Source organism: Gymnodraco acuticeps, unplaced genomic scaffold (genome assembly GCF_902827175.1).
Source record: "Gymnodraco acuticeps unplaced genomic scaffold, fGymAcu1.1, whole genome shotgun sequence".
Lineage (NCBI taxonomy): Eukaryota > Metazoa > Chordata > Actinopteri > Perciformes > Bathydraconidae > Gymnodraco > Gymnodraco acuticeps.
This window is the reverse complement of record NW_022990565.1, coordinates 336,198-408,286: the sequence shown is the minus strand read 5'-3', so window position 1 is coordinate 408,286 and position 72,089 is coordinate 336,198. Positions and strand designations below refer to the sequence as shown.

General features: G+C 40.1%; 2 protein-coding genes across 4 annotated transcripts; both read left to right on the top strand.

Annotated features, from left to right (window-relative positions):
• Positions 1 to 2,184: 2,184 nt before the first annotated feature.
• On the top strand, positions 2,185 to 7,077 carry LOC117553694 (terminal nucleotidyltransferase 5A-like). The gene is made up of 2 exons (XM_034227738.1): positions 2,185 to 2,546; positions 5,504 to 7,077. Exons 1-2 carry the CDS (start codon positions 2,391 to 2,393, stop codon positions 6,530 to 6,532), a joined length of 1,185 nt encoding a protein of 394 aa, XP_034083629.1. The 5' UTR covers positions 2,185 to 2,390; the 3' UTR covers positions 6,533 to 7,077.
• A 25,757-nt stretch (positions 7,078 to 32,834) lies between these two features.
• tcea3 (transcription elongation factor A (SII), 3) lies at positions 32,835 to 41,010 on the top strand. 3 transcript variants are annotated; one of them, XM_034227735.1, is made up of 21 exons: positions 32,835 to 33,100; positions 33,893 to 33,955; positions 34,131 to 34,236; positions 34,337 to 34,427; positions 35,291 to 35,656; positions 35,737 to 35,868; positions 36,140 to 36,241; positions 36,330 to 36,398; positions 36,508 to 36,612; positions 36,726 to 36,791; positions 37,090 to 37,149; positions 37,256 to 37,327; positions 38,075 to 38,143; positions 38,215 to 38,277; positions 38,358 to 38,432; positions 38,757 to 38,917; positions 39,107 to 39,163; positions 39,275 to 39,429; positions 39,553 to 39,699; positions 40,485 to 40,556; positions 40,642 to 41,010. In XM_034227735.1, exons 1-21 carry the CDS (start codon positions 33,032 to 33,034, stop codon positions 40,648 to 40,650), a joined length of 2,109 nt encoding a protein of 702 aa, XP_034083626.1. In that variant the 5' UTR covers positions 32,835 to 33,031; the 3' UTR covers positions 40,651 to 41,010. The 3 variants fall into 3 exon arrangements, with proteins under 3 accessions (XP_034083626.1, XP_034083625.1, XP_034083627.1); XM_034227734.1 differs by having other exon boundaries at positions 36,723 to 36,791; XM_034227736.1 differs by lacking the exons at positions 35,291 to 35,656; positions 35,737 to 35,868 and having other exon boundaries at positions 32,851 to 33,100; positions 36,723 to 36,791.
• The last annotated feature ends 31,079 nt before the right edge of the window (positions 41,011 to 72,089 follow it).

Below are 72,089 nucleotides of genomic sequence, written 5' to 3'. Positions count from 1 at the left end.
GGCTCTTGAGTCTATTCTACCATATATACAATGATTTTTAAAAGTTTAAAAAATAATTGTATTAAAGTTTTGTTTTTTCATGTGATATGTTCAGCACTGTCATTAAGGACAGGGATATTTTGCATTATAAAACTACCATACAGGTCATTTTGATAGTTTTAAGAGATGTCATGTAAAACTCCAACCTGTGTAGATGTACATTATACTATAAAGGATATCAGAAGCACTATTTTAGATATTTTAAATTCGAAAAAATAAGGTACAACATAGTCAAACATTTGACGCAAATAACATAGTTGACTGGACACTGTAGTGCCGTGAAAAGAGAGTCGGAGGCGGTGTATTAAGAATGGAGTTCCAATCTTTATTATCCATTAATATCAGAGAGGTTAACACATGCACTGCTCTGCCTGATGAGCTAGCAGGAATGGCAGCTAAAGCTACAGGTGTTCCCCACTAAAGGGTCCGTGTGGCAACACAATAAGCAAGGTGAATTATGTCCAATAACGTGTCACCACAACACATTATTAACCATCAGCACTATGTTTATTTCAAGGCAGAAGTGCAAAATTCAATTGATAATGATGTGTAATGACGTCTACATGTCATACAAATGGTCAACTAGGTTACCTGTCAACTAAGTTACCCAATGAGTAACTTAGTTGACAATTTCCCTATTTTGACCCATCATTTCAATGGGCTTGCCTGGATGACCACGCCATTTTCTTGAACAGGTTAACATCACATTTGAACATATAATTGAATTAAAATCATTGAACAATTGTAAACCATAACAATGTACGTAACATTGTTGATGGTCAATTAATATACTCATTGGGGCGGTTTTGGCGCAGTGGTTAGAGCGTTGGTCATCAGATCAAGGGGTAAACTCCAGTTCGAATCCCGCCACTGCAAGACACTTTACCCGCATTTGCTCCTGTGGGTAATGTCCGCAGTAATGACTCTTACATGTCTAATATGTGTAATGTGTACTTGTAAAGCGATTTGAGCACCTGTAAAAGCGCTCTAATAAAAAAATGTAAAGCATTATTATTATTATTATTATTGACAATGTGCATAACATATTGTACAAAATTAGAGGACAATCACCACAGTGTGTTCAAAATGTCTGCCAAAGAAGAACATGGCATCATGTGATGCTGGTGACCTGGTATTGGGACAAACCATTTTTGAGTTAAATGGGGGAGTTCTGTTAGTAACATAGTTGACAGAACGTTTGCGAACATTCATACACTGTAGCCTATATTAAGATATTTAAATCAATTTAAAAAATAATATTTTTCTTTAGTATTTAGACTTATGAAATAAATGAATAATAGTTGTTATTTACTTTAATGGTTTTTATTCATTATTTTGAAACCAAGACACCCTCAACTGAAAAACGGACATAGCGAAAACTGTCAATTTAAGAACATCATGACACATTTCAAGCTAAATTAAGCATAGGATGCACATAGTGTTTGTGTGATATTATAACATGCTTTCCAATAATAGACAAAATAGGATATTTTTGAAGAAAATAGTTAGAATAAATATAATTATCATCAATGAACATCAATGTACCCCAAATTGTAGAATGAGTCAGCTGCTGTTGAAGTGCCTTCCAGAAGGGCCTTTAACTTTTCTTTCTTGTGAATATGTTTAGAGATCTTTATTTAAAAAACTAAAACTAAAAAACACTGGGGGGCAATTTTTAGAAGCAATAACCTATATTCAAAGTAAACACAATATACATGTAGTGTCTTATGGTGTGTGAACGTGAGGCAGGGCGTTACATCCTGCATGCTTTGCAAACATTCCCTGGATAAACAAGGAAACATGTAATTAAATGGAAAGTAAAGGTTGTGTTTGCACAGCTGTAAACTGATCTGTCATTGTTTTTACTAATCTGACAAATGATCAAATCATAGATTAATAAATGCACTGCAGCTTCAGATCAAACGAATATTATAACAAGGCTTGTTTGAGGGAAAACCCTGTCAGCATGCAGCGTGCACCATGAGCAGAGCAGAGGGAGGGGGCAGTGAAATGCGTCAGCAGGGTGTTCTGTGCAGACAGGGCGTCCATAATCAATGACCAAACACAGCAGCCAATCACAGGCCGCATGCTAATGAGGAGCCTTTTAAACCCTCTGATGAATCGCCTTTTTGCAGAACTGACCGGATTGTAGTGGCACACACCAGAGAAAGATCTCATTCTCATCTCCAGCACCTCTGAGTCAAGCAACTTTTTACACTCTTCAGCTCAACACCGCAAACCGGACCTCCTCACCGCAGGAATATCTCCCTTGTGTTGCAGAGAGAAGAACTCAGCAGAGAAAAGAAGCACACATTTCAGTTTGTTTTTTTGTTGCAAAAGTTAACATCGCCATGTCTTGCGGTGATGCGTCGGATCAGAGTCGGCGGTTCTGTGTGTTGTCTTGGGATCAGGTGCAGCGTTTGGACTCGATCCTCGGGGAGGCTGTCCCCATCCACGGCCGGGGAAACTTCCCCACTCTGTCCGTGCAGCCACGACAGATCGTCCAGGTAATATTAACCACACATCCTTAACATGCTCACTTGTCTATTCTGGCATGTCTACTTTACTTTGAAGTGTCGGCATGTAGAAACTTTACTTTATAGACTTGGTTAGAATCACATTACTAGCCTAGTTAATATCATTCAGGTGGGTAAGTAGTGAAAGCTGTTAATCATGTTGTCTTACATGCAGTATTATCTTTCCGCACTCACACCAGGGTAATTAGAAATAAAAATGTTTACATTATTTGTCTTGAACTACGTTGGAAACCTAGAAGACCCCTGGTGGTCTTTTAACCTACATTTGAGAGCCACTTAAACCCAGGTTTTAACATATGGAGGTTCTTTGGATCCTTACTAAGTTATATTTCCATGGCCATTACATTACTCAGAGGACTGCTATGTATTCTTTCAATGCTTGCGTTCAAATATCTGCAGACAAACTTAAATCCTTCTCTGTATCTTAATGAGATTACATTATAGTATTTGATGATTAAAACAAATATTAAAGTTATTTTCTCTTCGGATTTGTCAAAAATACAACAGTGAGGAATACATGGCAACTCCCCTGGTTTGACTTACATGTATGAAACAGACACGTGCAAAGGTTCTTCCACATTTCCATCTCTTGTACATTGTGGCTGGATCACATTTCACTTCTCCCGTGAAGTCTGTAGATAGTTGGCTGTGTGTTAGAATGCAAGTTAAATGATAGAATTTCAGAATGAACAAAAAGTAAAGTCAAATAATGTGTTGCAGAATCTTAAATTTGTTCCCCATTGCTTTTACACTTGGACCTATTCAAGATGAAGCTCTGTGAATCCCAGAGCTTCATGCTTGTGGTTTCGGAGAGATGAATAATCCATTGAGTGTGCAGGAGGCTTAAATGCAGGTTTGAGCCCCAAATGTGGGGACTGAGTTTCCCCTGGATTTGTGGAAACCCTATATATATTGTATTTAGCTCAAATCTAACATCTGCAACATGAGTGGTTTTCTGAACACCAAACGACAGTGAATCTTGTGTCATGACAACCTAGAAAAAAATCTATTTAACTTAAATGTGTAATCTATTTTGATGTAATTGTCACTTCTGTTAGGCATCCCAGAAGGCGGGACTGATAGTGGGGACCTTTGTCATGCTGCAGGTTTAGAGGGATAAACATTATGAAGCTCTAGAGTCCAAGGAGTTAGAGGGCTGTAATTGTAAATCTAAGATAACAACACCCTCAAACACTAAAGATGTACTGCTTTGCTCTCGTTCACATGATACTGAGTATCTTTGGGTTTTGTGATGACAATAATACATTTACCTTGGACTTTGAGACACTGGGATGGACATTTTTCACTATTTTCTGATATTTCATAGACCAAATATTAAGTGATTAATCTAGAAAGATTCGGCTAATGCAATCATCAATAACTTACTCTTACCTTTTTATTAATTTATTTTATTTCAAGAAGTGGAACTGTCTTGCCAAGTTAGTGTGTTTATAATTCTGTCTGTGGTTATAGGGCAGAGGGAGGAAATGGGTCAAGTGTAAACCTGACCCTGGATTTGGCTCCGACTGTTTTGCCATATCAGGCTGACCACAGAAGCAAACAAACGGCAAACTATTATTGCTTCTGATTGGAATTTGAACCCAATTGGCACCACTTTATGGCTGAAGGATTACCACACTATTACTGCAAAGATATGCAATTATGATTTAGTACTTTAACACAGTCCTGTGCGGAAGGTTGACTTGCCTTCAAATGTTTGTTTGGAGCCTGACCCAGTATGTATAAATAGAGCCGTCTTGTTATCTGATCACCATGGGAGAGAGAGTTAACGGACACTAATCTGACAGGTCAGTGCCAGTGGGGAGATTTAGAATTGTGTGTGCGAGAGTGAAACAAGTCATGTTAGCCTTACTGTTCAAATTGTATGCAATAATTATTTGCACAGAGGAAATGCTTGTGTAGTAAAGTGTAGCTTAAATGTATAGTCTGCGTGAAATGTATTAGTTTTTGTTAAATATGTATCAGCTGTGCTTACACTGAATAGGTTTGACAAACTGTTCAAATAGCGCGCCAGATTTGACACAAAGGTACAAAGGCCGAATCCATGTTTGAAGTCTTATTTCTGACATGTTTCCCTTTGTGCCTGCTAGCATTGATGTTGGCTGACCCTGTCCAGCTGTAGACCATCCTCTTCCAATGTGGCCGAGACAGTTCAAACATCTCACAGGTCACTGGGAAAGAGGAATGGGAAAGCTGCTGACCCTTAATGACTGCAGGTCGTGTCATTTAGCCCCAAGCGCCACAGGACACCGGTGGTCATGCACTCTGGTGTTCCCACTCTCTTGGCTGCAGTTCAGGATTATAATCTAATTGTGAATTTGATAGAAGATAAGACAGTCTGACCCAGAGGGAGATGGACCTGTAGCACGCACTCACCAGCGCTGCTGCTCTTTGTTTGGGCTCTTCAGGTTTTATTCAACCTGAGGCTGATGTTGATGAAATTGACTTTTGCCTTCACAAGCTATTGATTTCTACTCCGCTCTTGTGGAGCTTATTTGGACAGATTTCAAGAGTCTTTTTAGTTGTGTGTCTTCTGCAAATATAGGAGCATTTTTCTATTTTATTTTTTAAAACTAAACCTCCTTAATAAGAAATGTTAATGCCAATTTTCAGCATTATACTTATATTTTGGAATTTTTACATGTGTGCTCTGATTGGTCAGTGTTTCTGTGTCTTGCGTATCTACCTTTTTTAGAGTCATTATACATGGGTAATGACTGTGGCGTCAATGTAACATTTTCTAAGCACGAGCTGTGTGCATTTGATCATGGATTGAGGGTTTTGATACTTTACTATTAGAGAAAAAAATAAAAAGGAAATCTCACTTTTTACATTAAGGGACCTTTTTATAAGAGAATCTGTTTGTCATTTATAACATGTTGTGTCTCTGTCTCGTCCCTGTCCAGGTGGTGCGGGCTCGGCTGGAGGAGAGGGGTGTGTGCGTTAAGGATGTACGGCTGAACGGCTCGGCTGCCAGCTATGTGCTCCATCAGGACACCGGACTGGGATACAAGGACCTCGACCTTATCTTTGGCGTGTCGCTGAAAGACGATCAGGCCTTCCGACTGGTGAAGGATGTCGTTCTAGAATGCCTGTTTGACTTCCTGCCGGCTGGCGTCTCTAAGGAGCGCATCTCGCCACTCACGCTAAAAGAGGCCTATGTACAGAAACTGGTAAAGGTCTGCAATGACACAGACCGCTGGAGCCTCATCTCGCTGTCCAACAACACAGGCAAGAATGTGGAGCTAAAATTTGTAGACTCTTTACGGCGGCAGTTTGAATTCAGCGTGGACTCCTTCCAGATTTGCCTCGACTCTCTGCTCTTATTTGACCGCTGCTCAGAGACGCCCATGTCTGAGAGCTTTCACCCCACTGTGATCGGGGAGAGTGTGTATGGGGACTTCAAGGAGGCCATGGAGCACCTGTGTCAGAGGACGATAGCGACACGCAGCCCTGAAGAAATCAGAGGGGGCGGCTTATTGAAGTATTGCCACCTGCTGGTGCGGGGCTTCACCGCCTCTTCAGTGCCTGAAATGAAGAACCTGCAGCGCTACATGTGCTCACGGTTCTTCATTGACTTCTCTGACATTGGTGAACAGCAGAGGAAGCTGGAGGCCTACCTGCAGAACCACTTTGCAGGGATGGAGCACAAACGGTATGAGTGCCTGATGACACTGCACCATGTAGTGAACGAGAGCACCGTGTGTCTGATGGGCCACGAGCGGCGCCAGACACTCAGCCTCATCTCCATGCTGGCACTGAGGGTGCTGGCTGAGCAGAACGCCATCCCCACTGTAACGAACGTCACGTGTTACTACCAGCCAGCTCCATACGTGCAGGACATCAACTTCAGTAACTACTATATTGCACACGTGCAGCCGCCGCAGGTCTCCCCGTGCAATAATGCATATCAGACATGGCTGCCCTGTAGCTGAACCAGCTATTAGAGGAGCAAGGGTGGACATCTCCATCGCTCTTTATGTTTCAAAGGAAATGGACTGAAAAAAAACAAAAAAAACGAAACCCATATTTGCCAAATGTGACTTGACTAAACAATCCTTTACTGCTGTACATCTGATTGAGCCAACACATACATGTTCTCCCTTGTATTCTCTTGCAAAAACATCTGTAAGATTGCTGTTCATTTCTGAGATGTAGCTATGATATCTTGTTAAGTATTAAAGTCTTTATGAAGCTTTATATATGTCAAATACATTTTTGAGGAAACAACTGAACTGGTGTTATTTTCATACTCTGGCATTATCTTTTTTTAAATGACATACTGGACCAAAGATGTATTTGTTCAGAAAGGGAATGTTGTTATGATTCCAAGTGCCTAAAAATGAACCATGAATTGTTCTAAAAAAAATGAAGAAAGATACACATCTGCAAATTGAAAACTGTGTTTTCTAGATTTCTCTGTCTCTCTTTTCAGGAACATGAGCATTCATTTTTGTGAAATAAAAAAGGAAAAACTACAGTTTTTGGTATCGTGATTATTTTAACCTTTAAAGTTTAGACATGTTAATCTGTGGTCGTCAGCGATACAGTTAAATCAGACTGGTCATAATCTGAACTGCTTTACCATTAACACATTCAACTTATTTTACTTCTTTCCTCACAATGACACAACACATTTTCATTGAAATTGGGAGTAACTTTGACTCACACTTTTGTTGATCTTGGTCTGGAATCATGGGATGCATATCCTGATAAACTGATGACAACAAGGCCCTCATTTCCAGTAAGCAGGCCCATTGAAATGCATATACTGTCTGCTGGAGTGAGTTGCATTTGTTAAAATGGGGCTGAGGATCCATTACATTCTGAGGACATGAACCATAAGGAGGCTTTTCTAAAGCACAATGACTTCTCTCTCCTCTGTGATACTAAAGCTTTTTAACAAAGGCCGTCCTGTTCTCCCACGAATGTTACCACTGGAAACCCAGCCCTGCTTGACCGATTCCATGTCCAAATCTTTAGCTAGAATGGTAAAGTTTGTAAAAAGACAAATGGTGGAAACGCCACAGCTCATAAATTATTAGCAGACCGACGACCTTTGCAATCCTTGCTAAAGACGTTTGGGCCAATATTTACATCCGCTGTGCAAAGTGAGAATAAAAAGATTATTTTGCCAAATGTGAGTCACCCCCCAGTTCATTAATTGAACTGAGATTTTTAAGTCTGGTGTTGAAAGAAAGCATTAGAAATGTGGTGTTATTGAAGCCTATATATACACGCTGCTTTATCTTTTGTATCAATCTGTGAAATACAGGGTTACTGCGAGCAGTCAGTACTGGAGCCAATATAAAGTAATGGAGGACTCGTGGCATTCTTTCATTGTGTTAATTTATCTTGCACTCATGGCCAGATTAAGCTGACTTCCCATCTACTGTCCTCCATGTATTCAAAGAGTAGCCTCCAAGTAGCCTAAATATCTGGTGCAATAATTAAAAAACTCCTACATTTTGGCCTTGGCATATTTTCACAACACTATAGTTAATAACACGGGACCCTCCTTAGTTGATGCTTTGATGCACTGGTGCAAATGTATCAATTTTGCAATTAAATGAGCACTCCACAAACTGTACATACTGATATTGGTTTGTTTCCCATGGTGGGTGCTACTCAGGGGCTCTGAAGGGGCTTTGTAATGTCTGAGAGATTGTATTATTTTTTATCTTGGCTTGGCCTCGGGACAACACAGTCTTAACAAAAAGCCTGTGTTGCAAACTGAGGGCTGGAGTTTGATTCATCCTTATTTCTCAGTAAGACTCTTGTTAGTTCCAACTTCATGAAAGTACAATAGGCTATTAAATCAGTGGAGCACCCCTTTAATGAAATGACCGAAACCACCTGACATTCAGTGAACCTGAGACTCTTGGAACGTCTTGGCGATGCTTGTTTGCCATTAAAAGTTTGAGAAAACATTTAAAATTCATAATAAAAATGAACAATGATTGACGATTTTGATTTATACAAAATACATAAAGTGCTCTTACGGCTCAGGACAGTCTTTCACCAGAGCAACTGCAGTCTACTTCTATATTTAGTATATTTGTCAGTGTCATTGGTGAGTCATGAACTCAATATGCTGCTCCATTTTTTTAAACATACTTAATTAAGCGACACTATGCTTCTGCTGATATAACTGCTTTCACAAAGACGTGTAGTTATGAAACCTTACAGCGATAATTAAGTTGAAAAGATCATCCTTTCTATCACCTAACAGATCAGCTTAAAGCATATACAGTATGAGCTGAAGGGTAGCAATACAGCAGTACATTTACTGTAAATTATTTGGTGTTACACTACATGCCTAGGGACACAACGACATGCTGACTGGGACTTGAATTGGCTCTCCCCTGATCCGAAGACCAGCGCACTACTCCACTGAGCCGCAGCCTCAATCAATGTTTGAGGCTTGATGATCCCTGATCTACTTATATAAGATTATAAATAGACCAGTATGATTGATGAAATGTTGCACTTGCTGAGGGATTTAACTGCAAAAATCTGGCAGTCAAACTAATGTAGATGATTCAAACAATTGTTATCTACTGCTGTCTAGAACACAGGTTTTTTTCATCCCAGGGATGATAGTTTAAGACTTCTCAGACATTTAATGTGGGCTTTAATTTAGGGAGTAGGCCTATGTGTGTGGGCTGAGGTTCTGTGCACATGTCTGCGTGAAAGCAGTGTGATGATAGGACAGAGACTCAGTAATGACAGAGATTTTGCCATTTCTTGCCACAACACAAATCAAACTCACCCTAGCCCAGTATCTGTGCTATTACCTCTCCTGAAAAAAAGGGTTTATTCACCCAAGATTACAATGTTTCACTTGCCCATTATCCGCAGGGAGCTTCTCACTTTGTGCCTCTGTTGTCTTTCATGATGTAGGACAAACTCTTTTAAGACTAAATTCCAATCACACTGACTTGAGTCAGGAAATGCGGATGTTTTAAATTAGGCTGCACTTGGGGAGCACATGTCTCTGTTGATGTGACATCATCCTGAGGGTGCAAAAGAGAAACACATGTTTTAGCTGAACTAAATGATTGGAGAAAGCGTACATTGCAGCTTCATCTAGAATCATGAGACGTGTGTGTGTGTGTGTGTGTCTGTGTGTGTGTGTGTGTGTGTGTGTGTGTGTGTGTTTGCGCGCTGCTAACACTTAACCATAAACGTTATTGTTTACTTTCTCCGTCTTTATATATTACTTTTCTCCGTTAATCTCCGTCATTTTGTTTCCATAGCAACAACAACTTCCTGTCAACAGCACTACGTCTCCTTCAAAATAAAAGCATGTCCATAAATAGGAAGCCAAGCCAAATTACAATTAAGACATATACAACTGCAACGAAAGTAACAAACACAATGCGATATCCTTTTCAATTTCAAATAACACAAATTGGGTTACATCAGTGGTTCTCAAACTTTTTCTGTCAGGCCCCCCCTTTGGAGAAAAAAAAAAGTCGGGCCCCCCCAACACAAATAGTCAGGCTCAGTGGCGGCGCCAGAGATTTTTTTTGGGGGTGCTGTGGGGTAGCTTGACGTTTCATAGAGGGTGCTCAAACATTTAGGGTTTCCCATTAATGTACCGGTCGCTACAGTGGAATGTTCTACTGCAACACTCCCCACGCAAATACACAGTGTGACTGTTACAATGAAGGCTCGATAATCAGCTCACGGTATATAGGTGTAAGCAGGGGTCAAGTGCTATTTTATAGGTGGTGTGTGGACCTCACATAGGGCGGTCCGGGGGCAAGCTCGTCCGGGAAGATTTATTTTTAAATATTGAAGTTAAATGCATCAATCTGGTGCACTTTGAGAGCAAAATGAAGAGATCTATGGATACCTCTTTCAACACCCATTTGAAACAGAACTGTAAACAGATTTACTTTTTCTTTATGGATATTTTACAAATCACCCTTTTAAACTTTATTCTTGTTTTACTGTTATATAGTATTTCATACCTGTTTTTCATTTATTCTCTTATTTTTTTATAACTATAATGATCATATAAACGTGTGCCTTGGAAATAATTGTTTACATTAATGGTGACCAACATATTTGAGACCCACTGAGATAACACTGAGAGAGTCCTTTAGTTCACTGAGTCTCTCAGTCTGACAGGAGAGGGCTCTCCTCCACTTTGTTGTTGAAAAAACTCCTTATATCCGTTAGCGTAGCTCGCTAGCACCAGAAGCTAACAACAACGATCTCCGGTACCGATGCGCTCTCTCTCTCTTGCTCGCGCACACATAATGGCTCGTTCCACACACACACACACACACACACACACACACACACACACACACACACACACACACACACACACACACACACACACACACACACACACACACACACACACACACAGAGCCGAGCTTTAATGAAACACAGAGACCCAGACGTAATAGTACTGCATCATATTATTTTCGAATCAATAATATTTTCAATTTATAAAAAAAAATCTTTATCTTTTTTTTTTTTTTTTTATAACCATTTTTCCTCCTGGTCTCTCGCGCCCCCCCTGGCATGCCTCTGGGCCCCCCAAGGGGGGCGCACCCCCCACTTTGAGAACCACTGGGTTACATTAACAAATAACTATAAAACAACAATACTGTAGAATAACAAAATGAATGCCGTGAATACACCGAAATACACATGTTGAAGCGGTTCGCTGCTGATAACTACGCCGCCCCCCGCCCCCCCTGTCCTGCGTTTGGGTTTATTTAGCTACACTACAAGACATTTATCATTGCTATTGATTAAAGGGGACCTATCATGCAAAATGCACTTTAAACTATGAAACAGTGAACTAGAGCCAGAATTGTCTCTCCCACAAACTACAACATTTAAATTCTGCTTATATTTTTATAAATCAGAAGTAACACGTAATATAAGAATATATTACAGTGACTCAGTCTCAGCGGCGCCGGATTCATTTCAGAAGTGGGGGGGCCAAAAAGTGCGTGTGTATGTGATGGTCAAAGAAATGCTAAATCTACAGGCACTAGCGGAGTGTTAATCACTCTGCCTCGCTAAAGGCATGGCCGTATCCACCATTGAGGTCACCGGGTTGAAGGGCCAGGCTCCGGAGTTGTGGATGTCAGGGATGTGACATTGAAGTTGTTGAAGTTCAGTTTTGTTTGACCAGTGGCGAGCCATGACTTTTGTACCTAGGCCCTCTGACCCCCACCCCTTCCCTCGGAAAAAAAAAAGAGTTATTACGTCACAGCGTATACTTCAGCGGAATATCCAACGGCCCGGGGTGCAAAACGCATCACTGAAAGCGACCCTGTACCACACAAAACAACACCCAATTTGTGTTCTTTGAAATTGAAAAGGATATTGCATTGTGTTTGTTACTTTCGTTGCAGTTGTATGTCTTAAATGTAATTTGGCATGCTTTTATTTTGAAGGCGAGTTTACGCTGTTGACAGGAAGTTGTTGATGCTATGGAAACAAGAAAAGCTTCACAGCGGGCGGAACTTGTCATAAAGTCCGCGATAATTAAAACCCACCCATTTAGAGGGAAGATATGATTGGTCAATTGTACTGTCATTTGACATTACTCTCTCGTTGAGTTACTATAGCTGGGCCATCTGTGAATTCATAGCAGGACCATCAATCAGCTCCTATCTTCTGTACCTGTACTGTACCTCGCAGAGACGGCTAAAGGAGCTTCTTTCACATTCAAACAGAAACTGAACAGGCAGATTCGAAGGATGTATTTATTTGGTAATGTTATTTTAAATACAATTAAATCAAGTTATTTTGGTAAAACTAATGAAAAATATAACAAAAAATATATTTAAAAAAAATATATTAAAAAAGAAATATATATTTTTAATGTTTTTAAATATTATTTTGTAGAATATATTAGGCCCTCAGAGAGGTGGCGAGCGGCTCGCCACTGTGTTTGACTGTATTTAATTGAATTATGCGCTGGTTCTTCTGACATGTTTGCGATATCAAGGCTGACACAGAACAACGTAACAAAGAAACAAATCTAAGCTTTTTTTATTGGTTGTAATGTACATGGATACATTTGAATGGTGTGACAATATCCTCTTTGATTGGATTACAATGTACATATTCTTCCTGTTATATCATCTCCTCAATTTCCAAAAATAACAAAGTATACACAGCTAGATCAGATCGCGTTCTTTTTAGATGCGACTTTAGAGTAGAGGGGAATTATTGAAACGGGATGTAAAGTGTTCCGCGGCGTCCGCCGCTGCGAAAATGTGGAGCAGGACTGTAAAGTGTGGGGGGGGGGGGGGGGCAATGGCCCCTTGGCCCCCCTGCTTCCCGCGCCCCTGCTCAGTCTACATGAGTATGCGTACTTCTATTTTTCATATACACAGTAATTATATCTGATAATATTTGTGTGCTTTTAGGTAAGTAACACATTTAATAGATTTAAATGTATAATCTTCACTTGTAACAGATGTATTGGTACATTGCCTTTAGTAACCATCACATATTTAATAATAAAAGCAACAAACATTTAATTACATTTCAAATAGTTACAACCCTTGTCCTTTTTAAATGACTGTTTCCACCTTTGAATGTGTTGGTAGACATTTTTAAGAGAGAGAGCCAGGCCAGCTTTTATTTTAAATAAGCTAAACTTTGCAAAGCTAAACTAAGCTAAGCTATGATAAGCTAATCAACTACTTGCACTTTAGCTTCATTTACTTCAGCTCATAGGAATGTAAGTGGTTCAACTGTCTTCATAAAATGTGTGTTTGCCTTGCAAACCACACAAGTTGTTTCATTTAGGCCGATGACTTGAGAAGCTTTTAATAAACCATCAATTAACCACTATTAAAGTAATTTATGAAAAGTTATAAACATTGTGCCTATGTGAATGAAATGTTCATTAAGACATATATACAATTACAAAGGCTTTTTTTTCTCCTTTAAGATAATGTGAAAACATTATTAATTTAACCCTAAACAGCAGACTTGGATCTGAGAGTGGAGCAGGACTCTGGGGACGCTGGTTTGACTCAAGCTGTGATTCACCAGACCAACCTGTGTGTGTGTGTGTGTGTGTGTGTGTGCGTGTGTGTGCGTGCGTGTGTGTGTGTGTGTGTGTGTGTGTCATGATGGCCGGATGGAACATTCTTGAATATGCCAGACCATAGACAGGACAATCTCTACCAGGGCGGTGGGAGGCAGAGGGTGGGGTAATTCGAGGAGGTGGATGTGTGTGTGTACGTGTGTATGTGTGTGTGTGTGTGTGTGTGTGTGTGTGCGTGTGTCAGGGTACCAAAATAGCCTGCAGGAGAGAAATATAATCTGTTATTTTACTTCAGAGTTCAGTGAGCATTGGGGGTGGTACCGCAGATCCAAACTGCTGCTGGAGAGGCAAAATAAAGTGTGAGAGACACTCACACACACAGGGGGAGCCAGCACTGAGCATTCCTGGCATTACAGCCCGCTGACAAACAATCCTAACTTTATCCAGTGAGCCTCGCCAACTGAATGGCTGCAGTGTGTAGAGTTTACCCGCTGAAGGGGGCAATGCCCGGCCCAATCCTCCACTCTGTCCCTATCCAAATAGTCTGTGGTGAAACTGTCCGCCCAGTGTATGGCACCTTAAAATCTTTCGTGTTTGCAAGTTATTCTTTTTGTGTTTTTCATTTGATTGTTTTTCTCATTATTGAAGTAGCAGATGGCCTTTTCATACTCCTTAGAAAATACACCAAAACATGTTCATAAATTCTGCTAGAAATACATGCAAGCACACATGTCTGCTTCTATAAATGTAAAAAGTGATGTCAGCTGTGATTAGAAAGATTCAAAAAGCAAAATATAGCATAGCTTTATATTGCCTTGTGTTCAACAATAAAAAATATTTTATTGAGAACACAAAAGCTCGACACCCTTCACTCTGTGGGAAAGATCAAACTATTGCCTGTTATTCTAACATCACTCACACAGACACACATATAAAAATATAAACTCTGCATAACGGCCATGCAACAGGACTTATTGTGTTGTTTCATTTCAGAACTAAAGTGAGGAATTTTGAGATTAAAAGTGAATTCTTGCCCTGACAACATCACATCAAAATGTCAGTTATTGCTATTTTTTTTAGCTTTTGATAGTTTCATTGTCACGGTCTGTCTGTGTTGTGTTTTGTCTGTCTCTGGCTTCCTGTTTAATTTTTAAAAGTGTTCACCCCCTGTCTTGTCTGTTGATTCCTGTCTCTGGCCGTTTCTCAATCGTGAGCACACATGCTGCAGAGCAACTATTTCAAGTATACTACGTCATAGAGTGGCGTAGAATGCTGGGCATTTAACATGCATTTAAACAGTCCTTCGGCGCCACTCGATGACGTAGTATACTTGAAATAGTTGCTCTGCAGCAGTTTTACTTGCGATTGAGAAACGGCTTCTGTGTTTGCCCTCCTGTGTCTGATTGTCTGATTGTGTTCACCTGTTGCCCTTGTGTTTCTGCCTCCCCTGCCCAGTTGTGTCTTGTCCTGTGATTACCCTTCTTTGTATTTAGTCTTGTCTTCCCCTGTGCTCCATGTCGGTTCATTGTTTGTTTTTCCTGTCTCCCTCCATGTCAGTCACGATCAGTCTTTTCGGTAATGTTTTTTCCTTGTGCTTTTGTTGTGTTTCATGTCATGTTTTTTGTCATCGGCTTTTGTAATAAAGCTCGCTTTTGTTTATAGACCTTTACCCTTTTTGTAGTCTGAATTTGGGTCCTACCTTTTCCACTATTCCCGCATCTTGATATTCATACCATCTTACTTGAGTTAAGTTGTTTGTCATGAAATTAACAGTTTGCTACACCTTGCACTAAACAGCAATTGTCCAATAATAGCACAATTGAAGATTGTAGGGTGGATAAAATTGATACAAATTGTATTTATCTACTACTCTGACATAAACATGAGTGTGTTCAGCTATCCATCCAGCCCAGAGTAGTAACATTGGGTTACACGTGGTTAGGTTTTCAATTATGTTTGTTGAATTGTTTGTCTGTTTTTCAGCAGGATTAAGGAAAACTATGGTCCATTCTCATGAAACCTTAAGTTTGTTAAAAGTGAAACCAGAAAATTGTTAAATCTAGAGCTAAACATCTATTGTCGGCAGAGGCTAACAATGACAATATTGCATGTGTTTACTTCTGTGAAATTTAAGACCCATTGTTTAAAGAAATCTTGAGAATTTGAGGTCCTAAATCCTCCATTGTTATCATAAATGTAAACATATAAACTGCAATAAGTGATCTGCCTAAACTCAACGTTTTTGGAGAACTTCTCATCCATGTGGACGTAAAAGCTGAGATTAAAAGTTTATCCTCGGACCTTGTGGAGACATTGTTTTAGGCAAAAGTAACTTAGTATTTCCCTTCCAGAATATATCCAGGAAAGTGATCTGTTTTTAAGAGGTGGGCTAATATTATGCATGGGAAATCCCCCTGTCTCACAAGTTGGACGTCATGTGGACCCCATCACCACGGCCGGGCCCCTTTCACTGATGTTCCACTTTCTGCATTCCTGGAGCAGGACAGGAAGTGTCATATTGAGAGAAGGGCTCGATTGGTGGAGAGAGGATTGTTGAAGATCTCCACGTAGGGCTTTCATGAGATTGTTGTTGTTGGTGGCTCATGAATATAAGCATACTTATGTGAAAGGACTTTAGTCCAGTCTGATGGGTTTGTTTACTCAGGGCTCAGTAATTGTTACTGTTCCACATTTCAAGCTTTCAACAGGCTGGCTGCTCAACCCCCAAAATCTGCCTCCTGCTGCGAGTGACTGGGGTTATTGGCTACCAACTCACTAAGCACATCAACTCAATCTGGTTATAATAACCACATGGCTTTGTGTCAATATTAATCTTAGTTAAACCATTAAACACTTCATGTCTTGATGTTGCTCTAAGGTCATCTGAGAGCTTTTGAAGGTGGCAATTTTCCCTTCAAACTACATTTCTTCTCCTCTATCTGCCACTGAGATCAGATGTAAACTTGAGACCTCATCAAAACACAGCGCATTTCACTTGTGAATAATAGGCTTTTAGCTTCAATAATGTTCCAAATATTTACTATCAGGGAATCTTCTCAAAGATCATGGCAGCCTCAACAAAACTTGTTCCCCCCCCCCCTATTTTTCAGATCTCAACCGCACACAAAATGTCAGAGAGCTGTCATAAAAGATGCAAGGCCCTCAGTGTTTTCAGATTTTGAAACGTTGTATGCATAGCTGACACAGACTATCTGTTATGTGCACCATATTTATTTATTAAATTAGAACTTAGAGATGAATTCATGTTTACAAGTGGCCATAAATGACACAATTGGCATCAAGAGAATAATTAATTCCAGGTGCTTTTCGACAATCACATGATTCACTTGAATCAAATTTAAACAGAAATAATAGGATAACTGAACCAAACCAAATGTTTATCCTTGGGGAATACTTTATCTCTGATTGCATGAAATAGTTAAATTCCAAGTTGACGACTTTTCCGGTTCGTAGCACGAACACAATGAATGTTCCCATATCACCCCAATGCAGTTCCAAGCATTAAAAAATGCTTGTTAAACTTACATGCATGTGATTACCAAGCTGTTCTGTTGATAATTGTAATGATTATATACTGTCAGTCAGTTTTTATAGTGAGATATAAAACGTAACTTTTTCCTTTTCTCATAAAATCTTTTTCTCTGTCTACCAAAAGGTTTAATGTTTATTGTTAATAGACATGTCACATGCAGCAGGAATAATGATACAAATTAAATGTTCCTTCATGTGATGAAGGCCTTGTTAACTTTTCATTAACTTTTATTTTCGAATCCCTCACTGAGGTGGTATTTTCTTATTAATACAAGGATTTTATATTTAAATCTTGGATTGTGTGTTTATTCTGTGTGATGTATGATTTGGGCTCTCTATTTTCTCTATTTAATTACGGCCAGAAGGGAAGCATCAGCACGTGCAGATTTGGAACAACCAATGTTAACCTCAATTTTGAATACAAGCCTCTTCTTTACCCCAGGATAAAATGACCACATTTGGACATCTTACAGTAAGGACACAGAGCCCTGAGGCCTCAATGTACTCCAGCCTAGTCAGGCTGCTCACAATGTGCTCTGCAGTTAGTTTTCTGCAGTATTTTCACGCAAAATTCACTTGATTTTAATGAGAAAATAACAGAATAAAGCTGTGTGTTTTTGTGTTTTAAGTGTTTGTAATGTGGGTCAACATGTCAAAGGAATCACAGGTCTTTGTTTACTGATCTGTTTCTGGCGTCAGTATGAAGTTGTTAATTATTTTCAGTAGCATTCAAAGATAAGTGATTTTTCTAACAGTATACCTGCTACTATCTCCTGTGGTGTTCCCCAAGGCTCCATCTTTGGCCCCATGTTATTTGCTAAATATTCTTTCCCTGGTATTTTTTCTATCCTTACCTACTGTATGTGCTTCACTGACAACATGCATCCAAGCTTGACCTTCAATCAGTTTGAAGTTGTGTGAGGATGTGAAGAATGTAAGAAAAAAACATCTGTGACAAACAAATACATTTTGTCATTATTGAAGCTTTTTCCACATTAGGTCGATAGTGAACATATCAATGTTTTGGATATCTGAAGACTGTCCTCAGTTTCTGTCTTCTGATTGTTTCTCTAAACAGAAAACTTGACTTGTCTTTAATGTTACATAAAGCTATCTTCAAATCAGCCATCAATGGTAAACAAAACAAACACCTGAAAAGGACGATTTAAAGCATACGTTGTTACAGTGTGACCTGCCTGCAGGAAGCTGAACCAGATGAGCTAAGGCATCCTGTCCTCAGCCTGGAGACGTTTTAACTGCATGGACCCCACATGGATAGAGAGTATCTGTGTGCTGTCAGGGAACTGAACCAGAAACAAATATATACATCATCCATCCCCCTGCAGACATGAAACACACCCACAGCATGCATTTACTCTCTTTAACAGAGACATGCACATGTAAAGCATTAGTCTATATCCTGACATCATCACTCGAGACCTCTTGATCACCCAAGCATTTACAAGTCTGCTCCTTTTGACCTTGGGTTGACCATCCAAGGCCATCAGGAGACCTTTTTCACTGCAACTTTTGGACAAAAAATCCCTGTTTCCTGTGGGCTGTTGCAGTCTCATATGGTAGTAATAAATCCTCCACAAACTTGAAACAAACACTGCTGAAATAATGTTTGGATAGCCCCTCCTGCTTATTTTTTCCTTCCATAAATTGATTTTCTTTCTTTTGGATGTTTATTTTAGTTTTGTGCCTGTTGTGGAAATCTTGTACTTCAGATCAATCTTATAACTCGATGAGCCACAGTTCTACTTAGTGAAGATAAATTGTATTACAACACAAGACACAGACATGCATGGAAACAGACGTAAAAAAACTAATATATTTACTTATCTCTACACAATATTTTCTATGTTACAACTCCAAATAGGAGGGGAGACAGTTTTGTGTAACCCTTTGTCCAGTTTACCTTGGGACTCATCAAGCTCCTCTTCTTGTCTAAACCTCCAGACACACAGAGCCTCCTCTCATAGGTGTGAAGGCCAAGGCCAATCAAAATACCAAACCATAACAATGAACAAATCATATTTTTGTTAAAGTCTGAAACCTTTGGTCTATGGCAACGCCTGATCTCACTCTTTCCACTACCTCCCACATGGAACTAGAAAGGGGAAGATATGGACAGTAAATGGACAACAAACCAGAGTCCATTTTCCTTTTGGCCAAAGCCCAAAGCTATGAAGGCACAATGTATTATTCACCATTGATGTGCAGCACTGTAATTAAATAAACCTTAATCTGGCACAAATAAACCTTTTCAAAATGATTATGTTTTACCAAGAATCCAGACATACACAGCTATAGCCCAAAGCAACATCTGAGGGAAGTTTTCACAGAGCGTTATATGAAATATCCTCCTAAGTCCCATCTCTCCATAAGTGTTAGTCAAAACAAATAAAAAACCTTTTTTCACATTCTGTGAGCAAGTGAGAAGCAGCATCAGTTACTAGGTTGGATCAGCTGCACAATAATATATGTGTGCTTTGTCCCCTTTTAAATGTTGTGCAACAATATATGAGTTTTCACATTAAAATCACCTAAAAATACATTTTCACTTCTTTCAACATTGACCCTGATGACATCACTGGGGTTATCCACTCAGACGTGACGAAGACTTGACTGTTAACCTATTCTTATTTCAGATTGTCAGTCTACCATAAGAGGTCAGAGGAAGTGCTTGCAGTGAATTCTCCAAGCCTTTCGGTGAGGAACTTTCAATTTGTTGTGAAGTCATGTAGATCAATTGTTAAAGTTGTATACTTCCACAAGACACTTGTGAATACTTTGCTTTATGGATGTTCGAAACATGTTGTGCCTCTGTGCATTCCAAGAAAAGGGACTATACATATTTTCACTCTTGTTACCCTGAGGTCAAAGTTTCCATTTGGTTTTATGTACTTTACCGTTTTTGTGTGGTTGTCTTTAAATTCAATGGCAAAAGTACACACATCCTTTACTCGAGTAGAAGTACAGATACTCGTGTTTAAAAATACTCTGGTAAAAGTAAAAGTACTGACTAAACTTCTTTACTCAAGTAAAAGTAAAAAAGTATGGGCTTCGAAATGTACTCAAGTGTACTTAAGTAGTGCTTTTATCTTCAATAGACTCGACTACTGTAATGGTGTCTTTACAGGTCTCACTAAAAAATCTATTAGAAAGCTTTAGCTAATTCAGAACGCCGCTGCTCGAGTCCTCACTAACACTAAGAAAGTGGATCACATCACTCCAGTTCTGAAGTCTTTACACTGGCTTCCTGTCTGTCAAAGAATTTATTTCAAAAATACTGCTGCTGGTTTATAAAGCTTTGAATGGTTTAGGCCCAAAATAAATTTCTGATCTCCTGCTAAATTATGAACCATCCAGAACTCTCTGGTCTTCAGGGACTGTTCAGCTTTCTGTCCCCAGAGTCAGAACTAAACATGGAGAAGCAGCGTTTAGTTATTATGCTCCAAATATCTGGAACAAACTACCAGAAACCTGCAGGTCCGCTGCAACTCTTACTACTTTTAAATCCAGGCTGAAGACTTATCTTTTTGCCGCTGCTTTTAATTGAACTATTCACATCTTAAACTGCACTGTAACTTTTATTCATGTATTTTTTCTTTTAATGTTTATTTTATTATCTTTACTTTTTAATGACTGTTCTTAAATGCCATTTTCTTAATGTCTTTCATTTTTGTAAAGCACTTTGAATTGCCTTGTGTTGAAAGGTGCTATATAAATAACAACCCGGTATCATGGCAAGACGTGAACATGTGACGATTTACCATGCTGGGAGATGTGAAGATGTCACGATTTCGTCCCTTCAAACCATAGACTGTATAAATGGACGTAGGGTCCGTGACGTCACCCATAGGATTCTGCAGAGTTGCCGTGAAGCCCTTAGTAGGCGGATTCGGCCACTAACGGCTCAACAGTGACGTCAGAGTTCAACTCCCGCCTTCTCCAGCCTGCTCCAAATAAGGGCAAAGAGGCGGAGCCGAGGCGGGACCTCCTGATTGATTGATTGATTGAAAAGTTTATTAACAGCTTGTATATTGGGTACAGTACAGTACAGCTCAAAACATACAATTGTTAAGGGGATGCAGACCAGAGAAAGACTTTCGTCTTGTTTACATCAGGGTCCCCCATTTCCAATTCATCATATCATTTAAGACATATAAGACATATAAGACATACAGATGGCTTATTTACAATTTACATACAGGTGGATTTTTACATACAGATTGCTTATTTACAATTTTCATTTTAGATTTTGTTCTAATACATCCTAACCGGACATTTAAGACATACCAAGTCTACAGATGTACAGTTAGTAACAGAGTCTAAAATGCGAGTATATACATAGATGGGGGGGGGGAAGCTGTCCATTGAACGACAGGTTGAGATTTGTACCATTACCGGGGCCAGTTTTGCAATGCTCTCCCCCGAAGGTGCTCTTTAAGAGAGGTACCTTAAGGTACTTACCTTAAGAGAAGGTAAGTATAGTTTTACTTTCCTTTACAGTTGTGGGAAGAGCGTTCCACCTTGATGTGGCATCATTGCGAAACGTGTATTCCCCCTTTTTTGTGCCAAATCTGGGTTTCACATGATTTGTGGAGCTCCCTCTGGTGTTATGATCATGGTATTCCTTGACCTTTGGGAAGAATTTTGACACGTACATGGGTACCATAGAGGTGTAGTGGATCTTGTAGACCAGGCCCATTGCAAGTAGCTGTACTCTGTCGTCTACTCTAAGCCATTCTAGGTTGTCAAAGTGGGCAGAGGTGAGGTGGGTTCTAGATGAAAGGTCAAGCAGTAGTCTGACCAGTTTATTTTGCGATGTTTGAAGTTTTATTTTTAGCGCCTTGGAGGTGCTATGGTACCATGACGTGCAAGCATAGTCATAGTACCCTTGAATGAGTGCTCCTGCCAGAGTTTTCAGGGTGTTTTTGTTTACCAGAGAGGAGATCCGGTATAGGAATCTAGTTCTTTGATTGACTTTTTTTATTACATTGGATGCCATTTTGTCACAGGAGAGGTTTGCCTCAAGAATAGATCCTAGGTATGTAATTTCCTTCTTACTTGTGACAATAATGTCGCCCACTGCAACTGAGAAGTCGTCGGATTTGCTGAGATTATGTTTCGAACCGAAGAGAATGGACTCTGTTTTACCCAGGTGTAATGATAATTTATTATCGGCGAGCCAGGGGCAGATTCTGCCGAGCTCGGAGCTGAGGGTTTTTTCAACCTGTAACCTGCTCCTGTCAGAGACCAGCAGGGCTGAGTCGTCCGCGAACAGGAACAAGTTGCAGTCACATGCTGATGACATGTCATTTACATAAATTAGGAACAGTAACGGACCTAATATGCTTCCTTGTGGAACACCACAGCTCACTGGGAGGGGGGGGGACAGAGTACCGTTTACCTCCACCATCTGTTCTCTCCCCTCCAGGTAGGATTGCATCCTGCCACCGAGCTGGAAGTTCCAGAGCTAGCTGAAGCTACCAAGCTAAGCTAACATGCTCCCCATCTGCACGCTGCCGTCGCATTTTACGTTTCTAAGGTAAGCGGACATGAAACTATTCAGCAAAACTATAAATAATAATCTAAGTTATTGAGTTTTTAGCATAATACTTCAGAATCTTAAAACCCCTTAATGTTTGTATGCAATTGTGCTAAATTCAACACTGGAATCAAGCAAATATTAATATGTTTGCATGACATTAGTTATTTATATTTTGATATCACTTAACTATACGTTTAATACATTTAAGTCAAGCTAAGGTACATGTGATGGTAGCTAGTTAGTGCTCTTACCTTTGAGGCCTCCTCCAAACAGCATAATAACCAGACTGTATCATTAAAACTAAGTACCAGTTCTAGATCCTTGACTTTAGACAAACAATTCAAAAGACAAAATGTATTTAAAGACCAATCTTTATTTGAATGTGCCTCTTAACCTGAGATATTAGTTATACAGTAATAGTCAGTGGCGAGCCGTCAGGGCCCTAGGCCCTCTGTGAGGGCCTAAGATATTCTAAAAAATAATATTTGAAAACATTAAAAAAACATTTTTTTAAAAATATTTTTAAAAATATTTTGTTGTTGTTACATTTTTCATTAGTTTTACCAAAATAACTTGATTTAATTGTATTTAAAATAACATTTCCAAAGAAATAAATCCTTCGAATCTGCATGTTCAGTTTCTGTTGGAATGTGAAGGGTTAAATGCCGTCTCTGCGAGTTACTGTGAAGACGGGAGGGCTTGTTGGTCCCTCTGTAGATTCACAGAGGGCCCGCTATAGTAACTCAATGAGAGAGTAATGTCAAATGACAGTACAATTTATTTTCGCGGACTTTATGACAAGTTCCGCCCGCTGTGAGGTCTATGCAAGTGGTGCAGTGACGGGTCCTAAAACACGGAAGTAAGCTGCGCTCGAGTTCCGCTACATCCATGGGGTTCCCTCGACACAAAAGCAATGGGATTTCTCCACAGGATTTTGGAAAATAGCTGGAAATAAGGTCTGTGGAAAACGAACCTGTTAGATAAATGCACGCTTTGTTCAGCCGGATAATATCCACATGTCTACCCTACTTTTATTATTTTCGAATCATAAATCTAATCGATAGATTTATGATTAGCATAAGTTCGTTCATGATGGCTCACTTCAGCGAAATTATTAACAGAGTCTTTTTCAAGATTGAGTTACAATGATAAACTGGAGTGGCAAATGACCCGCCATCAAGTGCTTCAGGACAGGAGGATGGACTTTGTGTTTAGGTGATTTGATCATCAAAGGTAGGCCAAAGTGATTTTCAATGTGGGCCGCCGTGCTGACTTAATTCATTTGTAATTGTTACTTGGCTGTGGGTGCCCTGTCATGATAGGTGTTTATATGGCGTTGTTTTGTGTGGTAGAGGGTCGCTGTCATTGATGCATTTTGCAGCCCGGGCCGCTGTTTTGATATTCCGCTGAAGTAGGCCTATACGCTGTGACGTAATATCTCTTCTTTTTATAGAGGGAAGGGGGGTCAGAGGGTATAAAAGTCACGGCTCGCCACTGGTAATAGTATTGACAATCTAAAAAAACTGAGCAACTCAACAGTCAACTTTATGTTTCTTATTGTCTAAAGCATTTATTATTTTCATTTTCACCCTCTCATATTCAGTGTGGACGGATTGAGACAGCATGGTGTCCAGAGAGCAGCAGAGACTTCAGGGAGAAACCTCCGTGTGATGGACGTCCTGTCTGTTGGTTTGGAGAGGACTGAGGGTCTTTCCTCTGCGAGGAGGACCAGGGCTGATGAAGGAGCCCATGCTGGGCAAAGCTGATACCAACTGCACAGGCCTAGTCGGTCACTTTATTTGACTAAATGTGTTTACTTATTAGGGCTGCACGGTATTGAAAAAAACTGACATCGCGATTTCCCCCCCCCCTGCGGTATATATTGCGTTTTTTTTAACCTGTTAAACCCCAAAGTCCCGGCGGGTACTTTACTTTTTTTTTCACGACAGTGTCTCAGGGGATCGTAATATTTAAGAACCTATTAATGTGTTATACCAGATTAACGGAAATAATCTCAGCTAACTGACGATACAAACCATTTTTACCAAAACAAAACACAAGTCTCATAAGAAGTATCTAAATGACCCCTGAGCAAAAAATGCTAACGCACTTTGGCACAGAACTCAAGATAAAAGTACCCTTATTATTACTTATCGTAGCTGCACTTACAAGATATCCGATTACAGCTGAGGTTCCACAGATTATTTAGGTATATAGTATCATCACTGAGTGATCTGAACTCGGACAGGGGAAGCAAACACAGACATCACAACACGTACCTTTACGTAGCTTCTAGGGGAGATGTCTCACCGTAGCTGTCTATCTGATCAAAAGACGTGTTCAATGGCATTAAAACGAGAAAGAAAAAACGCGGCTGAATCGGTTAATCCATAGGTTTTTAACGTCTCTGTATAAAAAAATGATTTAATTTATAATCCATAATTCCATTTTTATGTAAATATCGCAGAGCAAAAGTTAGCTGCTAATGGTAGCCACCAGAGTGGCTGCTGCTTCCGGTCTTGGCAATGCGGCAGTCCAGCGCAGTCTAACACACACACATTACCAAATAACCTTTATATATACAGTCTATGATTTTAACTTGGAGGCTACGATTAGCATCGTTAGCAGCACCGATGTAGCTACCACTAGCTTACATGCTAACCTAAGCCTTACCATTCATTACGTAGCTGATTAAAATCATTAACACATAAATAAAGCACTCAAATTTCACTTGCCGCATTCATGCAACGTCTGTTTTAACCGCAGAGCGAGTCACAATAGTCCGATATATAAGCATGAAGAACAAACAACCACGGCCGGCTACAAGTTGTGTTTCCTGGATGAGCTGAGCAGGCAGAGTCCCTGTAGCTAGCTTCACGGAGCAGGTAGGTAGCAGAGAGACAAGAAGCTAACAGTGGCAGTCACTTCACAGAGCCGTCACTCAATGTGACCACGCCCTAATTTATGCACAAACTTTAAGACCTAATATAAATAAAAGGGTCGCGTTAGAAAACAATTCACTCACAGATCCATAATCATGAAGGTGGAATCTAACTATATCGATAATAAAATGTATGGAGCCAGGGGTAGAAACATGTTTTTTTCTGCTGTAAAATTGGGCATTTTAACATGGGGTCTATGGAAATTGCTCCTTTCTGCAGCCATCGTCTATCGGCCAATATATGAACTGCAGTGTGTGGCACTTCCGTATTGGCTTCCCGGCTCTACCCCACAATTTGCCGCTTGTGCTGAATACGTAACTTGAACGTGCCGGGTGGCGCGGTCCCGTGGGTTAGATGCGCGTTCATAATGCAGAGGGAAATAACTCTCAGAATAACGTTATTAGCACATTTTTACAACTTGAGGAACGAATGTTTTTAATAAGGGCTATACAAGTGTTCATACTGGGTTGTTTATTTAGTTTTTTTTTTTAAATCCAACGATTTACAGACCACTCTTTCCCAATGTAAGTCAATGGGGAAAAGTGTTTCCGGGCCCAGCAACCTAAAGGAAGTGTAGTACCGCCGTTTGGCCAGCACGAATATTCTCATCAGACTCCGGCGCACTTCCTGGGGGCTTGATGTTAACCAGTGGAGAAATACCCGGAAATGCCAAGCAAATGCTACCCCGACGGTCGGTTGTTATTATCAATATTAATATAATAATGATTTATTTTTTAATAGTCACACTCAATTACGCCGATTTTCTTGTTGCCCCAGCTGGTCGACACCTCTTTTAGCAGAAACAAAGGCTACATTAATGTATTAAATCGATGTTAATGTGTGTGGATGTGGAATTAACGGACGTGACGTTGTGCGATTGCGTTGCCAGGCAACAGCTTTGGTTCATGTTCATTTACAAACTCTTCAACTACAACCGTAGTTATATTTAAAAACATGTTAGAAAGCCTCACGATATACTTTAATGTAAATTTAAATTTAAATGTGAAGGAATGTGTGTATAACAAAATACATTCGTCATAAACGAAACCGGAAACAGACGTAGGCAAGATCCTCAGCTCGATGATTGGATGGTTTAGCCGCAATGCATGCTGGGACTTGGTGTTTATGCGATGTGAAATCCGAAAACATTTAAAAAAAATAATACTTTTTTCCGAGTGTGCTTGCTTTTCTCTTTGAAAGTCATCACATAACGGCATTCTAATACACGGTTCGGTTGCATTAAATATGACATATCTGCCGTAGTTCTCTATTTATAGAGCCCTGCTGAGAAGACTTCTAGACAAACAGGAGAACTGCCGCCAAAACTGAAAACGTGACGTGGATCATAAATATATAAGCAATTAAACAACATCTTACTTTTCTTTTCACACAATACGTCTCCTTGCAGTATCGACACGAATTCGGCTGACTTTTATATTTGATCCAATTGGTAGATAGGCTGTATTACACCATAACGGTGCAGAGCTGATAGAATGGGACACCTGGTGGTTAAAGCACATTATTGAATTTTATAATTGTATTATTAGATATTAATAGGATCCCTATAAAGTATATTCATTACTCGTTATTCTCTACTAAAAGTTAATTAAAGACTTTATATAATGACTATTTTGCACATCCCTTTCAAGATTTCAAGATTTTCTAAGCTAAGGTTTATTGACATATCATATTATACACAACTACGGTGTAGTTATGCAATGAATGAAAAACTTGGGTCGCAGGTTCCTCAACAGTGCATTACAAGACATCTATCAATATGTGTGTATACCTCCACCATTAAACTGTCATATTCTCCACATTTCTTATACTATCTACACACATCTTATAAGAGTATAATACATATGTATAATATCAGTTAAAATAAGTGCTTAAACATAGTTAACATTGCAGGAAAGCAATATATTAGACATTAAGTACTTTGTCAGGCTTAATATTTATCTGTAGATACAAATGTCACTGTGTGTGCTGTGTGCTCTGCATGTGTGACCATTAAAGAGGGTTTCATCCCTCCATATTCTTCTTCTATACCCCCAAAGCTTTTTTCTTATTCAAAAGAAGACCTTAACCTAAAGTATTCTTTAATGTTTAAATTAAGCCTTATTAGTTCGTCTGTTTTGCATATCCTCCTATTAATATCTAATAATACAAATAATACAATTCAATAACGTGCTTTAACCACCAGGTGTCCCTTTCTATCAGCTGTGCACCGTTATGGTGTAAATACAGCCAATCTACCAATTGGATCAAATATAAAAGTCAGCTGAATTAGTGTTGATACTGCAAGGAGACGTATTGTGTGAAAAGAAATGTAAGATGTTGTTTAATTGCTTATATATTTATGATCCACGTCAAGTTTTCAGTTTTGGCGGCAGTTCTCCTGTTTGTCTAGAAGTCTTCTCAGCAGGGCTCTATAAATAGAGAACTACGGCAGATATGTAATATTTAATGCAACCGAACTAATGCTTTTTTTAAAAACTGAATTGAAGTGAGTTATATTATGGTGAACTTTATTTCAAATTGTGGGATAAATTAATGAACAACCCAACTCAGTATTGTGTGTGTGTGTGTGTGTGTGTGTGTGTGTGTGTGTGTGGGTGTGTTTGTGTCTTCGAAAACCAAACAAATTAGCATGAAGTAATATTATAGCTGAAAACATCAGCGTAACAATAGTTTCCTGAATCACACATCGCCAGCAATCGCTTTTGATGCCGATCATTTCAAACATCACCCTCAGATACTGTATGGCCATGGGTGAGGGAGATTAATATCTCCGCTGCTCTCAGTATTGTCGCTAACTTCATCACCTGTCTCTGCCTCTTCCGCTTCCTCCCTAACGTCCGCCATTCTCATCCCTCTTGTTTAGAGAAGACCAGGAAATTATGGATACATGGATTGTGTTCAAATCAATAGGGACGCAATGACTCTAAATAATAATGATCACACCACCAAACGCAGATTAAAACTGAAGTAATGAGCCTGTTTTGAAAATGTAAGAATTAGAAAGTACAGGTACACAGTAACATCTGGAGTGTTAATTTAACACTCTGAGATAAGGACCATATTATGTTCACTGGCTCAGTGTTAAAATTGACTCTTTATGTGTTAATTTAATACTGCCCACTTAATTTAACACTTAAATGTCAACACTGAGCCAGTGAACATATGGTCCTTATCTCAGAGTGTTAAATTAACACTCCAGATTTTACTGTGTATTTGTGTTAAAAATGTAAGAAGTTAAAGTAAAAAGTCGTCAGAAAAATAAGTAGTGGAGTAAAGTACTCATACCAGAAACATGTACTTAAGTACAGTAACAAAGTATTTGTACTCCACTACTTCCCACCTCTGTTTAAATTGCAAGAACCATTGGTGATACTCAGGGTCTCACATTTACAACAGAACACAAACAAAATCTGAATTCAATCAACTTCTAAGAGCCAAAGTGTAACATCTGTGGATTTACATGTCTACTAACTGGGTCATTCAGCATTGAGTCAGCAATTCCTGCTTCTCTTAAATCACTTCAGAAAGCTGCTAATAAGTAGAGGAAAGGTAGATGTTGCAGGTTTTGAACTTATAATTGGATTAGAGGTCAGTTGAAGAGGAAATGAGAGTAAGACGGGATTAACACTCTAACCCTATCTGGGCTGTTGGCGTAGGAGCTCCGCTTTATCAATTATTTTGAGCTGCTCTTCATCCTCATTTTGTTCTATATTTTTGAAACAATTTTCCTTTGTTTTAGTCTCATGCCAAATGAGGGTTATGCACTTGTTTGTCAGCATAAAGTCGTAGCTCAAGCACAAACGAAGAGAGCTCAGAGATCAAATCGCAGCCTTGGGAAGAACCACAGGATCTTTTTGCAGACACACTATACAAATGACTCAGTGTCTGTCCAGTGTGCCAATGTGTAATTGACAGTTGTGGAAAAGTTATAGCGCATATTTTACATATTCCAATCCAGCTTTAAATGAATCTTTGTGCTGCTCACTGTGAAGCTACTGTATAGGCCGAATCATTCTCTTCCTGATCTGCAAATCAGGTGACAGTAACAGTATTTTTTGTAGGAATCGAGTTAAACATCTCTTTGTTGGGGCGTAATTCAGCTTTAGTAAGGTTATTTATTGACTTATTTTGGTTGGATTGTGTCTAACTGTGGCACCACCGGTTATTTTGGTCAAAGGTAGCCTAAAATAGTGCCCCCACCAAAACAGTTTTGGATATGGTAGATTTGGAGTGTGTGTGGCAGTAAATAAAGACTTTGAGACAGCTGAAGGCACAGGGATGTTCTTAAAGTCTTTGGGTGGTCCAACCTCTCCAGGAGATTTAGCCTACTTTTTGCGAGCGCCAACGCCAAATAGTGGTCATTATTAGCAGACGAACCAACCAGGCTGGAATTACCTTCCAGCCAACGGCAGATGTGAACGTCTAAACAATTCTCCCACTCTGTTTTGACATGCTCTATTACAGGTTCTGCATCCTGCACCATGATCCAAAAAAAAATTGACAGCTCAATTAAATCATTCATTTTCTGGTCTGATGTCATCAAAAAATTGCCATAATTGCGCAGGCCTGGTGTCTCTGGTCTGTGACTGGCGAAGACACCAGCTCTGGGCGAGGTGTTCCTATAGAGGAGAGTAGACTGGTGGATGTTCCCTGTTGGATCTGTGTGTACTCTTTGTCTGTTAAAGCATGTAGGATGTACAGTGCCCTAAGAGGAACACTATGGACCAACACAGTGGGCTCTCTATTGAAATTCTTTACAGTATAAAATCATGTATTCTATTATACTTTATCTGGCATTGAATCTAGGGCCCCGGCTTCAAAGTTGTAGTTATCTTATTTCCAGCCCATTAATCCATTTTCCAATGTTTGCCTACATGCTGCTGTATTATAGATCATAGTATTTTTTGATGCAACTTGTTGTTGACATATCCAACTCTATCAAAAAAACTATAACAAACTGTCCTTTAGCATTACAAACACGGTAAATAATTCGGACGTCACATGGGTGAACGCATAGCGGCTGAAGATCCAGATTATAATTTTTTCGTCAGAGAGACAAATACAGCACTAAAAGAGTGATTTTAACCTTTAAATTCATTATGTCGACCCATAAATTACCCCAAATAAAAAGCAAATGTTTATCTGCAATAATTTAGTGTGTAAATAAGCAACTGTTTGCTGACACATTGGCAATATACACGTTATAAAATATCAAATTAATACATAATAAAGTCTTCAGTCAATTATGTTGACGCAGCTTGCATTTGCTGTTTTTTTTGTGTGATTAATGTATTATAATATTCTGTCTATGAGCCTTATTTGATTTTTGCGATGAGGCTTGTGTATCAAGCTATACAGAGAGCTTTTCTTCAAAAGTAAGAGATCATACAGTTTATTTGTCCAAATGTCTGGGAAGAAGGTCTGAGGCTGCAGAAGTGGAAGCAGGTTGTTTTCTTCATCCTCTGCTTCTTCTCGAATGGCTCCAAGCCGAAGGGTTTAGTGCACAGAGTTTTAAAGGATGTTGCCAGTTGATCTTGATCACTGGTCCTTCCTCTTGGCCTGCTTCCTCTCTTACCTCACGCGTAGCTGTCCCACTTCTCTAGTTGGCCCACACTGTCTCTACCTGCCAGACACCCAGGGGTAAGGGTTATACACTCAGCCTGTTGTGTAAGTGTTGTAAAGAGATAATACTCTTTGCCGAGACAAGCTTTCAGACTGTACTTTCACCTGCCATCGTTAACACAGTTATCTTCAAATCCCCGGGCCACAAACAAAAGCGTCACAGTTAGCTCTCAGGATAAATGGGACATGCTCCATATTTTAGGCTTTTAAACACACCGTTATGAAAGAAATCCACTCTCTTACACTTCACCTTAAGGGCAGACTTTTACGTTTTCCAGCCAATACTGTTCTGTAATGATATACAATTATGTTGCAGAGCATTTCTGCCTACATAAACTGTCCATATAAACTGTCGCTGTATGAGTACATTTCGAGACGGAGAAATCCTAACGAATTAAAACCTCAAAACCTTCACCCCACTGATATTTGATCTAACTTCAAAAGCAGACTGTTGGGACTTGCATCTCCCATGTCCTCGCTTCCCACAACTGTGGAGACATCCAGCAGCAGGGACGTCTCTAAGATCTGAAGTGCAGCGGGTCGACCGTGGGAGTAAGTCTCTGGGCCTTGCAGCACTGGGAGCGTGCTTGCTATGAAAACAGTCTGAAAGTGGTTGCTTCCAAAAAGTTGTCAAGGCTGATTTATAAACACATTTTTTAAAGGGATCTTGTGAAAAGCACTTGCTCGTGTAATATCAAGTAATTTCATACACTGAATGTTCCTTTAACCAACTTCAGCGTACTCACTGTGTACACCACCAGAACTAAAAAAAGACTGAGCAGCACGGAATGAGGCTTTAGTCATTCTGAATAATATGATTCCACTTCAATATTAGGATGATATCATTTCAAACATTTTGTGTAAAATAGCTCTCTAACGTTGTCACACCTAAACGCTAAATGTTACAGAAAATGGTGTGAGCACTTAAAAATGGTTTACATTTACTACTTGAAGGATGGCACCCAGAAGAAAATGTAATGGTTGGTTGCAAGGTCAGCATGATATCTGATCTGTGATCAGATCTGTTGTTCGACTGTTGTGAGGTTATAGACTTACACGCAGTGCCCTCTGGTGGTAAACACGTACAAACAAATACAAAAGTTCCAACAGTCATTATATTATTTGTAATAACGAAAGTTAATTATTTTTGCCTGATGTTAACTACACACCTGCACACACACTATAGACATCCATCCAAGGCTCAGAAAGGGTACATCTGTGTTACATAGTGCTGAAGTTCTTGGTGAGCTAACACACATGTAGTAACTGTGATCCGGTGTCAGGCTGAACTTTGACACGACAACAACAACTGTTGCACTGGAAATAACAGGTGCAGCCAAAACACAGAGTAATACATGAGACTGAATACGGATGCAATGAGGTCACTGAATTGCGGCTTCAGCATCACAAATAAGAAAGTAATCAATTAATATGTCTCTTTAAAATATCATTAAGTGAATAACCTTTAGCATTATATATTTGTGTCTACTTCAGCTTCTATATTTAGTTGTTGTCATGTGTCGTGCAGCGTGTGGGACCCTGCAGCAGGACACGCCTCTGGGCTGAATGGAGCGTGCGCTACAGTCCGACCTGCAGAGGAGACAAACAGTTGTTTTAAAAAAATAACTAATTTCACGGTTTGCAATAAGTACCCTATAGACATTATAGGTTCCTTGTTAATCGAGTAAATGCAGCGATGACGCGAGAGGAAGATCTCATCCGGATTGCAAAAAAACTGGACAAGATGGTGACTCGGAATAACACGGTGAGAACTTATTTTGACACCCACAGGTGGCGCGTCGTCCCGCCACCTCGTGCTGCACAGCAGGCCCTTGAACGTCTCTTCTGGAAATGTTTCTCCTCCGATTTACCTTGCATTACGTTTGATTTCGTTTGTATCGGTGTAATACTTCGACATTTTGCATTTGAAATATGAGCCTGACTGTACTCCAACAAATTATCAACAGGTGTTTGGCTCTACTGTGCCGCGCTCTATGGAACAAGTTTTGTCAGCTTTTCGACAATTTCTGCAACTTTTTGCAGTTTGACGTTTTAAAAGTGACTCGTTCGAGAGAAAGTAAACAGAGCGACCATTGGTCAAGGTCGTTTGTGAATGTGTGTTTGCGTGCGTGCGTACGTGCGTGTGTGTTGTGAACTGCAAACAGGACGTTGTTTCATGGCGCGAGTCACGGAGTGCAGAGTGCATTAGAGGGCTTTAAACGACAATGCAGTAGCAGCCTACTCAAAATAATCCATGGAAACTTTGATTTCTAGAATGAAGACAACAGTCTCACAAATGACTATGTAATGCCTGTTATGATATATTATTTAAATGTATGAATTAATATGTATTTGTCTAAAATGCTGATTTACATTACAACAGTGAAACTGTTTCTGCTCACACACGATCTGCACTTTCTTTTTTGAGATGTTCATATTTGCATGGAATCAAATCTGCATTAGACATCTTCATGACATATTTCTAAATAAAACCATTCAATATGTACAGGTTAAAACGTCTGACTTGTTTTTGCATTTGACTATTTTGTGTGTTCAGGAGGGCGCCATGGACCTGCTGAAGGAACTCAAAAGTTTCAATATGACACTCAAACTTCTCCAGGTATGTATTTATTTATAGAAGGACCATGCATACAAATATGCACCAGTATGTTGTCTTGAGTCTAATTTACCTTATACAGTTTGCTTTTTAACATAGGATTTATTGATAGTCATAAACCATCATGAGAAATAAGATGACTGCTATTACTTAAGCTCCAAATGTATGTTTGTTTAAGGAAACGAGGATCGGCATGTCAGTGAACGGAATCAGGAAGCACTGCACAGATGAGGAAGTCATTGCCTTGGCAAAGGTCCTCATTAAAGACTGGAAAAGACATTTGGGTACTTGACACTGATGCATGATTTACTCAGCAGTAGAAGCATACTTTGTATGAACCGAGTGATTTACTAATATGATTCCTCCACACAAACACTCACACAGATACTGAGAAAGCATCCCTCATGAAGAACGGTTTGGACTCCAGCAACACGGCCGGGTCTCCAAGCAGCCCCCCCTCTGACACACAGAGCAGGTCAGTACTTGGACAGCTGCTGCACCGAAACCCCACAGCTGGCATGATATGTAATGAAGAATCAGAGACAAGAAGAGAGTGTTGAGTGTGAACTGCTTTCATTTAATCTGAAATATGATGTAGTAAAAGATGGAAGTGTAGATGTTCAGGGAAATAGAGAGATGTTTATCATTAATTGCCACAATACACAACAGTAGACCTAGAGTACTTGTACATTTGTATTTATTAAATATAGTATTCATAATAGTGTATATTATATTTATATTACATAGAAATAGTTTAACCCAGCATCTCCTTCATAAGAAGAACTACAGCAGCCTATCCAGTCAATAGTTATTTACACTGTGTAAATATTTTCTCTTTTTTTAAACGTTTCCATGGAAGCTTTTAAATCATATTTTGTCTGTCTACGTTCCTACCTGCACCTATAGGCATGTCATGATGGATGCTTCTTTCTCTGAGGCTTGCATTTGCATGTTTTTCTAGGTAAACATGTTTACGAGTGGTATTTCTAAAGAGGCTATATGAACGAAGTGATCATGCATGGTGTTTCCATCTGAGACTGACATTGTTTGTCCCCATTTGGATTTAATGTATTCCACTATTCGCTGTATCTGTAATTAGAGTCCTATCTGTAAAGGCTGTGAAGGCATCTCTGAGTTTGTACCGATACAGCCGTTAACTATTACTGAGTTAATCAGCTCAGCGCACAACTGAAGTAATATAGATGACCCGTCAACATCAGTCAGTTTAATCCTATATGAAGGGGGCTTAAGGTGCAACAACAACAGACCTGACGTAAACTATACGTTTTTCTGGCTCTGGTAAAGAGGTAAATATGATACTCCCTTTGTTTTTGTTAGTCACAGAAGACTGGATATCAAATCTAAACACGACTCAGATCCTGACAAAAAACACTCTGATAAAAACAGAACAGAAAAACACAATGATGAACACAGAAACAAAAAGAGACACCAAGATGAGCCCAGCGATGAAAAACACCTGGAGGAGCCCCAATATGAGAAACACCATCCAGAACCAAGGAAAGAAAGACCTTTAGGAGAACACCTGGAAGAGTTCAAAAAGGAAAGACACCCAGAGGAGCCGAAGAAGCACAACTACCCAGATGACATGAAGAAGGACAAATATAAGGAGAGTAGCAGACACGAGAGGCCGCCGATCGAACCCCAGAGAAAGAAACCAATATTTTCCAAACCACTATTCGAAAGGTGAGACAGAAGTGGCTCAAAAATTGATTAATACACATCAAAACATGCGTCAGAGTTTCAGATTAAATAATGTATTGCAGGAGAGGAGTGATGGACTGCACTGTTCTTTATCCCACCCGGGACCCCTCGCCCCCTCGCCCTGCCCGGGCCCCACTCCCTGCCCGGCCCCCTCTCTCAGTTAGACGCCCCTCAGTGGACCTGAAAAACGACAGGTCTGGACTCATGCATGGCGTGCGTTGAAGAGCATGATGTACGGAAATATAACTGCACCACATAACCCTTTCTGAGTCACTCGAATGCACTGACATTTGTGTCTTCAGTTTTATTAGCAGACTCTTGGGCTAACAGGATACTCTCTGTGCATGGGTGCATGATGTGATGGGTCAGTGAGGTGTGTCAGAAAATACTTTTGATTTCACTGGAACAGCATTGGGTACTCTTCAGTTGCCCCTCTCTGACTTTTCTGTTGTGGTATTTGTTCAGGAAGGACGGTACAGACTCTTCCTCCCAACATCCTCGTCCTCACACTCCTCTCCCCGCCTCTCCGCCGACGAAGCGGGTTTCCGTGGAAGTAAAGAAAGAAAGGTCAGGCGTGCTTCGGTGCATGGTGGACTGAGTTAGTGCAGAGAAATGTGAGATTTCTCAAACAAATGTTGAATTCTTTTCACACCAGGAAGTTTCCACTGGATCCCAATGCTCCATTTGCTCCTCTTCCTCTTCACCTTCATCTTCCTCCACCCAGGTCAGGGTCTGCATGCCCACTGCGTTGCCTCACATAAGTAATTGCTTATAATATCCACTCTCACCATGAAGCGACGCCTCTCAACTCAAAGGTGTTTTCTTTTATTCAGAAAGGAGCCACCTGACCCCAACGCTCCTTTTGCTCCACTTCCATTTCACCTTCACCCCCAGGCTCCTCCCCCGCAGCGCCACTTACCCAATGTGAAAAAAGAAAGGTCTGGATCAGATGAGTTCTCATTACAGGACCGGAAGTGTCTGAGAGCAATATTTTTGAAAAATTATAATTGTTCCTCTCTGAATCGAAACCTTGTGTTGTTTGCCGCAGCAGAAAGGAGTCATCAGAATCTAAACCTCCACCACAGAAGAAGACATCAGACCTTGTAAAAAAAGAAAGGTCCGGGATTCTGGAAATTATTCATTCTGAAAAAATTCTGGAGGATCAGTGACTTCAATCCATGTTTTTCGGTTTCTTTTTACGTCGCTGCAAAATAAATAGATTTACACAGTTTACAAGGATACATTTAATCAGCTTAAGGTTTTATTCACTATGTTTCTTGCATTTCTACAATATATGCTGTAAAAAGAAATTATTCACTTCTTTACCTACAGTGTAAAGGGAGAGCAATAGCTAACTGTAAAGAGCAAATATATTATTTTGGTAATATATATGGACATTTGTTTTATTTTTCCAGGAAAGAGTCATCGGATAGCAAAGTGCCTATTAAACACTCAGATGAGGCTAAGAGAGAAAGGTTGGTCACTCATGAGTATGAACACCTGTGATGGTTATATGTGCCTTGTTGTTCACTTTCTGCAAGTGGATTTGTCTAAGAATCAAACAAATGCTTCCTTTTTCAGGAAAGATTCATTGGACTCAAGACCGCCCCTTCCCAAGAAGCCCAGTTTGGATGTCAAAAAAGAAAAACACAGGTGTGCAGAAACAAATGAATTCAACTACACTGAACAAAAATATAAACGCAACACTTTTGTTTTTGCTCCCATTTGATTAGACAGCATGATTATTGCACAGGTGTGCCTTAGAATGGCCACAATAAAAGGCCACTCTGAAACGTGCAGTTTTGCTTTATTGGGGGGGTCTGGGGGGGGGTCCGAAAACCAGTCAGTATCTGTTGTGACCACCATTTGCCTCACGCAGTGCAACACATCTCCTTCGCATAGAGTTGATCAGGTTGTTGATTGTGGCCTGTTAGGGTTAGGGTTTAACCCTATTAGGGTTAGGGTTTAACCCTAACATGTCACCCACTGACATGTTAGGGTTAGGGTTAAACCCTAACCCTAACAGGTTACCTAACATGTCACCCCCCCAATAAAGCAAAACTGCACGTTTCAGAGTGGCCTTTTATTGTGGCCAGCCTAAGGCACACCTGTGCAATAATCATGCTGTCTAATCAGCATCTTGATATGCCACACCTGTGAGGTGGGATGGATTATCTCGGCAAAGGAGAAGTGCTCACTGTCACAGATTTTTTCAGATTTGTGAACAATTTTTGAGAGAAATGGTTATTTTGTGTATATAGAAAATGTTTTAGATCTTTGAGTTCATCTCATGAAAAATGGGAGCAAAAACAAAAGTGTTGCGTTTATATTTTTGTTCAGTGTATATATTGCCTTTGAATCAACACTAACTACACTTTATCGGTGTCTCTTGTGTTGCAGGAAGGACTCCTGCGACTCAAAGCCTGGCCCACCAGTGAAACATCCGTCAACTGACTCCAAACCTGACAGGTAAAATCTCACTCATACTTGGAAATGCAAAGGAAATGTATATTTACTGAAAGTGTCTCATTATTCACTAGGCGGAAATCCATCGATTCAAAGAGAAGCAGCTCACCGCCAGCAAGGAAGCTACCAGCTGAAAGGTCAATCATTTTTCCGTTAAGGTTTCAGAGGGTTTCTCTATAAAAAGCAAGAAGATGATGCAATTGACTTTGTTTTACAGGAGAGAGTCTCACGGCTCTAAGACTCCTCAGCCTGGACCTCCACAGAGGAAGCCCTCTACCGACAGCATTGAGAAGTATTTCAATTATTTATTTATTTTGTCAATAGTAGAGTCATGTAGGCTAAGGTTTATGATGTTTGGTGATGATTATTTAACATTTAATCTACCTGAAATACATTCATTTTAAGTAACTTATATTCAGGTAAACAAACCTAAAGCCCATAAAGACATATGAATCATTTGAGACCAAAGCTAATGAGGGTTTTATGCTGCCCCAAAAAAGCAGATCACAAAAGCAGGTAACTCCTTTCCTTCCTAAGGTCAAATCAGGCCAAACACACAGGAGGTGTTGCTTCACACACTTTGAATGCTATGCTTTAATGTGTCCTTTTTCTATAGGAGGTGCAAAGCCGAAACTCCCAAAACTCCCACCACCCCGACCAGCCCCATGTCCCCCAGCTTCAGTTCCCCCGGGGGGCCACTGTCCCCTCATTATGCTACTGGGGACTCCATCAGAGACAAGTGCATTGAGTTGCTGGCAGCTGCCCTGCGCGCAGACAGTAAGGCTAAGATTAGACTTTATCACTGAGAATACACACTACTGCAGCTGTTGTGCTCAGAATTCACTGACAAAGAAACACATACAAAAACAGACGGCAGAGTGTAAATCTACAGCAAGGTACCACCAAGGGAACACACACAAATGTCACTGTGATGTACAGATTTACTTTTGTTTCTGGTCTTTACAGACGACTTCAAGGATTTTGCAACCAACTGTGACAGCATGGCTGCAGAGATTGAAGATCATATCCTTCAATTTAACTAATAATCTTTCTCTATGTTTGGTCATCAAACTTGAAAGTATCCTGTTTGACATTATGACTGTGATCAGATCTACCTTGACTGTGCGGTTGCACATATCTACCAGGAATCAAAGGCCACTGATATGAAGTATAAAAACAAAGTCCGCAGCCGTATCAGCAACCTGAAGGACCCGAAGAACCCTGGGCTTCGCAGGAACGTCCTCGCAGGAAACATTGACTTGGGTCGCATCGCCAGCATGTCGGCTGAGGTACAGAACACCACCAATTCATACTAAACCATCCATGAACTCCTTTTGTGATGCTCGGATCTGTTGGTGTGCCACACTTTTATGTCGATCTGCCCCAGTTTCTCACATATTTGCTTAATGTAGGAGATGGCCAGCGAGGAGCTGAAACAGCTGAGGAACGTTCTCACCCAGGAAGCCATCCGGGAGCACCAGATGGCCAAAACTGGAGGCACCTCGTCCGACATGTTCCAGTGCAGCAAGTGCAGGAAGAAGAACTGCACTTACAACCAGGTAAACACACACACCTGTAGTATGCAATACAAATGTCATAACAGTTTCATACAAGTCATATGATAGAATCTCACAAAATAAAAAACAGTGTCCTGTCCCATAAAAAAAATACTAAAGTATTATAGAATGTCATAAGAAGTGTCGTAAAGAATGTCATGGAAAAAGGTCATATGAAGGATGTCACGATTGTAATAACAAAGGTCATCGTATTGTATGTGATGACAAATCTAGTAAAAAAATCGTTGTATAGTCTGCCATAAAAAGAACATTGCACTTGTAATGGAAACTTCTGGAGCATGGAGTCGAAACCCAATGAAACACGGGGAGAGCTGAAACTTGATGGCAAACACTGAAGATTGATATGAACTTACGGCCTGAGAATTGACAAAGACATTTGCTGCAGCTACAAGGTGACACAGTCAACCAATTCTGAAGATCTCTCCCCAGTCCCATGTATTTAGCTAGCTCTGAGAGAAGAATCAACATGCTGCATAACAAGATAAAACAGGCAAAGCACTGTAACTCATCTATCAGCTGACCAGCAGGCAGGAATAGGGAGGCAAAACACTGAGTGCACAGCAGCCCAAGGTCGCACGCCTGTGCTCAACGGCAGTACAAACTGATAAACTGGGTCAAGGTTATGGGCCTAGGAACACATTTCCCCAACACCACTGTGTTAATGAAGAAGTGTTATACCATTTTATTCAATTAATCTCCTCATTGTATCCTCTTATGTCTGCAATGTTTACAGCTTCTTAATCCTTGTGTGTGTGTGTGTGTTTTAGGTGCAGACACGCAGTGCTGATGAGCCGATGACCACATTTGTCCTGTGTAATGAGTGCGGTAACCGCTGGAAGGTATGTATTTTGCCGACACTTGTTTCAATAACTCATAATGTCTTTTATACTTCATCAAACTCTTTCTTTTCTTTCTAAATTTCAGTTCTGCTGAGACCTTCCAGATGAACCGTGTTTTTTTTCTGAGCATATTGAACTTAATTATTTTCTATTATGGGGAGGGGGAGGAGATTATTGCAGCTAGTGATTTTAACAGATAAAGTGTTTTTAACAATTTTTACTTGACCTTTTTGAGGTTTTTAAGTATGTGCTGAAAACTGGTTTTGCTTTATGTTGAATTGAGAATGAAGGTCAGTTTGATGACCGTCAACACATCACAAAGATCATTGTGCTGTCATGATGCGAACACTATCCAGTTAATATGCTACGTGATATCATAGCGGTTGAAGTGCATATATCTTATGTATGTTTGCTTGTTAAACTCACATTTAATAAAGAAAATTCACAGTCTTAATCAGAGTTGATGCACCTTCATCATCAACGTCTTGTGGAGTATGGTTTGGATTACTTCCACTGCATAATATTTATCAGGAGCAATTGGGGTTTAAGTATCTTGCCCTAAGACACTTTGACATGTTGACTGCAGAGGGTCGAACAGCTGACCCCCCGATTTGCAGATCAGCGCACTAACCCCCGGAGCTTCAGCGGCCACGTTTCTTTCGGTATATTGTTTTTTATTATAATGTTTCAATAAACTGAATGGGACCAACTTAGATGATAAAAGAGCATAACATTTTTGAAATTGTCTGAAACTGTGATTAACTAATTGAAATCAAACAGAGAGTCAAATCTAACCATGCAGTAGACATGTAAATAATAATTGAATACCAACAATCAGCCATCAGTTATTTCACAGATACATTTTTTTCCAGAGATAAAACATTAGAAATATGGCATTTAAAAAGATACATTAAAGAGCAAAGAGAATACAAGTAAACATAAAACAAGCTAATAAACAATAACATAGGTAATACATGAATACAAGTTACAGTGCAGTGTAATTCAAAGCAGCGGAAAGAATAAGAGTCTTCAGCCTGGATTTAAAAGTAGTAAGAGTTGCAGCAGACCTGCCGGTTTCTGTCACTGCTGCTTAAAAACATGAGGACAGTTAATAGAGTAATACAAATCATAAAAGAACAGCTGAACAATGATATCCATTATTTTGTATGACAAAAGAAAACCTGGTGCTAATAGCAGGAGATCAGAGATGTGTTTAGGCCATAGTTTAAAGTGTTTCTGTTGCAGCTCTGAAATCATGCAGCAGGTGGCAACAGTTCACTGTAATTCAAACTCTGGCAGCGTCAGTTTCCACAATTACATTTTTCACTCTTGAAGTTACCTACCACAAATAAAGGAGACGCTTGCTTGTTAGTCCAGCTGGCTGCTAAAGCCACAATGCTGCTGAACACTAACATGACAATATTAAAGCCATTTAACAAAATAAACGTGTTTCTTGAACATTACTGAATTTGATTAATGAGAAATAAGCTTGTGCCTAGAGCAATGTGTAAATTATATTCTTCAAATCTGTGGTTGTATAGATTGGACTTTACTAATGCAGCACTTTCATTAAATAAATATAATATTTGGCAGTAATGGTCTGCAGAAAGAATGGAAAGGAAAGCTTGCTGGCTGCCCTCAGGCTGAGTCTCCACCATCTGGTTTCCTGTGAATTTAAACCACATTCATTTACTTCTTTTGCATCATTTCCAACATTACATGTCCTGTGTTGATGCACACAGAGCTCAGAAAGCATCAGCACTTACTGTGTGATTCTACACGGGTGCATCTGTTGTAATCATCGTTCATCCTGAAACCATGAACCTGAAATTCAATTGAACAGCTACATATAAAAGGAAGTCTCTCACAGCAGCAAGTTAAAAATAAATATTTAAGTGCCTAATTTGTTAATGGGCTCTGCCACATAATTCCTCATATTTTCACTAAGTGGCATCTGCTCTGTGACATCTGTGTTCCCAACAGTTGGTGAGAAGGGATGTTAGAAAATAAAAGATGCCGTATACCACTCTCCATACTTTACCCCAAATGAAGAGATCTAAATTTAAAAAAAGTGTTCATGCTTATTTGAATTTTGAATATATTTATAAGGACATTGCACAATTACATAAAAGTAATTACATTTGGACAATTTGGCATTTGTATTATATCATTGGCTTTTCACCCTTATATGTATAATGTATAATAACGTATTAGCTTTTCCAGCAGTCATAACACACAATACTTGTCATGTTCACTTTTATGGCAATGTTTAACTTCCTGTCTTGGGGTCAATTGATGTGATAGGGTCAAAGAAATGCGAGTTGACATTTAGAAAACCTCGACCTTTAATTGGCAGCAAGTTGTAAAAAAAACAAGATTGCCCATAAATCTATACAGTACATGTGCGGTGAGACATGCATGTCAAGTAAATGAAAGACACACTGTGACGTAAGCTCAGTATAGATGTTACATTATCTCTTGAGAACATGTGTGGTAGGTGGTAATCCATCAGTGACAGCCACATGACGGCATTGTCCAATCACAAACCTCCATCAGCTACAAGACAGGCAGACCTCAGGAGTTAAAGTGACTGGATGAATATATTTCACTACACATAGAACATTTTGACATAAGACAACACTGACAGGCAGAAACAGAAATTCAAAGTATCCTTTCCTGATCGACAACACAGCACTCTTTAGTGTGTTAATGGCTGCTACTTTGTTTTGAAATTCTCAAAATTGAAAGTATTACACTGATTCTTCAAATTAATCCACACATCTTGTAATTATGAGGCTCATACTGTTGGTATTTGAATTGCATCGGAGCCTTGTGTTCTTTGTCTGAAATGTTTCTCTGCAGTGTTATGATAAATCTGTAACCTGCAGTCTCCTGTTGTCACTGCATGCAGTCTCTCTATAAATGGAAACAATAAAAGCCTTGGTTGGCACAAAGTGTCCCAGAAACAACATAATCAGTGAGGCGATTAAAAGTACAAAACATTTGTACTCTTAATGTGTATAAACAACAGTATATGGATATAGCTTGACATATTTCTAATCTCAAATACTTACTTGTTACTCTATAGACAATAAGCGACAACAGAATTTATAATGTATAAGTACATTGCAGTTGCTCCCTGTATAATCTCAAAGTAATGTTTGTAAAATGTTTTCATCTTCAGACACACAGTTCAATCAGTGAGATGAGCAGCTTTTTCTTCCCGTTTGTAAAACTGAGAGAATAATGAATGCACTTTCACTATCCGACGTATTTATGATGCGCCAGCGGACGTCATGAATGTGCGTCTGCTGCTGTGGGGAAACTATGGAAACTACAGTTTTCTATACAGCGGACTACAACATGGATGTTTAAAAAGAACGAGGGACTACTGTAAACTCATCTGCAGTGCTTCTCAAAGTGTGGTCCGCGGACCACTGGTGGTCCGTGAGCGCCCCCTAGTGGTCCGTGAGTATATTTGTAAAATTTCACATTTTAAATAAATACATTTATTTAAGTTTTTCGCACTCTCGCGGGAATATCTCCGCAATGGAGCAAGCTTAAGTTTCACTTTCGATTGCATGATATAGCCCAGATAAACACCTTCGTCACACATGTTGCCACTTGTTTGTACAATTTTCAGGCGATTTGTAAAAAACGATGTGTTTTTGGATATTTGTGGAGTTAGGTGGTCCGCGAGTGTTTTTTTATTGGTTAAGTGGTCCTTGGTATGAAAAAGTTTGAGAAACACTGATCTAGAGACTCTGCACCGTGCTCTGATGCTGTTGTTTTATGCTTTATGAATGTGGACAACAGAGAAACATATTCTTCATGACCAAAGTTGGAATTGAAATAAAAAAGAAAAGTGAAACTTATGCTCGTCACCCTCTCCCTCCGGTCCACATTAATACAAATGATCCCAATACGTATTATTGTATGAACTAAAGATCTTAAAATCTATACAAATGTATTTATTATAAACGTTAGTCCTTAACATCTATCACTGTGTATATCACCATTCAAACATCTTTAAAAGTTGAACAAACCCCACACAGCTCAGTAAAGACTGTGAAATGTTGACTTTATTTGATCATTTCAGTAAAAACTAACGTTCATATTTCTCTTTTTGATTATAATACTGATGAACGTTCAGAACAAAGCACTTTGGCAACTTACCACATACGTTTTAAAATGCTTAATAAGCACCGTAACTTTCATGATATCATTTCTCGGTCATAGTCGGTTGTTTCCGTGAACGGCCGACTGTTGAGTGACGGCAAATGCTGCGGCTGCAATGCATTGTGGGGCAGCATTTTCTCCTCTCTTTTCGGTTAGGGAGGTCCAGTGGTTCCTAAGCTAAAGGAGGTTATAAAGGAAGTTTGAAACCTCCTTTCCTTTCATTTGGAGAATTGGAACGGCACTTATCATGGCTGCCAGTGACGTACTTCCGGGTCATTTCACTTGGTTAGGAAGGTTCCTAAGCTAAATTGACTATTGGAATGGGCCCGAGGAGGGGGATTTGATGAAATGAGAAAGGGCCCTGGTCTCTTGTGGAGCTTCCTTTTCAAGCTCCCGCTTTTTGTTCTCAAAAAAGCAAACGCCATTTCATCATTTTTTCCTCAAGGATGCTTGGATGACTGCATATGTTGATGAGAGCTGTCAGAGTATGGATAAATAACCATGTAAACTTCTTTTGGCTTTCGATTTGAAGGATGCAAGTTCCTTGAGACAAGCAAGTCCCTTTTGATCATGCTGTATATAGGGTAAACCATCCTGTAGAGAGAGAACACTTTATAGTGGTTATTACAGTAGCTAAGAGCTGTGCAGTTGCAGTATGACACCTGTTTGCGTGATATATCCTTACACTCATCTTGAAATAAAAAGTTGGTGACATGAAGATGTTTGATGAGCAGGAGAGTTTTTTACTTATTGAGGACATACAATCTGTTAGATGTTCTCAGAAAGTCGTGTTTTCAGAAAAGGGAATCAGGGGAGTGGCGTTAAAATAGTACTTGATATAATATGCATGGTTGCGCTAGGGCTGGGTGAAATGACCTGGACCGGACCTGGGGAATAGTGTGCTGGAGACAATTCCCGGAGACGCTGCTGGACTCCATTAGGATTCTGCAAGGTTGTTCCGACTTCACCTGAAATGGCTTTTATTTCAGGGCTGCATTTCCTGATATAAAGACTCACCATTAATACTGATGAGGATTTCAAGATGTCAAGGCTTTTATTGTCATTCGTTCATAGCTGCAGTGTAGTTATGTCGATGAAAATCTTAGGACCCAGGCTCCTCCAACAGTGCAACACAGTAAAACAGATAAAATAGTGCAAGTAAATACAATAAAATAGAATAGAAGTGCTATCAGTGGACATATTTAAACACAGAACTCACAGTAAGAAAAGTTCAAATGAGATGTTTTTGTAGCGCCCAAAACACACAAGTTAACCGTAGATTTCTCTACTGTGCAGGTGGGATGCGAGAAAAACTCATTTCCAAATCATCAAAAAGATTTGACCCTTTAGGCTTTGTGTTGTGTCGCCAGGTGGAGAGGTGCAAACTGCAGAGCTTAAAGTTGTTAATACGGAGATTTCCGACACCATAAACAGAGAGACTGCTGCTACTCTCTGAAAGGAAAACATCAAGAAGTGAAGCATTCTTCAGACTGCATCACTTAGCAAGTGATCAATACAATTGACTAGTGTAACAGGAGGCTTTAGGCTGGTAAGAAGTGATGTATAGCTGGGCATTAACAAACACAGTCTACATCCAAGCAGCTACCTTAAAATTAAATGCGTTACCATTTAATTATACATAAACTTCAGCACATACTGCGGGTGCATATTTAATAAGACCAACAAATAAATACGACCTTTATAGACAATGTGCAGATGCTCCTGATTGATGCCTTAAATGTCAGGTCCATTTCATAGCCCTGGTCAACACCATTATCATGTGTAATGAGGCTGAAGCCTTTTTCATGGAAATGTTGCTCCCCTCTCATCATCTGCTCGAAATTATTCAATGAGCCTTGTCGAGTCTTAAGAGGATAAAAACAGACGGCAGCGTCCAAGGCTTCATTGGAGAAGGCACTGTTATTGAGAAGCTGTTTTTTTATTTATTTAAACATTTTGGATAGTATGAAGTGGTGAACTTTTTTATCAGGCACATCTTCACACAACTTGCTAGTACCTATATGATATTTTCCTTTGTGTCTCTCTCATTATTATTATTATTATTATTATTATTATTATTATTATTATTATTATTATTATTATTATTATGCTCTCAGAGAAACTTCCTGTCTGTAAATGTGCCATGCTGGTGGACTCTGGATATGTTGTACAATACAATAACATTAATCAAATATGCCTGTGAGTATACATATAGTGGCTGGCATAATAATAGGATCATATTGCTTAGGAGCTCAGGGACATCCATCCACGATGGTACTCTATCTCTCCTTTGAAATCACAACACTTAAAAAATATCTATTACATTGACTTTATGAAATCATGGAAAGAATGTCCAAGGAAACACATTCCCTTAATATTTGAGTGATTTATAAGCAGCCTTCAAGAGTCTGTGTCTCAATAGGATCAATGTAATAGGGTAACAAGATATTATCCTTAACAAAATAATTTCACTTGTCAAAGCAGTAGTGATACAACCTTGTTTACAGTTCTGTTCTGCACCTCTGTTTTCTACGCAGACTAATCTCACTCCAGTGTGATTTCTTGCTTACCACATCGGCCCCTTCTCCCATTGAACGCTTTGCCTCCAACATTAGTGTTTGTAAGAAAACAGGAAGCTTGGGCTTTTAAGGCTTGCATTAGAGTCCCTTATTCAACCATTTATTTTACTTTGTTTCTACGGCGGTGGCCTTTTCTGGACTTAATTATATGGATAAATGCATTATGTACAGTATTGGTGACAGTTTACTACTGACTTCTATTGATCCACAATGCAGGCATTATTCATTTATCTTGCAATTGTACACATTGTGCTGTTGATATGGTTTGAATAAAATAAACATCATCTGTTTTCTTTTTCTCCATCATGGGAGGTTCCGTCAATCCTGGATTTGCAGAAGTTCAATCATATAATCCTCTCTCTTCTCTCCAGAGTTTGTCGAGCTATATGTCACTCTACTATGGGAATGGCTTCTAGACGCAGAAACTCATTCAAATCTGATACCTCATCCTACTTCTCCAAGGCCGAGGACCCTTTGGTCATAATCCTACAGGCTCTCTAGTTAGTAGACAGACTCTTGAATCAGAACTATTCTTCACAAAAAGATCTTAAAATTGTTGAATTATTGAAATGGATTAATGCTGTTTTGGTGATGAGCACTTAGGATACAGCGAGACATTTTTTACTTGTAGTACTGATACCGTCCACTAGACTCCTAGTTACGTCGCGAGCTGCGTAGATGATTTCAAATACCGCGAAATAATCTGTGACGCATTTGTGTGTATTGTGTTTGTTTCCCGGGGAAACCCTCACAAGAAACACCGGCTGTTATTATCCCTGGTGTGACGTTAAGTTGCCTCTTGTAATTAGGCCTTTACAAGCTTAAAAGTAGTTTTTATCATCTGAATTTGGCGAAACAAGTTTAATATTCTTAAAACCAAGACTTTGTTTATTTGAAATCAGATGAAAACAAACTGTCACGGACCCTGCCGTGTTATCTATGATTACTACGCTTTTCATTCATAATTTCAGCGGGAGGGAGGGGGAGTGGTGCTGAGGAACAGCAGAGTGCGGGCTGACAGGTGTCTGTGTTGACATTCCCCTTATTGTGGAATAAGGGGAATTGCAGAGACTGGCTACAAGTGTTTTAGGTTCAAGTTAGACAACTAATGTCTGGGTTAGTGTTCATGACTTCATGTGTATGTCATCTAATGGTTAATCTCAATACACACACATTTTCCGTGCTTTCCAATAGTTTAAAAATAGTTTTATTCCACTGTTTAATAACCTGTTCAATACAAACATGCCACTTGTAAAAATAAAATAAAATGTCTGTGAATTGATATTTGTTTAGTGAGCTTATTAGAGGATGTTCCCATTTTTTGGGGATGTTCCCTTTGATTGTAAAATGTCAATGAAGATGTCAGACTTAGTATATTTGTTAATAATTACATACAACACCTGGAATTTTTGTGTGTGTTCCAAGTGAATCTGCGGCCCCCTGGTGGCCAGTACATCAATGATGTGGCCCCCACCACCATCAAAGTTGCCCATCCCTGCTCTAAAGCCATCATCCACTGAATCATAAACACAAAGGAACTGAAGCTCTGTGCATTACAAGAAGGGCCTGATTGGCATTTACGCTTAATGAGGAATCTGAAAATAGATGTGTTAGCGTCAACCTCCACCCGTCATGTCTCCTTCACTGTTATCTTTTTTCAACCCCACTCTCCGGCTTTCTCAACCTCAAGCCCTACGGTCACTGACTCTATTTCAGCTCATTAGCTCCCTTTCAGATATGTCCTTGTCTATTTTACACCTGGACACACACACAGACACGCACATGTTACGCCCCTGATAAAAGGGAAGAATTTTGACAAGAGTCAAAGTTAGGTTTCATTATCCGGTACTTTACTCGAGTGAGGAAAGTACCGCGAAACCCCCCAGATATGTGGGCGGAGACAAGAGCAATCGATCTCCGTCTCCCAGATCTAGTCGATCACAGTTTAACAGATCACACGTCTCCAAAACAAACACAAACAAGCGCAGACAGAATACCTTCTCATCCTTTCCAAACATCCTACAATTAAACTACATTAACAAAGGTCAAAGGTAACAGTTAAAATACTGTCAATGTTACAAAAAAAATCTATTACACACACACACATATTTCACGCTGCAACAAGTCCTCCAACTCATATGACCAAATATGCCGATTGTTCAGGCCCAATTATTACGACCAAATATGTCGTTTGTTCATGCGCTTAATACGTCCTGCTCCCGTTGAATGCAAACGTTACAGATGGTCGTTTATTCACAAATAACCCTCTCTGTAAAATCCTAAATTGTAGGATAGTTTGGCCATTAAAACGCTTTTTGATTAGATTTCTAGCGAGAAGTGTATATTGTACTTTTAGAATCCACGTCCAGTCGATATGTAGGATATATAGTTTGATAGATATTACGAAGATGATTTGAGGTATGCGGCAGCCTCCATGTAAAGTTACGGGATGAAAACAGTATTTCCGGTCTCGACGTTTTCATAATAAAACAAATGATCAAATTAACATTTAATATTTTATTAAAGGTACAGCCGAATCATCACAGCGCACAAAACCTATTACCGCCACAGATGGACCAAAAAAGGGAGCGCTTGAAAAAAAAGGGGGCGGGTCCGCTCAGTGAAACGGTAACAACGAAACATGGAGGAACAGAAGTCTGCGTTTAAATCGCGCGTGTGTGTGTGTGTGTGTGTGTGTGTGTGTGTGTGTGTGTGTGTGTGTGTGTGTGTGTGTGTGTGTGTGGCCTAGCATTACTCTATACTTGTGGGGACCTAAATCTGTTTACACAGTCACGTGTGGGGACTGGCCTCCCATATGGGGACAAAATGGAGGTCCCCATGAGGGGAATCATTAATTTTAGGGTGAAGACTTGGTTAGGTTTAGGATTAGGGTTAGGGTTAGGGTTAGGCAGGTGTTGGTTAGGGTTAGGGTTAGGGTTAGGATAAGTCTCCAGGAAATGCATGTAAGTCAATGTAATGTCCCCTGAAGTAATGTATACATGGTATGTGTGTGTGTGTGTGTGTAGATGTGTGTGTGTGTGTGTGTGTGTGTGTATGTGTGTGTGTGTGTGTGTGTGTGTGTGTGTGTGTGTGTGTGTGTGGTTAAACACATCAGCCTGTGGTCGCTCTTAGCCTTTCTAATGATTCTGAAGGTAAACACAGTGAAGGCGGTGTGTGAAAGGCACTGCACGCTCCTCTTCTCAGAGGCGGAGTTAACCCTCCCGCTGCCTCCTGGTGCTGCAGAGATTTCATGAAGTGAAGGAGGTTTTCCTTCTATAAAACAGCTGTGGGCAGCAGGTACTGTGAGTGTCACAGACATGAATACATAGATCAAGGCAGACTGGTGCACACACTCTCCTGTTTTGCCAATCTGGTGGTTAAACAAATATAGCTCTAAATTCCTGGCCGAAATGTCCTTAAAATGAAGTCCGAGTTCGACATTTTAATTAATTAATTAATTCATTACCTTTCCAACTCCTCATGCAGTTGACTGTTACAGGTATATACAGGTTCATGGTACAATGCATAAGCTTCAAATCGAGAGACTGAAACTGTATTTTCCTTTACCGTTCTGTTTTAATTTCACAATAAAGTTAATAGTCATATTATGTTTGATATTAATGTTTTATTAACTACACCACTGGTTTTTTAACCCGCGCCGCCTAGTGGTTAAAGCACGTTATTGAATTTTGTTGTTGAATAAGTTTTATTTGATGAAAACAATTAAATATTAAGAGTATAGAGAGAGAGAGAGAGAGAGAGAGAGAGAGAGAGAGAGAGAGAGAGAGAGAGAGAGAGAGAGAGAGAGAGAGAGAGAGAGAGAGGTGGCATGTGTGGATGGTAGAGCGACAGTGAGAGAACCTATGGAGAGAACGTGTGTATGTTTCTAGAAGTGAAACGAGGAAGCAGAAAAACAGAGGTCTGTGATGTATTTTGTGAAACAGAAGAACAGCTAAATAAATGCAACGGCCTCCCAAGAAGAGCTCGCCTCTCTCCAGTCATTTAAGCTAAAGTGGGTTATTGAACCTGAAGCTTGATGCTTCTGCCCTCCTCGACTACGGTCTGGGAGCCGACAGGAAAGTTCAACACACAGATGGCCAGTCCGCCCCTTTGTAGCATATTATTTCGATGAGAGATGAGCAGATCGCCACTGGGCTTTCAACTAAATACACAGGCATGCAAAAACTGTGGCATTTGTACAGCTCCTTAAGGGTTGGCTACTGCAATTAGTGAAGTGCTTTCCTCCGTGGTGAAACGATCAGCACTGCACCACGGAGGAAAGCGGCAGAAAGTCACCTGGAGTTAAAGAGAGCGGGGCTGCGTTGCGTGCATGGCTTCCTTCTGCAGGTAATGCGCTCTGGCGGCGGTCTCGTTCAGGATCCGAAAATACAATTTAAATATTTTGCACACTTATTCCACTTATTCCTAGTGTGCCACTGGTTACGGTGCCGCGCGCCAATGTTGGCACGCGTGCCAGGGATTGCCGACCCCTGCTTTAAGTTAAGGTCTTCTTTTGAATAAGAAAAAAACGTTGGGGTTATCCACAGATATATGAAATCTGACAAAGTAGGCCTACTTAACGTCCAATATATTGCATAGTTTATTTTGGCACTTGACAATCACCTTCCCTGAATTTGAGTCAGGTGTAACTAAAGTCTGATTTAAGGGTTGTTTATATTTCACATCATTAATCAGAATCTGCAAAGTAACTAAAATACATGTAGTGGAGTAAAAATACTAGGTTAACCTCTGAATTGTAGTGGAATAGAACAAAGTAGCCTACTATGCTGCTGTAACAAAAACATTTCCCAACTTGGGATCAAAAAAGTATATCTTATCTTATCTTAAGATGATCAAATCAAATCAAGTTTTATTTATATAGCACATTTATAAACGATTTTTGGTCGAGCCAAAGTGCGGTACATATAATAAAAATAGCCTACAGTAGAGACACTTTTCAGCAAATACAACAGCACAGATTGTTCAGAATATCAGAATGAGAAAAACGACACCCTCTATCCTTAGACCCTCACATCGTACAAGGAAAAACTTCCAGAGAAAACCCACAGTTTAAAGGGAAAAAATTGGAGAAACCTCAGGGAGAGCAACAGAGGAGGGATCCCTCTCCCAGGACGGACAGAGACGTGCAATAGATGCCGTGTGTAAATCGAAGAGATAATACATTTTACAGCATATAGACCGAATGTTAGGAAATGCATGTGTCTGTAATAAGAAGATGAATCCACGAGGATGTCAGCTACAATCCTGTGGAAGCCATCAGGGAAGCAGCATGACGAGACCCAAGGCAGGACCGCAGAGACAGGTTCAGCCACGACCCGAAGTCCACGACTTAATCCAGAACTCAGGATAGAGGATCCAAGACACAGGACTACAGCAAGAGGATCAGCCTCGACTCCGGATCCCGGCGTAGATATAGATACAAAACAAGAAAAAAAACATTTGGCTGGGTTAATCGGAACAAGAGAATACACAGACACAGAGAGAGAGGGAAAAGGTCATTGGATAAAAGTTATTCTTGATAACCCTCTAGAAAGATCTCATGAACTTCCCCACTGAATCTATCAAGACCCGAGCAGTTCTATTAGATATAGGATAAGAAACAGAGATAGGGAGCACAACAACCTATCTCTTCGTCAGATGCACTCCCCCGCTTATCTAAGTGACTCTGTACCCCGTTACCCTTTACAAGGCCATAGACCAGCAGAGGGAAAATGGGGACTGGGTAAGGGTAAGGATTTTTTTAAATAAACCGCAAGGGTCTAAAGGGAAAAAAGATGAAATGATCGATGGCTACTGCCATATTTGCAAAATGTGCCTCTGAACCTTGACAAGTGCATGTTTCAGGCTTATCAATGAACAACAGGAGGGGTCACAGACACAAGACCAGCTGTTAAATAAAGCTCTTCTGACGATGTGGGTATATTATTTCACCCATTTATTAATTATATGTTTTACATTTGATAACACCACTGTGTTTCATATCCCCTAAACCTCCAGGGTGTACACAGTTTAATACTGGCAACTTCTAATTGTGGGAAATACGAAAACGTCTTATAAAGAGACGTGCCATATAATGTTGCGAAACACACAATAGCCAGCATGTGTAGTTCCGGCTGGAGCCGGGGGCTGGACCAAGCGGCAAACTGTGGGGTAGAGCCGGGAAGCCAATACGGAAGTGCCACACACTGCAGTTCATATATTGGCCGATAGGCGATGGCTGCAGAAAGGAGCAATTTCCATAGACCCCCATGTTAAAATGCCCGATTTTACAGCAGAAAAAAACATGTTTCTACCCCTGGCTCCATACATTTTATTATCGATATAGTTAGATTCCACCTTCATGATTATGGATCTGTGAGTGAATTGTTTTCTAACGCGACCCTTTATATTTATATTAGGTCTTAAAGTTTGTGCATACATTAGGGCGTGGTCACTTTGATTGACAGATACGTGCCTCACTGTCAGCTAACAGCAACTTGTCCAATCTGCTAGGCTACAACCAGAGCCGTATAATAGAAGAGTTACGACAACGGAAGTCCAAAAACGGTTATCGTCACGTGGTTCATGTAGACGAGGATCGTTCCCCGGAAGTTCATGGCGGGCAATGTGAATGCACTGATAACAGGAGATAGAACTACGATTTTTGGTAATTATTAGTGAATAAAGGTTTTGATTTGCAATATTTATACAACAAATCGATATGTGTATGTATTTACATCAATATGTTTTAAAAAATAAAATAGAATTTGCTAATATTAAGTGATAATATTAGGATTAGTGTGAACAACTAGTTTACATGGTAGGCTAACAGTGCCTTGGTTAAAGAGCCTGTTGCTGTTTATTTATAGCTTTGAATTCTTTAAAACCAATATTATCTTCTTAAACTTGTATGGTAGTCAGGAGCATCACTTTCTAATGTTTATTGATATATTTAGAGGGAGGGGATCTAAAGTAATGCTTTAAAATTCAGATTAGATTAATATCTACCATTTTCTTAAATTCATGGTAGTTTCAGTAATCCCATGGTAATTGAGGACACAAGTTATCTAAATGACTAATGTCATCTTTATGGCTTTCAGAAAGGACAGGAGACCGACAGGTGACTATCAAAGGACTAGCAGCAGCAGCATGATGATGATGATGTTAAATGTGTTGTTTTAGGAACATCCATTGCAAATACATGGAATTCAATAAACATTGAATAGCATATCATGCCGTTTGTCTGTGCCTTTTCCTCCGTGTTGTCCTGGTTTGCTGTGCTGCCTCCCAGTCGCCACCATGGTTTGCTGTGCTGCCTGGGGATGCTCAAATCGCTCCGAGAAAGGAGTACGAATGTACGGCTTCCCCACTGACACAGAGCGGAGGAAAAAATGGCTAGCTCAAGTCAGCAGGAGCAATTTCACAACCAACAGCAAAAAAATATGTGAGGTAATTATATACAAACACTGCATTTGCACTTTTTCACTAAACGAAAACCACACCATTGGGAAAGCTTAATGTTTTGTTTAATACAAAAAAACAGGGAAAGGCTTGAAAAACACAGAGTTGAGACTCAAGGTGCAGGGTGAGAGTCTCAGTGCAGGTATTCAGGCTCCATTGAATCCCCCTCTGGTTCTTGTGCTGAAAGAGGGATAAACAGACAGGAGAAAGGGTTATACACACCTATATAGCACACCTATTGGATGGGAAATTGCCTTGGGGAGATAAGGTGTGGTCTTTGTTCCCAACTGAAGTTATGGAACTTTATTATTTGTGAGTTTAACAAAGTATGACAAATGGCATCAGTAACAGATGTGATATGAATTTCTATAAAGTTGTCTCACATTCTTGGTCATATTTTATATACAGTATGTAATGAGTATAACATGTCCAGTAAGTATAAAGTGTTTCCTAATACTGTGTATTCAACCACTATGGAATATGTATGTGGGCAAACAAGATTCAGACACAGTTGTTCTGTGTGTGAAGTAACCTCAAGTCACTCCGCAGGCACATTTTGATGCAGACCAGTTTGTCAAGACAAAAAAGGGCAAGACTAGGCTGAGAGCAGAGGGTATACCCACCATCTTCGTGCATCGCCCTGTGGTCAAAAAGAGAAGGGCCCCTGCACCACGATTCACCCCGGGACCTGTATCTACAAAGCCCATAGCTCATGATCACAGCTATAGTGTGAAAGGTGACACAGGTATAATAAGTATGAACTCTTAGTAACAAAAGTAATATTTCTTATTTTTAAGTGGTATAATATTTTAAATGTTCGAACATTTACAGTGCCATGTCTTCTACTTACATTAGTCTCAAAGATTGAGGGAAGAAGGGATGAGGAGACTGAGAGAAAGGAAAGTGAGGGTGAAGAAAGAGAGGACATGGCTAGTGAGGAGAGACAGGGAGGGCGGACACCACCCACTCAGCCAGCAGCCAGTCAGCATACGAGGGAACCAGCAGCCAGTCAGCATACGAGGGAACCAGCAGCCATTCAAACAGATCTATTACAACAATTAAAGAGAAAATTAAAGAGCCAAGAAGGAATCACCAAAAAAGCAAAGGCTGCACTAAGAAAAATCAGGAACGAAAATGCAGCTCTCAAGAAAACAATGAAAATTAGGGACAAGAAATATAAGAAAACGTTTTAAAAATACCAACTGAAGACATTAGGCAGACTCACCACAAAGGGGATGAAATGGAGCAATGAGACAATTAAGAAGGCTTTAAAAATTCGCTTTGCGAGCGGACCAACGGGTTACAAAACTCTGCAGGAATTGAAGATTCCCCTTCCAGGAATAAGGACACTGCAAAGAAAGATGCAATGTGTTAAGTTTGAGCCTGGTGTGTTGACAGAGGTCTTTGATTTCCTAAAATTGAAGGCAGATACATTGACAGACCTTGAAAGGGAGTGTGTGTTGACCTTGGATGAAATGGCAATCACACCAAGTGTGGAGTTAGACATGATTACAGGCAAACTGTACGGTGATGTGACTTTACCAGGTCACACAGGGGTGGCAACACATGCTTGTGTGTTTATGTTGGCTGGAAACACAACACGGTGGAAGCAAGTAGTGGCATATCATTACACTGGCAATTCTACCAATGGAGCAGAGTACAGGCCAATCATTATTGAGATAATACAGAGGGCAGCATCCATAGGGCTACATGTGCTTGATGTCACCACCAACATGGGTAGCCCTAACCGAGCCATGTGGAAATCCTTTGGGGTGGACCAAAATAAAACATTGGTGCCACATCCAGCAAAACCAGACAGGCAGCTCTATTTCATGCCCGATGTCCCACATCTGGTAAAAAATTAAAAAAGTGCCCTTGTCCGTGACAGAGAGAACCTCCCCTCTAACGAGGTTTCTGTGGTCCCCATTAAGGACTTATTGACCTTTCAGGAAGGGATGGCCTTAAAAATAGCTCCCCATCTTTCAGCTGCAGCCATCGAGCGAAGTCACTTTGATAAGATGAAGGTTGGTCTTGCTCTAAATGTGTTCAGTAAGGCTACAAGTGCTGGACTGAAATACATGGTGCAGCAAGAAAACCGCCCTCTGTCATACCTGACGACAGCGTGGTTCCTGGAGCAGGTTGATCGTTGGTTTGATCTGATGTCATCTCGCCATCCAATTACAGCCCTGAGCAGGCTCAAGATGGAGGAGTACCAAAAGGCCATCACCTTCCTCCAGAACATCGTCCATCTGTTTCGTGGGATAAAGATAGGTCAAAAGGGAGGTTGGAAGCCTGTTCAAACAGGGGTGATAATGGCAACAACATCAATTTTGGCCATACAAGAGGAGATGCTTACACAAGGACACAGGTTTGTGTTAACGTCAAGGTTCACACAAGACTGCCTTGAAAATACATTCAGCTGTGTGAGGTCTAAAAATCCTGTCCCAACTCCAGTGGAATTCCATCATGCACTGAGAATCATATCTGTGGGGCAGTTCCTCACCACCATCAGCTCTGGGAGCTACCAGGAAGACCACAGTAGCTTTTTGGCAGACTTCCTGGACACAGGGGAGCCAAAAATCACTCCATCAGTCAGAGTGGAACAGCTGATGGCGGTGAACAGAGCAGCAGCACCTGACCTCACAAAAACTGAGAAATGTATTATCTTCCATCTTGCAGGCTACATCGTCCACAAAATCATCAAGTTTGCCAGCATCTGTGAAAAATGCAAAATTGCAACAGAGCACCATGATGAGAGTCCTTCTGGTGACAACAGCTTGTTAGTGGACTTGAAAGACTTCAAGGCAGGTGCTCTTTGTCGTCCCTCCCAAGAAGCCTTTGACTTCATTCACCAAATTGAGGAACTATTTAGGACCAAGACTGGTTCCTCCCTCATGCAGCTCCCCAACGCAGTGGGTGTCTTGGAGAAAGAAGCTCAGGCCCTCTCCAGCAGGCTTCCGTCATGCTGTGGAGTACAACAAAAAGTCGTAAAAATATTTATACGGCTGAGGCTGAGAATTGAGGCAAAACAAATCAGAAATGACAGAAAACAAATAAAATTAAAAGATGGCCATTTTGGAAGCAAGAGCCAATCCAAAAAGGTGAAAAGGAACAACAGCAGCCAAGCTACCACATCCAGCAACCCCCAAACAGATCCACAGCTGCAATCATTTCCATTAGCCGTTGCAATGGAAATATTTGGACTAAACATTGCTCTTCCACCTGCCAGCACCCAGCTAACATCACTGCCCCTCCACTCGTAACATCACTGCCCCTCCACCTGCCAACATCACTGCCCTCCACCTGCCAGCACCCAGCCAGAGGAGAGCAAACAACAAAAACAAGCAAGGTGTCCCGTCATGTACCTGGAAGTTTGGGTTGGCAAAATGGAGTAAGAGAGGGACTTGAAAAACCTTGGTGGCTCTCTACTCCTGTTGTTACAGTTGTCTTGGTTACAGCTCTCACGTGTTTTTTTGTTGCCATTTCCACATCTTTAGAAAATATGAAATAAAAAATTGAAGTGAAATCAACCTCTTCTCTGGAGAACAAACTTTGATTTCTCTGTCTTGTGAGTTTGCAGTCTTGCTCCTCCACCTGTAACATCACTGCCCCTCCACCTGCCATACAGTAGGTTACTAACAATATTACTTATATAATACAGTGATAGAATACATGTTCAGTATGCTTACTTATATAAAACAGTAGTATTAAACTTACCTTGTGTTTTCACACTCACTTAAGTCCCTCTCCCTTTGCCATCAATCCAAAATCAGCTGAGCTGCAACATTATACAGGCAGGTAATAATCAACATAATCACAAGGACACAATATGGCTCTGCTAAAAACACTCACTCTTACACGCACCAAAGTTATATTTATCTAATATTTAACTCCCTCGACCCCCGCATACAATCCCGTTTAGAAGCCCCTCTTCTCTAATTCAACAACGTTGGACCAAATGACATTAAGAGAACGGAATTTACAATTAAAAGGTTGTTCAACGTCTGTTGCTAACTTGCTTCGGTATCCTAGCTTGATCTGTTATCTGTAAACGTTCCCTAAATCTACTGATTTAGGGATAATCCACTGACATCCTTTAATACACATGTTAATTTGAATCAGATGTACTGATAATATCCGCAATATAAATCCTTAAACTTCTTCTTACCTTTAAAAGTCCGTCACGAACGGTTATTATGCTGCAACTCTACAGCTCTGCTAGCCTTGGCGCTAACTTCCGGGGAACGAATGAGAGGCTCCACGATCCGCCATTGCTGTAAAAAAGTGGTCCATTGGAGTGAACGGAGATGTCATAACTCTTCTATTATACGGCTCTGGCTACAACCATAGAGGCTACAACGTTAGTTAGTTGTAGTTACTGTACTTGATCCTTTAGCTGTGTTCGTGGTGATCGTGCCTGTTAGGGAATATTGTTACAAATACCAGATAATTAAAATGTCGTGCTGTGCGCTTGAATGTACTAACAGATCTTCCAAGAAGTCTACTTTCAGCTTTTTTCGGTGAGTAAAATGATAATATTATACATGTTAACCCCGTTAGCAGGTGTTTGTGTGCTTGTTAGCTTAGCCTGTTATGTAGCTTATTAGCCAGCTAAGGACGTAACCCTTTATACATATATACAGTTTAGTTTATGATTCAGCCTTGGGTAAGACTTTTATACTATATGGCTATGACGCCCATAATGCTAAACGGGAGCAAATGTTAAAAGGGGTGGGCCGCCGGAGTCCACGCCGCCGAAGCTAACGGGGCTGCAGGGTGCTAGCTCGCTAGCGCGTCCCGGCGGCCGTAGCTAGCACCCTGGGGCTCCGTTAGCTTCGGCCAGCGGCGGAGTCCGGCGTTATAACTGGAGATCAAGGAATGCATCGTAACGCGGACTTGGTTCGCCTGCAGCCCGCTGTAGTATTAGCTAAATAAATGATGTTGAGCAAGGCTTATTAAGCTGAACACCGCCACAATTATTCTGCTATGTATCGGTACTTATTTTATTTTATTAACGTGTGAATGACAAGCATTAAGAATAATACCAAATAGCTAATTATCTTGCAGATTGTCTCGTTTGATTATGAATGTAACGTTTATATAGTGGAACTACACTGTTTTATCAAAACCAAAGTGCCACGCAGTGACTTGGTATGCATGTATTTCAGCAGGAAATGTGCAACCTAGATGACATTTACCAACACAGACTATATAGAAATATTTGTAAAAGTTGTTCATGCGTTACTAAGTGAATATGGCATTAACCCTCCTGTTGTCTTCGGGTCAAATCTGACCGATTTACTACTTTCATCAATCTTGTTTTACATTCGATTGATACTGAGAGCATGTTAGCTTAGCTTCTTAGCCTGAGCTAGGACTCGAACGTCACGCTCGTTGGCAGCAGGTCTCGCCCTGTCCCGCCTCAGCTCCGCCTCAGCTCCGCCTCAGCTCCGCCTCAGCTCCGCCTCAGCTCCGCCTCAGCTCCGCTCCAGCTCCGCCTCTTTGCCCTTATTTGGAGAAGGCGGGAGTTAGACTCTGACGACACCGTCGAGCCGTTAGTGGCCGACTCCGCCTACTAAGGGCTTCACGGCAACTCTGCAGAATCCTATGGGTGACGTCACGGACCCTAGGTCCATTTATATATACAGTCTATGGGCTGGACCCAGTGACGTGCGGTGAGGTTCATGGCTGGTGAGGCACTGACTCTTTCAGAGTCAGATTTACAAATATTATATTCTGACGTTAATCGAAATATTCTGTTATTTTCAAAAGCTTTTTTGGTCTGATGTTTCGATTCATTTTAAACAGACCGTTCAACAAAAGGATACCCACAATCTAAATATTGGATTGTTCTTTCTTAGTAAGAACCAATTTTCATTACCAATGTGGTCTTACCTTGACTTGAAGATGAAGTCCATGCTATCCTTCTGGACAAGGACAACAATCTCTATTACTTTTTTGTAAAAGTCCTCCTTATCTTCCACTAGTTTCAAAAGTCTAGTTTGTTGTTTGCGTCTGGTCTACCGTCACTGCGTAGAATAACAGTAGCAACAAGGACCTGTGGGCTCACGTGCGCCCCTTCAGTGCGGCAGAGGTTATGGCTGCCTCCCCTGGTGCTTTTTTCATTGCCGTTGTACGGCGAGCCTAAATATCATATACGTGAAATAAGTTATTTAGAGACTATGGATGGCGAGGATAAATGTAATAAAGGGATCTACAAACATTACATTGGTGACCTACAGTGAGATGGTAACAGGCATGCGCTTAGTGCCCGCTTTCCAGCCAGTTTCTGTGAGGTGATGCATTTTGAGGTGAGAAAGAGCTCAGCTGTGCCTCACCTTACCACACAGTAACTGGCTTGAGCGCGCTCACAAAATAAGTGCCCGCGCTAAATTAGTGCCCGCGCTCCAGCAAGTTACTGTGGGCTTACGTGAGGCAGAGCTCGTCCCTGCCTCACTTCTCATCGCTACCCGTAGTTGTAGCGGAGCTCGGCAAATTTGCTGATTTTGACTATAAAAAGCGATTGGAATCATACATAAATCACATTTACAACACAGATCAGTGGAGACATTTTATTATTATTACTATTTAGTTTTTCTTTAGTTGTTTTTCCGTTACATTGTAGTTGTGAAGTAAAAACTTCTTTGCAGCAATGTTGAGCGCATCATCAAATGAGGGAAACTGGATTCGCCTGTCAATACACTGATATTTATTGAGAGACAGACAATTACATACGGCCGGGAGATCATCCTAGTTTCACACTGTCCTTGTGCTCCACCAAGGTAATCTCTGAACCAAAAGACACAAAACATCTAACCAACACGAGGAGAGGCGGGCTTCCAGAAAGCCCGCTTATAATCAATAGCCGATGCGAGACAATGGTCTGCTTGTCTCAAAGAGATGCTGCCAGGTCAACCCTCGGACATAGGAGAAGCGTTTGACCTGTGACCTCAACCTACAGAGAAGTCTCTGACTGACTACAAGCAGATGTTTGCAGTATCACAGACTCTAAGGAACCATAAAAGACTCTATAAACAGATCAGATGAAAATATTCTCTTACAGATTCACTCTTTTTATCAATCTATTGATAACCAATTAACATTAGTCTAAGAATATTTCAGTCAATACTTAAAATCAATAGGCGTCCTCAGAGTTGGGTGGGCTCAGATACATTCATTACATTAAAAATAGAACAAGATTGAAAAACACTTCAATCACCATGATTGAACACAGTCAATCATAATAAAAATCATCTCTCTTCAGTGCTTGGCATTTTTGTCAAAAGGTACAATAATAAACACATGGGATACAAAATATTATAGCAAAATATATGTTTCAAAAATAAGATCTTTTATCATTTATCATTCAGTTAATCTCATTCATCAAACACAGATTCTAAATCAGCTTACATCTTAAAGATTTACTTTAAGGCAATTACTTATTAAAAAACACAATTAGAATTTAGGATTATAAGAAATCAATTGAGGTATAATTTAGGATTATGAGAAATCCAATTGAGGTATAAATCAGAATAATGAGAGATCCAGCTAAGGTTCCTAGTTTAAGGTATAAATTCGCAGTGATGAATCGATCAATCTGTCATCTGTAAAGTTACAGTGTCCTCAATCTTTAACATTACTTTACGTTTACTTCATTACGCTTTATTCAAGAGTAAGGCATGATATTTAATTAATTACATTACTTCAACTATCAATCATTATGTCATTTCAAAATCTGAAGGGAAAACTAAACAATTCTCAAAATGTTTAACAATCTGAAGAATCAAACATTTTATTGTATAACGACCTGAAAAGGAAAAAATCAAAACATCTGTTCTTTATTCAGAGCATCAACTGTAATCAATATCAAAACATCTGTTCTTTATTCAGAGCATCAACTGTAATCAATATCAAAACATCTGTTCTTACCTGGTAATGATTAAGGATAGTAACATTGTCTGTTATAATATTAGAAATATCTTATTGTCCAATACCTTATAAATCTGAAAATATCAATTAATTAATTAGTTTAGTGTGAAAGTGTAATCTGATAAAAATATATTTATCACCACTATTTAACACATATCTGTTCATTGGGAATACAAAAACAATCATTAATTGTACATCTGTAATCATCTGGTCATTCAATTCAAATGTTATCTTTGTACGAGAGCTAGAAGACATGTTTTCCTCCTCTCTTTATGACACAGAATGTCTGGTGTGTAAAGGCATCCTGATACTGTAGATTAGCACTGAGGTGCTGATTGCCTCAAAACTCTTCTTCATCAGAGCGCCATAACTCAATTATCTGTAGATTAGCACTGAGGTGCTGATTGGCTCAAAACTCTTCTTCATCAGAGCGCCATATCTCAATCCCCCCCAATTGCTCTGCTTTTGTGGCTCAATTCAGTGAGCACTTTATGATCTCCCAGTGAAACAGAGGCTCATCTGCCTGCATTCCTTCTGCTATCTGCTTGAGAGCAGTGCACCTGCCTATTCCAAGTGGCACATCCAGATGCCCCCCCCGTGATGGGAGAGGTTATGAAAACATCTGCTCCTCCAATGAAACATGGAAACCTTGTATGAAGCCTCTGAAGCCATCGCTCGTCCTGCGAGCGAAAATGAAGAAGCATCCCATCTCATCAGAAAGTTGAAGATTAGAATCCTCATCTCGAACGACCTCCTTGCCCGTGGATAAGTTGCTCTCTGCAGCCGCAGAGTGTGATCCTCTCTCTCTGACCCTTGGCCTTCAGAGCTGTCCTAGTTATTGGGTTAACACTTGATAGGGATGTTTTCCTGAGTGCAGACAACTCAAGGTAATGGATTAGCACATTATCATTCAATTACAAAAATAGGATAGGCCCCCTCAGAATGATTTGGGAGCCTTCCTGAGACATGCACATTATAAATGTAAGGTTTGTGTTAGTCATTTAACATGCAAGAATCATATACTCATCAGTCCAAAGCAGAGAAATGTTATTTTAAGTTAAATGTGAGCTAGTCCCTGTGGAATAACCCTTTCTCAATGATTCTAGATGTTATATTAATTCACCATTTACCGTTTGATCAAGGATTAGTTTATCAGAAGTACATTTCCTCTTCCATAAAACATAGGTTTGAGAAATGAATGTTCCAATATGAAATCAATTGCTCAATTTCTCAATATAATTTGACTCTTCCCTCCCTTTTCTTACATATTGTCACATATGAAATAATAACTTAGGAGTCTATCTAAGCATGGTATTGTCTATATAAGCTATTAATCGAGAAAACTCAGAGTCAGTATGCAACTCGCAAATATCTCTCCTCCTTCCTATCCCTCTTTACTCACTTTCCCATCTCTTTCTCTCTTATTTCTGTTAGATATGAAGGAAAAAACATACAAGTCCATGTAAGCATCTGAGTTACCACCGTTACCAAACGGTGTGCCGCGGCACACTGGTGTGCCGTGAGGCAAGTCCGGGTGTGCCGTGGGATTTTGTGACAACCATACATTATTTTTTTCAATATACAACTACACAAAAATAATCAATTATTTTTTAATTTACTATATCAGTACTTTGTAGGTTTATGTACGTAATCTGCGCGACTTGCGCGTCCACATCTCCACGTGCAGTGCTGCATAAACATGGCTGAGTCAGCGATAACTATCGAGGGGTGGAGGTATGCCCATTATTTTATATCACGCAGTCTATTCTTCTTCTCTGTCTTCCGGTTGTTGCCTGTATTAAATGACAAATACACACTACCGCCATGGATTTGATATGAACGAGGCGGCAGTTAGCAGCTAGCGGCTAGCTAGTAATGATCTAGTGATATCGGTAATATTAACTCCATTTAATACAACATTTACGGTACAAGATTCAATCATACAGCCCATGTAGTATGACAATGAATTACAGCAAACATGTGCAATATATCCATTATTACAGCTCCGTGGGATGGCAGTAAGACGATATGGATCCGTTCCCATTGTGCATCCATGGGTAAAGATAAACGCAACTCACATTGGTTCCTCATACAGCATCTCTGTAAACTACGTGTATTCACTGAATTTCACTCTCTGCCTTTAACGCTCGTTGTAGCTCCAAAAACTCCAGCCAGAGCCTGGCTCCAGCACCCTCCCTGTGAGCACAGTGTGCTCTGATTGGTCGGGACACGTAACATGAACGTGCCGGGCTGCGCGGTCCCGTGGATTAGATGCGCGTTCATAATGCAGAGGGAAATAACTCAGAATAACGTTATTAGCAAATGTTTTACAACTTGAGGAACGAATGTTTTTTTTAATAAGGGCTATACAAGTGTTCATACTGGGTAGTTTATTTAGTTAAAAAAATTATCCAACGAGTTACAGACCACTCTTTCCCCATGTAAGTCAATGGGAAAAGTGTTTTCAGGCCTGGCAACCAAACCGGAAGTGTAGTACCGCCGTTTGGCCAGCACGAATATTTTCATCTGAGTCCGGCGCACTACCTGGGGGCTTGACTACCGCCGCCTGCTGGTAAGGAAAGTTATTGCCACTCACGCATGCGCAGTTTGTACGTGCTCGGCGAGGAAAGTAACGAGTAAAGTACCGAGTTACTTTATGTAGATAGTAACGAAGTAGTGTAATATATTACATTTTTTTTTAAAGTAATACATTTATAATTTGTAGTTCCGGACCATGGACAATGCAGCTTCCTTGCATTGACAGTTGTCTGTGCTGAATTTCTGCTGAGTTTCCTTTGCCTCATTTTCTATTTTGTGACCTGTCTGGTGTAAATGAGTGTGTTGCTGGTTTGATGAAGCCTAATTTGATAAAGTTTCAAATTAATTTCGGAAATATTTCGTAATATAGTTGTCTTTGTCACATTTTATTTGGCATTAGTAAATAATTATGCACATTTACAGATACTTTACATAATATGAGTGATAACACGTGTTATAAGGGCTATCTTTTCACAATAGGTGTGCCTTGAGATTTTTTTGTACTTGTCCTTTGGTGTGCCTTGGGCACAACAAAGTTTGGGAACCACTGGCATAAATGATAGTGGGCGTCTGAGGGTGTCATTACTGAGAAATGTCAAAGAAATTCAAAACCTTACATTTTAAAACAGGTTTGCATTCCTCCACTTAAGGTGACGTTATCATTGGAAACAATAAACCGAACTATTTTGATGTAGAATTTATAAATTGAATCGTTAGAGCAGAACAAAATGGTTGTATTGTAGCCTGAGTTCCGTGCAGCCCTAGTTTCAACAGGTGTAAACATGGTCCATATAATGTGAATACATGCAGAAGTAGACAGTAAGAGGCCCCTGACATCAGGCGTATTTGTTAAAATAGTAGGGGCTCTTCACTCTGCATAGCAGTATGAATAGCCTTAAAAAAACAAACAACCCACTCCGTGGTAACGAGAGTCATATTTCTGACCCATATGCCCTAAGTGAAGCCGTTAGTCTCATCTAACTGACCCAAGGGTTGGTGCTGGTGTGACAGTTCCAAGTGTTCAGAGCAGACTTCTAGCTTCCGGTTCATGGCTCGGTGGGGGGGAGCAGACCCACGTGAGACAGTGTCAATGGCTGTATTGTTCAGTGTGAGGAGCGTCATTCTCTCTGGGAGCAGGAAATGGTGTCCATTCTCGGACCAAACCATTAATGTCATGTAGAGCAGCCATAGCATCTCTGTGACTGCACTCAGCCGGACTGTAGCAGGGTAGAACTGGGTGACTCTTAGTGAAGCTGTCCAACGCCATTAGACAAAATGGAACCACGTGCTAACAAAAAGGACACAGGGTCATCAAGTCTCTCTTTACCATTGGCCTAATCATAAACAAATTAGTGGGAAAAATGTGGAACACTAATCCATCATGTGGAATGTTGAGTTAATTTAAATAATTACTTATGGGTTGAAATCAAATTAACATTAACATTAGAACCAAAGTCAGTTAACAAATTGGACTTGCACAGATCAGTAATCAATACACCATTTTTTCCAGCTCCGTGATGAAAACGATAACAGGCAGGGATGCAAACTTGTCATCAATAAAATATAATTGGGGTATGGACAGGGTTGCTAACTTTGGGTACCTGGCTGGAGTGAGATTTTGATATCATGGGTTTAATTACACACATGCGCACGAAGCGACTGCTATCGTGTCCGTAGCGGGACCTTAGCATATACTTAGGATATATATATATAATATATATATACAAATACACAATATTGGACACAGACTATAAAGGGCACACAGTTTCATTAAATAATGAAAGTCAAACACATGTTTGTTTCCACTGTTTTATTGTGTGCCTGTCGCGATAAGCAACTTAATGACTTATCGGCTCCCGAGTATTTGTGTTAGATAATCTATGGTAGGGCTAACCCATACAGTGGTGGGGCTCAAATCAGTATTTGAAATGTAATTACATACACGCTATATCGCCCCCTTGTTAGTGAAACGCCACGCGTGAGGTTTAGAATATTTCCCTGTCTCAATCCAAATTGAACGGTATGAAATTAAAATAAAATAAAAACATTTGTCTTGTAGTAAATAAAAAGGCGACCTGGAGCCAATCCTGCCATTTCCTCACAAGTGAAAGAGTTCACATGCTGAAAACCCAACCCCCGCAGGGGGTCTGGGGGGATTCTCCCCCAGGAGATTTTTGAAATACTAACATAAAATACACATTCTCTCTTTTAGAGGAAAAAATAAATCCATCTATAACTACGCGACATATTTAAATGAAGCTGAAACTGCTGCTCCTCCCATAGGGAAGAGGCTGTGTGAATTACTTCGAATTACTTTGAAATTACCCCATTGTTCTTTGTGTCAAAATGGAAGGTTTCTGGCTAACGTTAGCTTAGGTACTCAGATCTTGTTCTTGAGTACAAGTAGAAGTACCAGAGTGTAGGAATACTAAGTTACAGTAAAAGTACTGCATTCAAAATGTTACTCAAGTAAAAGTAGAAAAGTATTGTCATCAAAATATAGTGAAAATAGCGACAGTAAAAGTAGTCGTTGTGCAGATTGGTTTATTCCAGAATACTATATATGATATGTTTCATAATGATTGATCATGAAAGTGTTCTCAAAGCTGGTAAAGGAGAAGCTAGTTTGAATGACTTTGTATACTGCATACGGTAGCTGGTGGATTTACTCCAGGTGGAACTAAAGTCTGATTAAACACTTGATTAGATTTCACATCATTCATCCACAGCTGAAAGTAACTAAAGGTATTAAATACATGTAGTGGAGTAAAAGTACACCATTTACCACTGAACTGTAGTGGAGTAGAAAAATAAAGCAGCAAAACATTTTAGATACTCAAATAAAGTACCAGTATCTCAAAATTGTGCCCAAGTATAGTACTTGTTAAGTTTATGAACTTAGTTACTTTACACCAGTGGCTATACTGATAGAAAGACTAAGCCTTGCACAGAGGCATGAAAATACATTTTGAAAATGCTCAACAGTACTGGCAAAATTATAAACTGACTGCTGCAATTAGATGTTCCTCTTTGTGCTGTGGTCATAAAACCCCCAATGGGTCGCGCCGTGGTCTGCTTCAGATTATCTTCTCCTTCCAGAGGTCACGCCTGTCTCTGACCCCGTGTCTTGCGTTTTATTTTATTTTCTTCTTCTGCAGCACCAAGCAGAATATAGAAAAGGATGTTGAACTATATTTAAAACTGTAATTGAACTTCAACTCATATCCATTATCTGATTCCAGTGGCCAGTTGGAAACAGATAATGACAAAGTTTTCATTTTGCATCAATCGTGCAAAAAGGTTCAATCACCATTGTGTCTAAGTCTTGTCTTATCTGCTTTGTTTCGGAATGTGTTAAATACATTAGGTTATTTTATTTTCATTATTATCATACAATACATAGATTAAGAATAAATGAAACAAATAATACAACATTGACCTATTTGAGCAGACAGATGACCCGCAGTTATGCCTCTGAGGTTCCCGGGTGTAAAACAGAGGCTTTTTTGCTATTTATTTTCCTTTTGCGGAAATTTAGATTCATTTTACCTTGGCTGTGGACTGATTCATTTATTAGTTGTTACAAAAACATGCACAAGACGGCAGGTATACAAACAAACACGAAACAATTATACAAACAAACATGAACCCGCAACAAATATCAGGTGACAGCTAAACTCATCCAGTTTAATTTTAATCCGAATTAGGGAAACTTCAGCGGGGGTAGGGAAATATCAGTACTTATTTTTACTTATTGTTTTTTATTTTAATTTTAATTTTAATTTATTTTTAAAAACAAAATCCAATTCAATAATCCGTAAGTTTATTAAACACAGTGTGAATGTAGTATTCTGCCACCACCCTTCCCATTTAATAGCTCAATTTAGTTCTTGAGCTTATGGTGTGATTAACAGAAAATACAAGTCTGTGTTGTTAAACATTAATTCAGTTGATGAGCAATAAACTACCTTATTCTCAATCAAAACCACTATGCAAATGTAGTGGTAAAACTGCTCAACCGACCGAGAGCAGAGATATTAATTAATTTAATTAATTCTAAGAACGGAATCTGCTGAAGAGTAATAACCACATTATTCTCAATCAACAACCACTATGCTAATTTAGTGGTGCTCTGCCCTCCCCGATCCGGAGAGGCAGAGACTTTTTAATGAATTCAGTACCCTTTATTTTAACAACAGCCAAATTCAACAACCCCTCAGTTTATGAAACACAGCGTGACGTAATATTTCGTATCACGTTTCCCGTTAATAAGAGTTCTGTTTAGTTCCAAAACTCATAATGGTGCGATTTAAAAAGAATACGACACTATGCTTTGTTTCGTGTGCTGCTCCCCACAGGGGGGGGGGGGAATTACCCACACCCTCTTCCTGCAGCAGCAACAGGGTGATTTCGAGGCGAGTTGATTTAACTAGTTAAACCGTTGAAATCTCCAGAATTCAGCGATTCGTTTCAGTACAAATCTTTACATTGCTTTTAAACCGAAGTTCCACATTACTGATGCCCTCTTTAAGGTCTCTCCGAATGTTTGCCGTGCACACACACAGAGGAAACCAAAAATATTGCATCTATCTGTTCCACAGGTAATTTTATACCGTCAATCACAGAGTCTGGCGAGGCAATGTCAAAATATAGATTTGAAATTACACTCACCAGCTCGACGATTTGTTGGTAACCGTTCGTGACGCCAAAATGTGAAGTAAAAACTTCTTTGCAGCAATGTTGAGCGCATCATCAAATGAGGGAAACTGGATTCGCCTGTCAATACACTGATATTTATTGAGAGACAGACAATTACATACGGCCGGGAGATCATCCTAGTTTCACACTGTCCTTGTGCTCCACCAAGGTAATCTCTGAACCAAAAGACACAAAACATCTAACCAACACGAGGAGAGGCGGGCTTCCAGAAAGCCCGCGTATAATCAATAGCCGATGCGAGACAATGGTCTGCTTGTCTCAAAGAGATGCTGCCAGGTCAACCCTCGGACATAGGAGAAGCGTTTGACCTGTGACCTCAACCTACAGAGAAGTCTCTGACTGACTACAAGCAGATGTTTGCAGTATCACAGACTCTAAGGAACCATAAAAGACTCTATAAACAGATCAGATGAAAATATTCTCTTACAGTAGTATGGCCAGTCTATGAGTATGACAGGTGAGGCTCTGCCTCCCCTGCCTCCCCTGACTGCACGTCGCTGGCTGGACCCGTCCAATTCCAGTTTTGTAAAGCAAGGCGGATGTTGTAGTCCCAAACTATAGCTGGGGATTCTGGGTAGTGTAATGTCTTCGGAAACTGTAGTGTCTAAACTTCTAAAAAACTATTTGTTTCTCTGAATCGAAGGTTAAAAACACAAAAGCATTGTACACAATTTAAACCAATCAATATTGTGTAATTAACAAGGATAAACTGATGTTTTTTAGTGGATGAGTAATGCAGATATCACTGTGTAATCATTTCACAGTGAGGGGAATATATCCGGTTTTATTATGAAAACTTCGAGACCGGAAAAACTGTTTTAACCCACGCCAACTTTACATGGAAGCTGCCGCATATATCCAGGCGAGACCTCGAATCATCATCGTAATCGACCGTGACACGCCTTATTTGGACTGCCTGTCCCGATCGGCCCCGATGCATGGCCGATTCAACCTTCTTATTATACATCCATGGATTCAACATGTTGAATCGGCCATGCATCGGGTCTGGCAGTCGGACCAAACAATCACTCTGTTCAGCTAGCGAATCAGTGCATGAGAAGCGAAACGGAAGTGAGGGACATAAATAAACGATTTAAGAAGGCACACACAGACTGATATTCATTTTCATCTCATCATGGCGATCTGGAATGACGCAAACGAAGACCTGCTCATCACATTGATCCAGGAGAGGCCAGCTCTGTACGACATCACAGAGAAAAGGTACTCGAACCGAGTAGTGAAAACCGGACTCTGGCGAGAGATTGAAACGCAACTTGGTTTTCGGGTAAGATTATCTTTTTCATCAATTGAGCTCTTTAGCAGATACTGTTGGCTTTTTATTGTTTGCCAGCGTACAGTGACGTTAACGTGAAATGTAATTTGTTATTTCAACCTTGTGTTTTGTTGTTATCTTGTTGCTAGCTGTGCAGTTTGGCACTGCATGTATATGAATTGGACATGCTAACTAGCCACAATGGTTACATCGTTTATTTGTGTGCTTCAGAGAAAGAGCTGAGGAAGAAGTGGGATTCTCTGCGAACCCAGTACACCCGGTACAGGAGACTTGCCCCTTCGGGTAGTTGTGGAGCACCAAAGACGGGCATACAGCAGTGGATCATAACCAGGCTGCAGTTTGCACACGCTATTTGTTGTTGTTTATATCACGCAGTCTGTTCTTCTTCTCTGTCTTCCGGTTGTTGCCTATTTTTAATGACGAATACACACTACCGCCGCCTGCTGGTAAGGAGAGTTATTGCCACTCACGCACTGAAGACTTTGCGGTGTGTTCCCGTGCGACACATGGCCAAGACGCAGGAGAACACAGCGACGCAACAGCCGGCGTCGGCGTCGGCGAGTCCTCTGGTGACTGCTTGGTGTGTCAGGGCCTTAAGGTGCTTAAACAATCGACCTATTTGGTCGTTTTTTGTAGGAGGACAGGCTGTTCACACTATATCTGCATTATAATTCAGCACCTTTCACCACTGAAAGGATTTAGCTGCCTTTAACTTTTTGGCTGCTGAGCGAATCCACTCAGACGATAGCTCCTCTCAAACAGCCTTGATCACTCTTCTATCTTTGTTAGCTTGTGTTCAAAGCAAGGCATCCTCCCATGGCTACAAACATCATT

Bases quoted from the DNA above. Each gene is read 5' to 3' on its own strand.
- LOC117553694 (XM_034227738.1), top strand. From the start codon at position 2,391: ATGTCTTGCGGTGATGCGTCGGATCAGAGTCGGCGGTTCTGTGTGTTG. The intron at 2,547-5,503 runs GTAATATTAACC...GTCCCTGTCCAG, and splicing joins AGCCACGACAGATCGTCCAG to GTGGTGCGGGCTCGGCTGGA.
- tcea3 (XM_034227734.1), top strand. From the start codon at position 33,032: ATGACGCGAGAGGAAGATCTCATCCGGATTGCAAAAAAACTGGACAAG. The intron at 35,869-36,139 runs GTCTGGACTCAT...GTATTTGTTCAG, and splicing joins GTGGACCTGAAAAACGACAG to GAAGGACGGTACAGACTCTT. The intron at 39,430-39,552 runs GTACAGAACACC...TGCTTAATGTAG, and splicing joins TCGCCAGCATGTCGGCTGAG to GAGATGGCCAGCGAGGAGCT.